Source organism: Scyliorhinus canicula, chromosome 6 (assembly GCF_902713615.1).
Source record: "Scyliorhinus canicula chromosome 6, sScyCan1.1, whole genome shotgun sequence".
Lineage (NCBI taxonomy): Eukaryota > Metazoa > Chordata > Chondrichthyes > Carcharhiniformes > Scyliorhinidae > Scyliorhinus > Scyliorhinus canicula.
The window spans coordinates 205,326,633-205,398,721 of NC_052151.1; the positions used below are offsets into that span (position 1 = coordinate 205,326,633).

Below are 72,089 nucleotides of genomic sequence, written 5' to 3' on the forward strand. Positions count from 1 at the left end.
CCTGTGTGTGCGTGGGTTTCCTCCGGGTTCTCTGGTTTCCTCCCACAGTCCAAAGATGTGCGGGTTAGGTGGATTGGCCATGCTAAATTGCCCGTAGTGTAAGGTTAATGGGGGGATTGTTGGGTTACGGGTATACGGGTTACGTGGGTTTAAAGTGGGGTGATCATTGCTCGGCACAGCATCGAGGGCCGAAGGGCCTGTTCTGTGCTGTACTGTTCTGTGTTCTGTTCTATGAAACGGAATTATGTTGTAACCTCGACATCCCAGGTATGACCCTATAGTATCTAAATGAAAGACTGTGGGATTATTGACCTCAGAGGTCAATATAGAGAGTTTTACTGCATCTGGAAGGGATACGGCACTAAGCATGCATTGACCAATTGATATGCCTGTGAAAATATTCTGCACAGTCCTTTCTATTGTTGGCGTTCCTTGTCCGTGATTATGGAGGTTTTGGATATTTGCATGTGAACTGTTCTGGCTTTAGTCTCTGACTGATAAGTTTACATCCTTATTTATTGCGCGCCATTTTATGGATAACTGATGAGCGATACCACTTCATTAAATTGAAATCAAAATTCACGGTTGTTTCGAAGGTTGATCTAAAAAAACATTTATGTTAAAACCTCATGCTCAGCTGAATTTTTCGCCTTTATTAGAACATTGCAATTTCTCGTCCTCCAATCAGTTCTACATACTTGTACAGAGAGCAATGTAGAATTGCTTTCAGAGTTTGTAACTGACCAGAGCAGAATACATGACTCCAGTAACCATGTATAGCTGCCATTGCCCAGCAGTGTAGACTTGTACAGAATTAACAGCGTCTTCCCCACAGCTGCAAGACTCCTCAACGACTACCCCTCGGACTGATCTGTTTCCTGTAAGAACACTATTCAGACACCTTATGCTGCTCTTACTCATGTATTTGCTTTGTTTGCTTTGTTTGGCCCCTTGTTCCGCACTGTAACCAGTCGTTGTCGATGTACCATTTGTCAATGTTCTCTGTTGATTATTCTTTTGTCTACTATGTACCTACTGGGTACGTTCCCTCTGCCGCAGGAAAATATTTTTCACTGTACTTCTGTACATGTGACAATAAATCAAATCAAAATCAAATGTATGACTGGGGATATAAGTCAGTGTAGAATTGTCCTGAAGTTGCGTCACCAAACATAATGGAATACCTGTACAAGTGACAATGTATAGCTGGGAGTAATGGTCAGCGTCAAATTTGTCTGTGTGGGTCGCGAACGAAAATGCAATATATTGCCATATATTGCAGGGCCGTTTTGGAGTGCAGAATTGTGTTGTGTGTGTGTCGCCAGACATAGTGGTGATGCACACTCAGCAAATTATGAGTGTCTGAATCCTGTGACCATGTGTTTACAGAGAGAATCTGTCAGTGCAGAATTGGACTGAATGCAGGCCTGCAACCGGAGTGCAATTTCTTAGACCATTAATTATGTTCTACGGGATATATCTACTAGTGTCATTATTAATAAGCCTAGGCTACAGAACGATGTGAAGTACCTGAATGTAATGATAAGGTGTTAATATCTACCGCCAGTGACGTTAGTTGACTGGGTCTACCTAAATGGTAGTATTTTACTGAGCGTGTTTCACGAACCGAATGGAATACGTGCAGACTGCAGAGCCAAACTAAGAATCTGAATAGAACACATCGGTCCTTGGGAGCACGTTGCCATTCAATCAGATCATGGCTGAGATTGTTTCAACCTCAACTCAAAATTCCCACCTATGCATGACAGTTTCTCAATCCCGTGTTAATTTATAATCGGCCTTAAAAGCATTGATGTGGAGATGCCGGCATTCGACTGGGGTGAGCACAGTCAGAAGTCTTACAACACCAGGTTAAAGTCCAACAGGTTGGTTTCAAATCACTAGCTTTTGGAACACTGCTCCTTCCTCAGGTGAATGAAGAGGTAGGCTCCAGAAACATATCTAGACAAAGTCAAAGATGCAAGATGATGCTTTCAATACGAGCATTTTCAGGTAATTAAGTCTTTACAGATCCAGAGAGAGGAGTCATCCCAGGGTAAAGAGGTATGAATTGTCTCAAGACAGGACAGTTGGTAAGCTTTCGCAAACCCATGCCAGATGGTGGGGGGGGGGGGGGGGTGAATGTTATGCAACATGAATCCAAGATCCCGGTTGAGGCCATACTCATGTGTGCGCAACTTGGCTATAAGTTTATGTTCGGCGATTCTGCATTGTCGTGCATCCTGAAGGCCACCTTAGAGAATGCTTACCCGGAGATCAGAAGCTGAATGCCCTTGACTGCTGAAGTGTTTCCCCCACTGGAAGGGACCATTCCTGCCTGACAGTTGTCGCATGATATCTGTTAATCTGTTGTCGCAGCATCTGCCTTTATGTCTTTTTCGCCGTATCAGTTCCTTTCTATCTTCACTGACTCTCTCTCTCTCTCAAAGTCACTCTCTGCCAGTGTCGTTCTTTCTCGGTCCTTGTTCGCCAGTTCCTAAACTCTCTTTTCAAGTCTTTCCGTGTCACCCTCTCCCCAATAGTATTTTTCTTCCAGTCTCTTTCACTTCCTGTGACTTTCTGTCTCCAGTACTTACGCCACTCTTTAGTTCCTCATTGAAGCATCGAAACGCATGACGGCATTCCAATTGGTCAGTGAGATGCAACAAGACTCATCATGTGGTCTATATTATACTTTTTCGGAAATATTTTATTGAGGCACTTATAATTTCAATATTTTAACATTCTGAACCGTCCAGCACATGCAAAAAACCTACAATAACATAACCAACTTCCCCTCGCCCTAACTCCGAGCTACACATATATTAGACTCCCTGCTCTCATTGTTCACTTTCATGCCTCCCCCCCCCCCCCCACCCGTATTCCACCCTTCTGCTGACGGTCAGTTTTCCTTAAAGAAGACGATGAATGGCTGCAACCTCTGAGCCAACCCCTCTAATGAACCCCTTAGGACGAAATTAATCTTCTCTAGTCGAATAAACCCTGCAATGTCACTAACCCACACTGCTTTGGAGGCCCCTAGTCCCTCCATCTCAGGAAAATCCGTCTTACGGCAACCAGGAAAGCAAAGGCCAAAACATCACCTACCTCCCCCCCCCCCCCCCCCCCCCCCGGGCCCCGAATCTTCCGACACTTCAAATGTTCATACCTCTGGACTGGAAGTCACCCTCTTTTCCAAGACCTCTGACATGGCATCTGATAATCCCTGACAAAATCCCTTCAGCTTTGGACAAGCCCAAAATACTATGTAAATGATTCGCCGGACCTCCCCCGCACCGCCCACATCTGTCCTCCACCTCCTCAAAAAACCTACTCATCCGGGCCATAGGCATATGAGCCCTGTGGACAAACTTGAACTGGTTCAGGATGAGCCTGGCACACGATGGGGATGCATTGACTCTCCGCAGGGCCTTCTCCCATAGCCGGACTTCCAACTCCTCCCAACTCTTCCTCAAACTTCCTCTTCACCTCTCCGATTGGGACAACTTCCCGCTCCATCAGTTCCTTATATATTTCCGAGACTCTCCCCTCCCCAACCCCTGTTTTAGATATCGCTTTATCCTGTAGTCCCCTGAGAGGGAGGCGACGGAAGCTTGGAACTTGACTCCAGACAAAATTCCGTACCTGCAGGCACCGGTATCCGTTCCCACCCGGTAACTCAAACACTCCTCTAGCTCCTCCAGGCTGGGGAAATCCTGTTCGATGAAGAAATCCCTAAATCTCTCAATTCCTGCTTCCTGCCACCCCATAAGGCCTCGTCCAGCCCCCGGAGTAAACTTGTGATTATAACAGATCGGTGACCAGACCGACGCCCCCTCCAGTCTCATGTGTTGCCGTATTGCCCCCACACTCACAGGGCTGCCACTACCTGTGGACCTGTCGAGTAACGAGCCGGTGAGAACGGCAGAGGTGCCGTTTATTGAGCCTTCAGACTCGTGTCCTTGCATGATGTCACCTCCACTCGCTCCCACACCGACCCCTCCTACATTACCCATTTCCTAATCATCAAAATATTGGCCGCCCAGTAATAGTTACTAAAGTTCGGAAAGGGCAAGCCCCTCTCACTGCACCACCATTCAAGAAGGATCTTCTTCACCTCAGGACTTTCCCAGCCCATATAAAACCCGAGATCGCCGCGTTCATCTTCCTAAAAAAATGTCTAGGGGATGAAGATTGGGAGACACTGAAACACAAACAGCAATCTCGGGAGGACTGGCATCTTCACAGTCTGTACCATCACCGCCAATGACAGCGGAAGCACGTCCATAAGACCATAAGACCATAAGACATAGGAGTGGAAGTAAGGCCATTCGGCACATCGAGTCCACTCCGCCATTCAATCATGGCTGATGGGCATATATACGTCAGACCTATGAGAGTCCCCTTTCATTTGCTGAATCACCCTGCCAAATTTAGTTCATGAAGCTCACCCGAGTCCCATGCAGCTTGAATCCCCAGGTACCTAAAACTTCCTCCCACCACTTTGGACGGTATCTCCCTCAGTCTCCTCTCCTGCGCCCTTGGCTGGATTGCAAAAACCTCACTCTTGCCCAAATTCAATTTGTAACACCCCCCCCCCCTCCACAAAGGGTTTGTTGTATAAAGGAGTAAATAATCTGCATAGAGCGAGACCCTATTTTCCAGCACGCCCTCTCACTATCCCCCACCAAATGTTCGATGTCCTCAGCGCCATTACCAAAGGCTCTATCGCCAGGGCAAACAGTAGTTGGGAGAGTGGACACCCCTGTCTGATCGCCCTGCACAGGCTAAAATACCCTGAATCGCAACCGGCAATCCATCAGGTCCCGGAGCATTATCCGATTGCATTGCCCCCAATCCGATCGAACACGGTTAGCCTTACATTCGCCACCGGTGCCTGATATGGCAACCAGTCCCTGCCTGAGCAAGTAACTTCCCAGGACATCCCACAGAAACCTCCACTCCACCTGATCAAAGGCCTTTTCTGCGTCCATGGCCACCACCACCTCGACTTCACGCCCCTCCACAGGCATCATTATTACATTTAGGAGCCGCCTAATGTTGGACGTCAGGTGTCGCCCCTTCACAAATCCTGTCTGGTCCTCCCCATTAACCCCGGAAAACAATCCTCTATGTGCATGGCCAAGATCTTTGCCAGCAATTTCGCATCCACATTTAACAGGGGAATTGGCCTATATGACCCCCAACTCTCCGGATCCTTATCCAGCTTCAAAGTAAGGGAAATCAGTGCCTGTGATAACGTTGGGTGGAGCACTCCCAGCTCCTTGGACGCATTGAAAGCCTTTACCAGAAGCTCCCCCAACAGTCCGGAAAACCATTTATGAAACTCAACCGGCAATCCTTCAGGTCCCGGGGCCATATCAGACTCCATTGCCCCAATCCGTCTTTAACCTTCCCCAGTCCAATTGGTGCGCCCAAAGACTCCACCAGCTCATCATCTATGCTCGGAACTTCCAGCCCCCCGAGAAATCGGTTCATACCCTCTTAACGGCTGGGGGTTCCGATTTATACAGTCCACTATAAAATTCCGGAAACACATCATTCGCCCCCACTGCATCCAAAACCACCTTCCCCGCGGTATCTCTTACATTCCCAATCTCTCTTGCTGCCTCCTGTTTCCTCAGCTGATGTGCCAACATCCTGCTGGCTTTTTCCCCATATTCATAGACCGCACCCTTTACCCTCCTAAGTTGTCCCTCCGCCTTACCTGTGGACTGGAGCCCAAATTCCAGCTGCAGTTTCTGACGCTCTTTCAGACGCTCGTCATCCGGAGACTCTGCATACCTCCTGTCCACCTATAAAATTTAGCCTGCCAGCCTGTCTAACTTCACCCGCTCAGCCTTCTCCTTCTATCAATATAGATGCGTTCCCCCCCTAATACCCGCCTGCAGTGCCTCCCACACAACCCCAGACGAAACCTCACCTGTGTCATTTATATTTATATAATCCGTGAATGGCCTCCCTCACCTGCCCTCCTCCACTGCTAACAGGCCGATATCTAACCCCATTGCAGGCGTTGGGCCTTTCCTTTGAGAGGCCCAGAGACTGGAAGACAACGCCGGAGAGACAGGGAGAGTGTTAGGACGGGCGAATAGGAGAGGGAAGACAGCGGGAGGGGAGAGAGAGAGAGGAGGCCAAGTAAAGTGACAGACTGTGGCAGAGAATGACTGGGAGGAGAGAGGTAGAGACTGCAGGAAGAAAGAATAGGGAAAGAGACTGACAGTGTGGCGAGAGGGAAAATGAGGAGAAAGGGAGAGAGAATGGTATAGGCAAGTAACAGACAACAAACTATGGAGAAAGAGGCAAGGAGGGAGTTGGGAGAAGCGGAACGGTGGGCGAGACATAGGAAGAGGGAGACGGAAGTGCAGAAAAGAGAGATAGAGAGCAATTGGGGCAGAGAAAGCGCGGGGCTGATGGCTGAGATACAGACTGCTGAGAGATAGAGACTGGGGAAGAGAGGGAATGTGCCACGGCGAGAGACAAAGACTCGTGGAGATAGGAACAATGAAGTGAAGACTGCATTATAGTTGCAAATCAAACTGGACTTGAAGGAAATTGCAGGTAGTGTTGATTGGATTTTATGGGATGTGACCATCGCTGACGAGGCCAGCATTGATTGTCAATGTATTTTTTCCCTTGCAAAAGATGGTGAGTCGCTGTGATCCATATGCTTTAGGAACACCTGCGGTGCTGTTAGAAAGAGAATGGCAGGATTTTGACCCAGAGACTGTACAGGAACCGCGATATTGAGTGAAATCGGGATGGTATGTGTCTTGGAGAGTTACGTGGAGGTGGTGGTGTTTTAATCTGTCTGGTGCCCTTGACCATCTAAGGTGTAGAGAGCCCGGGTGTGGATGTTTCTGCCAATGAAGCTTTGCTGAGATGCTATGGTGCATGTTGTCCATGACACACTGCCACTTTGCGTCTTTAGTGGAGTCATGGGTGTTGAAGGTGATGCATGGGGTGCCAAGAAAGCGCCTGTTTTGTCCTGGATGATGTGCAGATTCATTATTGCTGTTGGGGTTGCACACATCCGGGCATGTGGAAAATGTTCGAAAACGTGGCAGACTTCTACTTCATAGACGATTTGCCAGATCTCGGGAGCCAGAAAGTGAGTGAGATCAGCAAGGAATCCTGGCATGTTAGGTTTTATTAGAATTGAGAAAATATTCCATTGGTTGGAGTCATAAGTAGGTGAAATATTTTAAATTGTTTCACTTATTCAGTTCGCGACATGTGGGCATCGCGAGCTAGACCAGCACTTTATTGCGGTCCATGAGATATGGGTCCGCCCACAGAGCATTTAGGGAAGGAGTTCCAGGATTTTGACCCATCGACAGTGAAGGAACGGCGATTTATGTCCAAGTCAGGATGGCGTGTGACTTGGAGGGGAACCTGCAGCTAGTGATGTTCTCAGGTATCTAGTGCTCTTGCCTGCGAGATTGTAGTGGCCGTGGGTTTGGAAAGTGCTGCCGAAGGTAACTTGGTGACTTCCTGAACTGAATTTGGAGACGGTACACACGGCTGCCACAGTTTGTCGGTAGTGGAGGGAATGATTGTTTGAGGAAGAGGGAGCAATAAAGTGTGCTGCTTTCTCCTAGATATGTTCGACCTTTGTGAGTGCTGTTTGAGCTGCACAAATCCAGGCAAGTGGAGTGTATTGCATCACACTCCTGCCATGTATCTTGTAGATGGTGGACAGGCCTTGTGGAGACCTGAGGTGAATTACTCACCACAGGATGCCTAGCTTCTGACGTGCCCTATTAGTCGCCGTATTTATATGGCTAGTCCAGTTCAGAGTCTACTCAATTTTAACCCCCAGGTTATTGATAGTGAGATTCGGCGATGGATGGAAACACGACTGAACATCAAGGGGTGATAGCGAGATCCTCTTTTGTTCGAGATGGTCACTTAAGGTCACGTTTTTGGACGAATGTTATTTAAGACTTGAACTCAAGCCGCGATATTGGCCAGCTATTTCTGCATTGGGACATGGACTGGTTTAGTATCTCAGGAGTCGCTTTGTGCCATCAGCAGCAAACATCCCCACCGCGGATCGTATGACCGAATGATGCGTGGAATATCATTGATAAAGCAGCTAAACATGTTTTAACCTTAAACACTACCTTGAGTAACTTCTGCCATGATGTCCTGAAGCTAAAATGATTCACCTCCAACCATCACATCCATTTGCTGCACTAGCATGTCAGCCGTGACCTTGGCCGTCGTTCGTACAGGTTGGGAATGCTTCCACCCACTCACTGAAACTGTCTACAATGACCAAGATGTATTTGTAACTTCACGCACTGGGCGGTAGATGACCGATGTAGTCAATCTAATTATTAGTCCAGTGGCCTTCCACAGGGCATGTGTGTCTCACTCCCACCTTGTGAGCATGTTTATCGGTATTTTCTGTGCGCAGATTATACAGTTATTAACAAATGTCGTACATCCTGCTCCAGACTTTGCCACGAGCAGAAGCCTTGATTCGCTCACCTCCTGGTCATTCCTGCCCCTTGGTGGCCATGGACATCAGAATGTTGGAAAATAATTTATTCTGGTCCCTCGTCGGGACCACATATAGGCCATCTTTAAGGTCTATCCCAACTTGCATGGTGAGTGTATCCTGCTATTTCTCAAAGCAAGTCGAGATGACGCTTCATGAAATTGTTTCAGGCCCTGGTCGTTGCTTTAGGCCTGTTTAAGATCTTCGACCTTTGTCTGACTAATGGTCACAGTTTCAATGCGTTCCATAATGGTGGATGCCGAAATTCGGCTTAATGGAGACCTTGTTTGGCTAGTTCATGCACCCTTATGCTCCCAAGTGTGGCAGTCCGGCGGTGGGCCTTGACTTTAATGATGCAATATTCCCGGCCTTGGGTAGTTTGGAAAATTAATCTTAATAATGGTGCCAACAGCAGAGGTTTCCCTTCTGCATAGACGAATCCCCTTGTTTCCCATCGTGTCGGGAAGGCTATTACACTGCTGTGGAAATACATGCTATCCAAATGTATGTCTGCTGTGTAGGAAACTGGTCGGGTTGGCTGACTACCTAAGCTAGAGCTGCGAGCGCTGCAACCTGGTACTCATAAATGTGGAATGTTTTAACGCTATCTCCCTCAGGGGCCTGCCTCCCTGGTTTTCCACGTAAATGCCTTTTTCCTGTTCCCCTCCTCCACAGTGTTGTTTGACCATGCGACAGTGAAGGGACTGCAATATATACTTGAGCACATAATGGCGGCAGAGTGAAATGCCGCGATGCTGTGTATAACTTAATTAAATTAACATTTCAATCATGGTCCCAGAGCGGCGAAAGCATTCTATGAGTAGTATACCTCACGTTGAGAAACACGAAACAATTAAAAAAACAGTTTATTTCCCGAGTTTTCTTTATAATTCAATTCCGATATGATTATAACCCAGCTTATCCCAGTACTTCGCAGGTAAACATACAGTTGCTAATTGAATAGAAAATGGATGTACAAAACTTATCTCGGGTGACATCTAGTCGTCTGGTCCAGTTACAGATACGTGAATTATATGAGGGCATGATCTCTGCTACAGAATAAGTCGCTACTGTTACCGAATGAATATATGTTTTATATCCAACCAGTAAAGTGGGGTCTGAATTAGAATCACACGGATTCAGAACATCAATTCTGCCTTTCTATCCACACATGCTACCAGACTTGCTGCGCTTTTCCAGCATTTTCTGTTTCATACCAGAAGAAACGAGCTGATGGATGGCAACCTCCAGCTGCTATGGAACCGCAGAACCATAGAAAAGAGACGACTCAGGAGAGGACTTCAAAACTTTGTGTCTGCGCCAGGCGAATAATAAGATCAAGCGAGCCGCCCATTTTCCAGCACTGCTTCGTAGCCTTGCTGATTACAGCAGCGCAGGTGCAGATCCAGGTATCTCTGAAATCAGTCTAGGGTTTATTCCTCCACCACCAATCTAGGCAGAGAAATCCAGGCACTCACCAGTCTCTGGTTGAACAACGTTGTCCGCATGTCTCATCAAATCCTCATTAAGTTTAAGTCCTCATGTAATTGATCTCTCAATATTAGGGCTAATATGTCTTTCGGAGGACCATCTGAAGGCACCTCTTAATTTATAAACCTCAGTTAGGTTACGTCTTAGCCTCCTCTGTTCTAAGGGTGATAGCAGAGCCAGTCCATTCTCTCCTCTTAGCTGCAACTTTCAAGCATTGGCAATACTGTTGTAAATCTGGGTATTCTCTCCAGAGCAATTATCTCCTCACTGGACTTTGATGACGAGAACGCTACACAAAATCCAACAGTGGCGTAAGCAGCGTTTTGTACAGCTTCAACATTGCATCCCTGCTTTTGTACTCGAAGCCTCGTCCAATAAAAAAATAACATTCCATGTGCTTCTTTTACAACCTTATCCTCATGCCATGCCAACTTCAAGGACATGGGGCCATGCACTCCAAGGTCTCCCATTTTCTCGAACACTTTCAATGTTCCGTATTTCCCTGCGTCTGCTGCCTTCCCAAATGTATTGCCTCACACTGGCCTGGTTGTATTTCAGCTTCAGTTTTTCCTCCCACGAACCAAACTGCTCATATAATTCTGGAATCCACAGCGTTTCTCTTCACCACCAACACCACGGGCAGTTTTTGTGTCGCCTGCAAATTTTGCACGGCACAAATTTTGCACGGCACAAAATGTATTTCCTACTGATTCTCGATTTAATAATTACATTTGGATTCAATCATTATCAATTAAATGAGAATCAGTGCTAAAATTATGAGCAAAATATTATCGTTCCAATATATATTGTGACCGTGATTAAAAGTGAATATTTCTTTTGTTGTCAGGAAACAGGTGCTCTGTTTTTACATAACCCAGCTCCAGGCCCAAGCACAGGGCAATTCTAATTTAACTTAGATCAGTGTTTGTTCCGGTGCATTCTACATCCATTTCTATGCTCGCTCAACACAAGCTGTGGGGAGTAGCTTTCCGCAGGAAACTTAAAAAAACGGTACTTACCAACCCTTTAAATGGTAACTAGATTTTAATAATTATGCTTATTTATATTTTCTTAATCCAGAAATTGAAGGAACATGGCTATAACATTTTTTTTATTTGATTAAGTATTTGACTGGCAATTGGAGGGACTATCGGTTCCAGTAACAAGCTTTCGTAAGGTTACGACAGTTAGATTGCTACAGATTGCAATGCCTATTTCTAACACTGTTCAATTTTATTGATGTACGTTTATAGATGCATTGCTGCTTATTGTCCTGTTCAGCTGGCACCTACAGCACATCCAATCAACCCATACTGTCAAGCCGCGGTGTAAAACACCCATTATTAGAGTCGAAGTTGCATTTTTACATTTTAAAAAATCAGCGGTGTTGAGGGTTAATGTTACTCGAAACTGAACTCAGCACACGTGATGTTGGTTTCGTGACTTCCGTTTTCAGTTACTGGCGAGCAACGGTTTCTTCTGTTGCCAGGCTAACAATCTGGCAGATCGCAGAACAAGACATAACTGTCGTGGAGCCAAATTGTTGAAGGAAACTTGGTGGTTGAGCGAGGATATGTCGTGCGAGAGGGTCAGCATGTGAGATGAAGAATTGTGGAAATAGAGAGGATGCTTGTGGATCCTTAAAGAGCGAAAGGGACGAAAGCCGAGAAGAGAGCGCGACCTGGCGACAGCGCAAGTGGAACGGCATCGGTACATAAGGCACGTAAGTATTTATATTGTCCTTTGTATTCTCCAAACTATATGAACAAAAATAAAGAACGTAATTAAAGGATATTTAACAGGAGGGCTGGCCAGCCACGTGCCATGTTCTCATGTGCGATGGGGAAGTCAGTGACATTTCCAGAGCCCAGGGAGAACACGTGTTCAGGAAGTGTCATCCGAAAGTATTACATATGAGGAGTATAAAGAGAATGTGTGACTGCCAGAAAACACAAAACACTAGGCTGATCGATGAGGACCACTCTGAGTTCATCTTGTCTCGAACATGCTTTCCGTTTTGTATGATAGTGGGGGAGGTGGTTTCTCAGGGGGGTGCAATAAGGGCGAGGTCTGAGACGCCAGGAGTGGCTCACCAGCAGGGGCGTTGGCGAAACAAAAAGGAGGGAGAGCGGTAATGATAGCGGTGTCTAAGAGAACAAATAGACGTTTCTGCGGCCTTAGAGGTGACTCCAGGATGGTATGTTCCCTCGCTGCTGATAGGGTTGACGATGTCACTGAGCGACTGCATGATATTCTGAACAATGAGAGGCGTAGTCCATATCGATACGACCAAAATATTGTAAGAAGTCTTACAACACCAGGTTAAAGTCCAACAGGTTTGTTTCAAACACGAGCTTTCGGAGCACGGCTCCTTCTTCAGGTGAAGAAGGAGCCGTGCTCCGAAAGCTCGTGTTTGAAACAAACCTGTTGGACTTTAACCTGGTGTTGTAAGACTTCTTACTGTGCTCACCCCAGTCCAACGCCGGCATCTCCACATCATGACCAAAATATTAAAGAGAGGTATGATGTCATACAAGCAGAATTTGGGGAGAAATGAAATGAACTCGACTTCCGGTTGCGGCTATGCAGAGCTACATCGCACATTCAGCAGCTCCCGCTTGGAACGGACTTTTAGGCTCTTTTCAGGGCCCCTAACGACATTTTTCGGACATTTGCCGGTGTGGGAAGGAGACTGCCGCATTCCCCCAACATTGTATGGCTTGGACCAGGAGCGGGGCGACTAAAATAGTGGTGGTGAAGCCAAAGAAAGTACGAGGGAAGAAAAGCAAGGTGGTGACTGGCGGAGACCAGGCAGCGTGGATACAGTGGGTGACGGAGCAGCAGGAGGTTATCCAGCGCTGCTTCAGGGAGCTCAAAGCGGACCTGCTGGAGCCTATGAAGGCTTTTATTGATAAGCTACTGGAGACTCAGGCGGCACAGGGGGTGGCGATCCGTGAGGTCCGGCAAAAGATCTCAGATAACGAGGATGAGACCTTGGGCCTAGTGGTAAAGGTAGAGGCGCACGAGGTGCTCGTTGCTGCTGGTATGGTCAAAGGGAAGCTGGAGCGAGTAGAGGGGGTCGGGATAGGTGTCTGCCGCCATGAGGAATGGGCCGGGCATGGGAAGTAGGCACGTGGCTGGCTGAGGAGGGAGTATGGCTAGTCGGCGGAGGAGGGGGCGGGCAGCCCCCTGATCCAGCTGATAACCTGGAATGTAAGGGGACTGAACGGGCCGGTTAATCGGGCCCGGGTGTTCACGTACCTGAAGGGGCTGAATGCGGATGTGGTTATGCTCCAGGAGACACACCTGAAGGTGGCGGACCAGGTAAGATTGAGGAAGGGGTGGGTAGGCCAGGTGTTTCATTCGGGGTTGGATGCCAAAAATCGGGGGGGGAGTGGCGATCTTGGTGGGAAAGATTGTGTCATTCGAGGCGTCGAGCATTGTGACAGACAATGACGGCAGGTACGTAATGGTAAGTGGTAAGCTGCAAGGGGAGAGGGTGGTGCTGGTCAATGTTTACGCCCCGAACTGGGACGATGCGGGTTTTATGCGGCGCATGTTGGGTCGGATCCCGGACCTGGAAGTGGGGGGCCTAATAATGGGGGGGGGGGACTTTAACACGGTGTTGGATCCGGCACTGGATCGCTCCAGGTCTAGGACAGGTAGGAGGCCGGCGGTGGCTAAAGTGCTGAGGGGGTTTATGGACCAGATTGGAGGGGTGGACCCATGGGAATTTGCAAGGCCGGGGGCTACGGAATTTTTTTTCTTGTCGCACGTTCGTAAGACCTATTCCCGGTTCGACTTCTTTGTTATGAGTAGGGCACTGATCGCGACAGTAGAGGATACTAAGTACTCGGCGATTGCCATTTTGGATCACGCCCCGCATAGGGTAGACTTAGAGCTGGAGGAAGAGAGGGACCAGCGCCCGTTGTGGCACTTGGAGGTAGTGCTGTTGGCGGACGAGGAGGTGAGCGAGCGGATTCGAGGAAGCATAGAAAGATACCTGGAGGCCAACGATAACGGGGAGGTCCGAGTGGGGATGGTCTGGGAGGCACTGAAGGCGATGGTTAGGGGAGAGCTGATCTCCATTAGGGCTCACAAGGATAGGAGTGAACAGAGGGAGAGGGAGAGGCTGGAGGGGGAAGATGGTGAGGGGAGACAGGAGGTATGCGGAGGTGCCGGAGGAGGGAATGTTGAGGAAGAGGCGTAGCCTCCAGGCCGAATTCCACCTGTTGACCACGAGGAAGGCGGAGGCGCAGTGGATGAAGGCCCAGGGGGCGATTTACGAATATGGGGAAAAGGCAAGCCGGATGCTGGCGCATCAACTTCGGAAGCAGGACGCAGCTAGGGAGATTGGGGGAGTTAAGGATGGGGGAGGGAGTGTGGTGCGGAGTGGGATTGGCATCAATGGGGTCTTCAGGGACTTTTATGAGAAACTGTATCGGTCCGAGCCCCCACTGGAGAAGGGAGGGATGGGCCACTTTCTAGACCAACTGAGGTTCCCGAAGGTGGAGGAGGGACTGGTGGTGGGATTAGGGGCCCCGATTGGGCTGGAGGAGCTGGCGAAAGGGATAGGGAGCATGCAGGTGGGGAAGGCACCGGGGCCGGACGGTTTCCTGGTCGAATTTTACAAAGAATATCTGGACCTGTTGGGCCGACTGCTGGTTAGGACCTTTAATGAGGCAAGGCGGGGGGGGGGGGGGGTGCTTTGCCCCCGACGATGTCCTGGGCACTGATCTCCTTGATCCTGAAGCGGGGCAAGGATCCCCAGCAGTGTGGATCTTACAGGCCAATTTCCCTGTTAAATGTAGATGCCAAGGTGCTGGCAGAAGTCGTAGCCACGAGCATTGAGGATTGTGTGCTGCAGGTCATCCACGAAGACCAGACGGGGTTCGTGAAGGGGAGGCAGTTGAACGCGAATGTGCGGAGGCTCCTGAATGTTATTATGATGCCGGCTAGGGAGGGGGAGGCGGAGATAGTGGCAGCCATGGACGCTGAGAAGGCCTTTAATAATGTAGAGTCGGGGTACTTGTAGGAGGTGCTGAACAGGTTCGGGTTTGAGGAGGGGTTCGTCAGGTGGGTTAGGCTGTTATATGAGGTCCCGATCGCGATTGTGGCTAAGAACAAGAGGAGGCCCGTGTACTTTCAGTTGCATCGAGGGACGAGGCAGGGGTGTCCGTTGTCCCCTTGCTCTTCGCACTGGCGATTGAATCCCTGGTTATGGCACTGAGGGAGTCGAGGAACTGGAGGGGGCTGGTGCGGTGTGGGGAGGAGCATAGGATGTCGCTCTATGCGGCCGACTTGCTGCTATATATGGCGGAACCAGTGGGGGGGGGGGGGAATGCCGGAGGTAATGAGGAGCCTCAGGGAGTTCGGGGATTTCTAAGGGTACAATCTCAACATGGGGAAGAGCGAGTTGTTCGTGGTTCACCCAGGGGACCGGGAGAGGGGGATTGGCGAGCTCCCACTAAAAAGAGCGAAGAGGAGCTTCAGGTATTTGGGGGTCCAGGTGGCCAGGAGCTTGGGGGGGGGGGGCATTGCATAGACTTAATTTCACGAGGCTGGTGGAGAAAATGGAGGAGGTGTTTAAGAGGTGGGACGCATTGCCTCTGTCCCTGGCAGATAGGGTGCAGTCAGTCAAGATGACCGTGCTCCAAAGGTTTTTGTTCCTGTTTCAGTGCCACCCATTCTTATCCCGAAGACATTCTTTAGGCAGGTCACCAGGTGCATAGCAGGGTTTGTGTGGGCGCGAGGGACTCCGAGGGTGAGAAGGGTTTTCCTGGAGTGGAGTAGGGATGGGGGGCTGGCGCTGCCCAACCTCTGTGGGTAGTACTGGGCCACTAATGCGGCGATGGTGCGCAAGTGGGTGATGGCGGTGGAGGGGGCGGCATGGAAGAGGCTGGAGACGGTGCCTTGTGAAGGTGCGAGTGTGGAGGCGCTGGCAATGGTGCCACTGCCGCTCCCTCCAATGAGGTATACCATGAGCCAGGTGGTGGCGGTTACCCTCAAAATTTGAGGGCTATGTAGGCGGCACAGGGGGGAGCTGGGGGCCTCGGTGTGGTCCCCGATACAGGGGAACCACCGGTTTGTCCCGGGGAGAATCGATGGAGGGGAGAATAGAGCGGTGGCACAGGGCAGGGATAAGAAGGTTGGGGGACCTGTTGTGGATGGGACGCTCGTGAGCCTGGGTGAGCTGGAGGAGAAGTACGGGCTCCCCCCTGTAAACACCTTTAGGTATCTACAGGTAAGGGCGTTTGCTAGGTGGCAAGTGGTGGAATTCCCGCCGCTGCCGCCATGCACGGTACAGGACAGGGTGCTCTCGGTTGTGTGGGTTGGAGAGGGGAAGATCTCGGCAACATACTCAGGTGATGCAGGAGGAGGATGAGGCCTCTGTGGAGGAGCTGAAAGGTAAGTGGGAGGAGGAGTAGGGGGAGGAGATCGAGGAGGGGACGTGCGCAGATGCCCTGGGGAGAATGAACTCTACCTCTTTGTGTGCGAGGCGCAGCCTCATACAGTTTAAGGTACTGCACAGGGCACATATGACCGGGACAAGGATGAGCCGGTTTTTTGGGGGTGAGGACAGGTGTGTTAGGTGCTCAGGGAGCCCAGCAAATCATATCCATATGTTCTGGGCATGCTGAGCGCTGGAGAAATTTTGGAAGGGCGTAGCGAGGACGTGTCGAGGGTGGTTGGATCCAGGGTCAAACCGGGCAGGGGGCTCGCAATATTTGGGGTTGCAGAGGAGCCAGGAGTGCAGGGGGCAAAAGAGGCCGGGATTCTGGCCTTTGCATCCCTGGTAGCCTGACGGAGGATTCTTCTTCAATGGAAGGATGCGAGACCCCCCAAGCGTGGAGGCCTGGTTGAATGACATGGCGGGGTTTATTAAATTGGAAAGGGTGAAATTTGCTTTGACGAGTCGGTGCAAGGGTTTTTCAGGCGGTGGCAACCGTTCTTAGACTTCCTGGCAAAACGGTAGACAATGGTCAGCAGCAGCAGCAACCCGGGTGGGGGGGGAGGGGGGGAGGGAGGGGGTTCTATTTTTATTTTTATTTTTTGCTTTTCTATATTGGGGGATCTGATGGGGTGTATATATTTACTATGTTTGCTATGTGTTTCGATGGGTGTTAATTTATTACTTGTGTATAGGGGGTAGGCGGGCATTGAGTTGTTTTATTCTGTTTTGTATTTAATTCTATTGGGTTCCTTTTATATTTTGTTGTTGATATTTTGTGAAAACTTTAATAAAAATTACTTTTAATAGAAATGAAATGAACTCGGAAACAGGACTTCAACGATATCATTCTCAGCATTAATCCCCTGTTAGCGAGATCGGGAATTAAAGAGCAGACCAGATGAATACATGGCTGGAGAGATGTTTTTGGAGGCATGTATTCCGAATCACTGGGAGAAATTCTGTGAAATATAGGACCTGTGAAAGCTAGACTGCTTGTAACACAGCACGACCGTGAGGAATATCATTGCAGGGATATTGCTGGTACTACAGCAACTAGAGTGGCAGCGAATAGGATTCCGAGTTCGAAGACACAAAAGGTGCGAGCTGAAAGGAAGAAACGTGGAAAACAAAAGTTGAAGAGGAAGTAAACAAAGAAAAGTAGAAAATAGAGTCAGAGTACAAAAAATGCATAAAAGCATTAAAATGTAAATTGTAAAGAGACGGTATCAAATTGCACAGTGCTTTTACATTAAGGCACATTAATTCAGAGCACAAGATGACGCAGAATGTACGATATGATTGGGATTACAGAGACATAACTTGCAGAGTGACAAAGGCTGGGAACTGGAAAGTCAAGGGTACTCGCATTTTGTAAAGGATATACAAAAAGTAAAATGTGATGGGTGATGTTGTTAGTTAACAATTAACTCAGGTCAATAATGAGAGAGGATATTTGCCCAGAAAGTCTAGATACTGAATCTAAATAGGTGGAGCAAAGAAGAATCAAGGAACAGAAAAATTAAGCGAAATTGATCAGGCCTCAAAACAGAAGTATCAAGGTGGAGGATGAAATGAACAGGGTGTGAGAAGTGCATATAATGAGTGTGCTACACTCATTTTGGGTCGCTATAACCTACATTTGATTGGCCAAATCAAACTAGCAATAGTAATTCGTGAAGTGCGTACGAGATTATTTTATGGTCTGTCGAGGAGCCAACGAGGGAACATAGTATCCCAGTTTTGTGTTGATTAATTAGAATTATTTTTCATAATGTGTTGTGTGAGGTCCTTTAAGGAACATGGCATGGTGGAAGTATTAATAAGGATTGAAAGCGAATTTCTCCAATCTGGAATAAGTGTCCTGAAAGGAAACGAAAGGCACTACGATGGTATGAGGATTGAGATGGCTGCGGGAGTGAGATTGGGAAAAATAATTAAAGGGCATGAAGGTGGTAGACGTCAATGAGGATTGAAACTGTAGCCGTCCAAACTGAGACTAGTGTTCTGAAACTCTTAACAAAGGAAACTGCGATGGCATGAGGGGGTGAGTTGGCCGCGGCTGATAGTGGAAATGAATTAAAATACATGAAGATGAATAGACGATGGCTGATACTTCAACTAATGCACGCATTTCAATAGTTTCCAGAGAGCAGTCTCGGAGGGCGGGGCATCAGAGCGGTGATTGAATAAAATATCTTACCTCCGGGATGCGCCGACTAGTCTCCAAGGAACAGTCTCGGAGGGCGGAGCATCTGGCGGTGAGTATATAAAGTCATTTACCTCGGGTATTCGTGGTCTAGTCTGCAGGGAGCAGTCTCGGAGGGCAGAGCAGTGAGTGGTGAATGCCGGCGATTGCACTGAAGCTGAAAAAAACTGAAACACCGACGTCACAGGAAAGCTCTGATCTGATTGGCTGTTGGAAATCGGTGCCAAAACAAAGGCATTGTAAAACGAATTAATTAATTAAATCAGTAGAGATGGCAATGTGTGCAGCAGCAGGATTTGGTATCTTGCAGATCCCACCGCGAGCTGCAGTGACCACATCTGCACCAAATGTTTGTTGCTCGAGGAAGTTCAGATCAGTATTGGTCTGAGCTTCAGAGACTGCAGCACATCCGGGAGGTGTATAGTTACCTAGACGATTTGTTTCAGGAGGCAGTCACACACCGTAGATTAAGTACCTCAAATTGGGGCAGTGGTCAGGAACAGCAGGGTGTGACTCGTACTGAAGCAGTTTGAGGGATCCTGAATTCAGAAATGGAGGAGACTCAGTTCTTGACCTTATCCAAAAGGTACGATGTACTTGCTCCCTATGTGGGTGAGGAAAATGATTGTAAGGGGGATGAGCTAGATGACCTCGGCACCATGGTACAGGAGCCCATTCAAGCGGGGGGAGCAAAAGACATGTGATAGGGGATTCTCTAATTCGAGCAATTGATAGCATCCTTTGGAAGCAGGACCCAGAGTCCTGCATGTTGTGTTGCCTGCCAGGGTGAGGGGCAGCTCTATCTAGCTTGAAAGGAATGGAAGGGAGAGGATTCGGTTGTTGTGGTCCACGCTCGGACAAACAAAATGGGCAACACTAGGAAAGAGGACCTGGTTTGGGATTATAAAGAACTAGGAACAAAATAAAAGAACCGGTTCTCAAGCGTTATAATCTCTGAATTAATATTCGAGCCATGTGTAAATTGGCATAGGGATGAGAAAATTAGGGAGTGGCGCGGGAAAGAGGGGTTTCTCTTCATGGGGCACTGGCACCAGCATTGGAACAGCAGGGTTCTATACCATTAGTACGGTCTCCACCTGACCCAATCTTGGACCAGTGTTCTAATGAAAAGGATAACGAGGATGTTCACAAGGACTTTAAGATAACAAATATTTGGCAAAGCGAAGAGAAAGGTAAAACTAAAATAAGTATAATGGTTAATGGGAACCAAGGCGTCAGGTCAGCATGGGAACAGAAGGGAGAGCTTCATAGGATGAACAGTCTAATGACTATGGAGGAGAAAGGAAACGTAAAAGTAAAAATGTAAGGTAGCTGTGGGAAGGAAAGTTGGGGATGAGACTGAGTGTTATCAGAGATTAATAAAAGAAGCCAGAATACGTGAAACGAATACTGCACAAGAAAATCCTGCAAGGCAAAGACAAGTCAGTAGGGTATATTTGATAACCTTGACCCTAAATTCTCCCAGTAATTGGAATTAGGTCAATGCGCTGACGGCAAACATAGAGACAAATGTGTATGCTTTGATGAGGATTACTCAAACATGGTTGTAGGGGGACCAGGACTGGGAGTTGAATATCCAAGGGTACTTAGCATTCCAAAAGGATAGACTGGATGGGACAGAAGGTGCAGTTGCTTTATTGGTTAATGATGACGCCACGGCTGTATTAAATGATATTGGCACGAAGGGCTAAAATGTTGAATCGATCTGTGTGGAAATAAAAGAACAAGATAGGAAAAACACCCTGATAGGATTAATTTAAAGCACCCCGGGCAGTACTTCCAAAGTGAGGCCTAGTATCAACCAATAGATAACGAGGGCTTATGAGAAAGGCACAACGGTAATCGTGGGTGATTTGAACATGCATATTGACTGGTTTAATCAAATTGGCAAGGGAACTCCCTCGAGGGAGTTTTCATAGGGTGTATGAGAGATTGGTTCTTAGAGCAATATATTATGGTACCAATCAGGGAGTATGGTATTTTAGATTCAGTATTATTTAACGAAGAATGGTTGATAAATAGACTTGCCATTAAGGATCATCTCGGAAGGAGCGTTCACCAAATCCTAGAATTTCAAATTCAGATTGAGCGGGAGAAGACAGTGCAATCTGACAGTTTTAGCGCTGGGCAGAGCTACTTACGCAGACCTGAGAAACGAGTTGATCAAAATAGACTGGGCGGAAATAAATTGTGGGTGGGACAATTGAGCAACAATGACGGATGTTCAGGGAGATATTAAATACCTCTCAATTAAAATATACTCCTGAGAGGAAGAGGGATTTTAAAAGGGAGAAAAACGTTCCATTGCGAAACAAGGAAGACAAGGAAGACATAAAGGGAACATCTCGGGCATACCATGCCGCAAAGATTAGTGGTCAGCTGCAGAATTGGGAATGCTTCTAGGTTCAGAAAAAGGCTACCAGAAATAAAATCAAAGAGCTGAGATGAAAAGAAACTAGCAGAAAACATAAACACTGATGCCTAAAGCTTTCATAAGTATATGAAGAAGAGAATAGCTAATGTAAATGTTGGCACTTTAGAGGATGGCACTGGTCAGGTGATAGTGGGAACACGGAAATGGCGGAGGCACCGAATCAATATTTTGCCTCTGTCTTCACAGTAGAGGATAATAAATATGTCCACCAAACCTCAGTTAATGCAGAGGATGTTGGTGTAATACCCATCATTCGGGAGACATTATTGAATAAACTAATGGGATTAAAGGCAGATAGGTCTCCTGGAACTGATCACCTGCACCCTGGGGTATTAAGGGAGGTGGCAGGGGTAATAGTTGATGCATTGGTTATGATTTGTCAGAATTTCCTGGATTCTGGAAGGGTCCCGGTGTATTGGAAGCACACTAATACGATACCGCTATTCAAAAAGGGAGAAAGGCAAAAAATAGGAAACTATAGACGGGTTAGCTTGACCTCTGTGGTGGGGAAGTGCTGGAATCAATCATGAAGGAGGCGATGACTGAACATTTCGAAAGACAAAACTCAATTCACCATTGTCAGTATGGTTTTATGAAGGGTAAATCATGCTTGGCAAACTTGCTTGAGTTCTTTGACAACGTAACCAGCGAGATGGATAATGGGGAACCTGTGGATGTGGCATATTTATAACTGATCGGAGTGAAAAAATACTGAACGGGATTGATAAAGTTAACATAGACAAATGTTACCTCTTGTGGGGAAATTTAAAACGAGAGGTCAAAGATAGAGGTTGACAGACGGTAGATTTAGAACTGAGATGAGGAAAAACTAGTTCTCGAAAAGGGCGTTGAATTTGTGGAAGTCGCTCCTAATAGTGCGTTAGAGTCTGTCATTAAATGGCTTCAAGGAGATACATATAGATCTGATTTTTAAAAATGGGTTAAAGGGATATGGAGGACAGTTAGGGGGTGGATTTGAGACCAGGAGAGATCGACCATGATCTGATGAAATGGCGCAGCAGGCTCGAAGGGCTGAATTGCCTACTTCAACTCGTAATTCATATGTTCCTAACAGATATGCATTCATTTCCTCTGGAAATACACAACAACAAATGTGCCCAAGCCTTGTTTATAATTCAAATTAATGATTGACATCAATAAAAAGAGGAGCCACATAAAGTTATCTCACAAAAATAGCAAGGCTGAGAATCGGGAGACATACGGTGTTTGGCAATGAAGGAACAAGACAGTCATTAACAGGGGAAAGTAGAGTATGAGAATAAATGAGTAAGTCACAAAAAAGCGGACTGTAAAAGCTTCCAGAATTATGTAAAATGAAAGAATAACAAAGAAAGACAAATCTAGATCAATTTCCTGAGTTCTGGATACCAATTTGACCTCAAATCCGTGCATAGCAATAGTCACTGTTCATAATGTGACGTTCTAAACCAGTATCCATATCCAGATTGTTAATTCATAGTGTTGAATAATAACGATCGAAAGAATTATACTATTACCACTAGTCACATACTGTCACAAAGTTTAACTCTCACACAAAATTAACGGTAATTGCCTTTTCTGAAAACCTGTGAGCTAGTCTCATACAAGGAACGTTTGCTCATATACCTCCCTCCCTTCAACCCATAAATTCCTCCAACCCATTGTGCTGATATCAAATGTGAGCTGCCCATTCAATCTTGAAGGCTGCAAACTCCAACAGTAATTTACAACATGCGCCGCTTCAGGAGTAATGCCTGATTTTCTCAGCCATAGTTAATTTAATTCGGACCAAAATCCCAAGATGCAATGTCCTGTCAGGTGATGATAAAAATAGACACATGGTGCCAAAACTAAAATTGACTGCAAGTTTGATCAAAATCATATAATAGTATATTGATTGATTATTGCACTAAACTAAATCTATTCACGTCATATCAATTCACTTACGCATTCTCCAATTTGAGGCTCAAAAGATCTGGGCATTTGCTGCCTCACGTCGGTTTGTTATTACTTCCTGACTTTACTAGCAGTCCCGTTCTGTTCAGTAGTGCATCTCTGAAGTCTTCGTTTAAGACGTCTCAAGGAGCAGATTATAAGTACTAAGAACATAAGAACATAAGAACTAGGAGCGGGAGTAGGCCATCTGGCCCCTCGAGCCTGCTCCGCCATTCAATGAGATCATGGCTGATCTTTTGTGGACTTAGCTCTACTTTCGGCCCGAACACCATAACCCTTAATCCATTTATTCTTCAAAAAACTATCTATCTTTACCTTAAAAACATTAATGAAGGAGCCTCAACTGCTTCACTGGGCAAAGAATTCCAAAGATTCACAACCCTTTGGGTGAAGAAGTTCCTCCTAAACTCAGTCCTAAATCTACTTCCCCTTATTTTGAGGCTATGCCCCCTAGTTCTGCTTTCACCCGCCAGTGGAAATAACCTGCCCACATCTATCCTATCTATACCATTCATAATTTTATATGTTTCTATAAGATCCCCCCTCATCCTTCTAAATTCCAACGAGTACAGTCCAAGTCTACTCAACCTCTCCTCGTATTTCAACCCCTTCAGCTAGTGAATCTCCTCTGCACACCCTCCAGTGCCAGTACGTCCTTTCTCAAGTAAGGAGACCAAAACTGAACACAATACTCCAGGTGTGGCCTCACTAACTCCTTATACAATTGCAGCATAACCTCCCTAGTCTTAAACTCCATCCCTCTAGCAATGAAGGACAAAATTCCATTTGCCTTCTTAATCATGTGTTGCACCTGTAAACCAACTTTCTGTGACTCATGCATCAGCACGCCCAGGTATCTCTTCACAGCAGCATGCTTTAATATTTTATCGTTTAAATAATAATTCCGTTTGCTGTTATTCCTACCAAAATGGATAACCTCACATTTGTCAACATTGTATTCCATCTGCCAGACCCTAATCCCTCTGCAGACCCAGTATCCTCTGCACTTTTCGCTTTACCACTCGTCTTAGTGCCATCTGCAAACTTGGACAGATTGCCCTTGGTCCCCAAATCCAAATCATCTCTGTAAATTGTGGACAATTCTGGGCCCAAGACGGATCCCTGAGGGACACCACTAGCTACTGATTGCCAACCATAGAAACACCCATTAATCCCCACTCTTTGCTTTCTATTAATTAATCAATCCTCTATCCATGCTACTACTTTACCCTTAATGCCATGCATCTTTATCTTATGCAGCAACTTTTTGTGTGGCACCTTGTCAAAGGATTTCTGGAAATCCAGATATACCACACCCATTGGCTCCCCGTTATCTACTGCACTGGTAACGTCCTCAAAATGTTCCACTAAATTAGTTCGGCACGACCTGCCCTTTATGAGCCCATGCTCTGTCTGCCCAATGGGACAATTTCTATCCAGATGCCTCGCTATTCCTTCCTTGATGATAGATTCCAGCATCTTCCCTACTACCGAAGTTAAGTTCACTGGCCTATAATTTCCCACTCTCTGCCTACCTCCTTTTTTAAACAGTAGTGTCACGTTTGCTAATTTCCAATCCACCGGGACCACCCCAGAGTCTAGTGAATTATGGTAAATCATCACTAGTGCATCTGCAATTTCCCTAGCCATCTCTTTTAGCACTCTGGGATGCATTCCATCAGGGCCAGGAGACTTGTCTACCTTTAGCCCCATTAGCTTGCCCATCACTACCTCCTTAGTGATAACAATCCTCTCATGGTCCTCACCTGTCATAGCCTCATTTCGATCAGTCACTGGCATGTTATTTGTGTCTTCCACTGTGAAGACCGACCCAAAAAATCTGTTCAGTTCCTCAGCCATTTTCTTATCTCCCATTATTAAAACTCCCAAGTTTTATCACAAGAGTTGTTGATACTTCCACCAAAAAAACCCAATATTGGCCAGGTTCTCAACCTGGTGCGCTGGCTTACATATAAAATAGTTTCCCACCGACGTCAAGCCCCTGAATTTCTAATTCCCTTCTCTCTATCCTCATTGTTTTGTTGTATTTATATAAGGTGATCATGAGAGTGGTAGTTCTTTCTATTATGTATTTTAAATTTTAGGGCAGAGGGTCTGTGGGATGTCCCAGCTGAACGATCGGCCTTCAAACTTTGCTACTGCATTCCGCAATGTATTATCAGCTCAGTGACATTGCGAGTGGCTGCGGGAGTATAACCTCCAATCACAGTTAATTGATTGGTTTTGAAGCAACAAGTAGTTTTTGCCATGCAGCATATCTGTGCCTATGCTTCATCCACAAGCCATTGGTAGTGTTGGAATAGACTCCTTGGCGTATGTACCCTTATTGAGATTTGACCTCATTACTTCAATTGTGCTAACCCAGTTTGCAAGTTGGTGAGCGATGATCTAAAGTGAACCCACAAGTTGGCTTCCACACATTCTGAACATCACAGTACCAGATAGATGCTCCATCTTTGTTCTAATCATTGTTTTTACAATATACAGAACTGTCACCATAGTTGCAATAACATCCTGTGAAATTGCTAAAGTTGGTCCAGTCACATTGAAATTGGGAGGTGGCATTGGTTCCGGGACTTACTTCCTGTTCGCAAGCAATTGATCTTGAGGAAAGGTCCAGGCAGACATAGAACATAGAACATAGAACATTACAGTGCAGTACAGGCCCTTCGGCCCACGATGTTGCACCGTCCTGTGAAACCCTTCTAAAGTCGCTCTACACTATTCCCTTATCGTCCATATGCCATTTGAATGCGTTTAGTGTTGGCGAGTCCACTACTGTTGCAGGCAGGGCATTCCACGCCCTTACTACTCTCTGAGTAAAGAACCCACCTCCGACACCTGTCCTATATCTATCTCCCCTGAATTTAAAGCTATGTCCCCTCGTGCTAGACATCACCATCCGAGGAAAAAGGCTCTCGATGTCCACCCTATCTAATCCTCTGATCATCTTGTATGCCTCAATTAAGTCCCCTCTTAACCTTCTTCTCTCTAACGAAAACAGCCTCAAGTCCTTCAGCCTTTCCTCATATGGTCTTCCGTCTACATCAGGTTGTGGATCCGGATACAGATATGTAACCAAACAAAGTGCATTACTTACTCTTTCATATGTTTTAACTGAGTAATATGGTGCCATTTATTTCATTTGCCTTTTCTTTCATCTTTCACTGTGGTAGCTTGTTAGAACATTGAATGGGGTCATCTGTATACAACATTTCACATTTGCTTTAACAGTTCTGCTCCTTCTCTCCACCATTCCAGAAGACTGTGGATGTGGATGGTGTAACGTTTGTCTATGATGCCAAATAATGTTACATTTGATTGAAAATGTTCTGGTGAAATGTGACCCTTGGTCCCTATCTATTGGCAGTGATATACCACACCTACAGATTACCTCAATCAATAAGATTCCTCACAACAGTTCTGCCAATTCCAAGTTCTTTACATATCAGCATTCATGATTTAACTTCCAATTCGAATAAAATTAATTTAAAAGGTCCCCAGTTCTCTCTATCTTTAAAACGGTATTCTGTTTGTGGATATTTCTGACTCTGTACCATCACTTCCAAACCTTAATTTGTCGAATCCAAAATTAATTTTACTGTGACTCCCTTGCCAGGTTGGCCGGTATATAATATCATTCTGATCGCTTTGAAGACAATTTCGCGATGGAGTACTCACTGTATTGACCACATTGACCATTTCAGACCGTTCAGGTGGTTGAAAATGAAAATCGCTTATTGTTACAATAGGCTTCAAATGAAGTTACTGTGAAAAGCGCCTAGTCGCCACCTTCCGGTGCTTGTTCGGAGAGGGTGGTACAGGAATTGAACCGTTCTGCTGGCCCGCCTAAGTCTGCGTTCAAAGCCAGTGTGCTAAACAGCCCCATGAAAGGACTGAGATCTGTTTTCACTGCATTTGTTGAAGTAGCTCCGGACCTTGTAACCAGCCCATTTTTGAACTAATTTTCCACATATTCTATTATTTCACACGTAACGCATCTCCACTCTTTTGCAGTGTATCTCGACATCATGACAACACATTCTTGAGTCTCAGGTGATCTTATGAAAATATCTTGAAGCCTTTGCTCACCTCACCTTTTGTAGTCCTAATACTTCAGGTAGTGGCCAGACTCTCAAAGTCAATTATCTTAAAAAAGGTTCCGAGACAAGGTTACAAATATTTCCAAGAATAAAGTGTTACGTTGTCATCTGCACTTTCCTTTCACTGGAATGTAAATTAATACCAAATTAATTGAACTGTACACAATGTGAATTATTTCAATTCCAATTTGATGTTGTACCTCAAATTCCCTAAGTCTTTCCCTCGTACTATTTTACACAAGCAAGAGTTACTATCTTATCCCGTTTGCTTAAACGGTGATTAATGGAGTTAACAGTTAGGTGGACTGATGTCACTCATGGGAGGAACTGGGTTCGTTTTAATTTCGTTTTTCAGCCCTGCCCAGTGTCTGTTATTTTTGTTTTATTGTGGGAATTCTGTTCTGGTTTCTTACGAAATGATGTATGCTTCTCAGACTGACTTCTGCAATCATAGCAATATAGAATCATAGAATTTACAGTGCAGAAAGACGCCATTCAGCCCATCGAGTCTGCACCGGCCATTAGAAGGAGCACCCTACCTAAACCCCACACCTCCGCCCCATCCCCTTTTTATCCCCGAACCCAACCTAACCTTTTTGGACACTAAGGGCAATTTGGAATAGACATTCCACCTAACCTGCACATCTTTGGAATCTTCTCTCCCAGGGCTGTGTGCATAAATCTGTAAGCCACTGAGTGATAGCTGAATTCATAATTGCCATTTGACCTGTGAGCGTGAGTTGTGCTCAAGGTAAAGAGAGAGAGAGAGACAGAGTGAGCGAAAGAGAAAAAAGGCATTTGAAGGAGAGAAGAGTAAAGAGAGACAATTTGAACTTCACAAATGGAAATGAAGGTGATGTAGTTGGAAAGGAAAGGAAAATGTGAACTTAGGAATAGGAACAGGAGTAGGCCATTCTTCCCCTCGAACTTCTCCCTCCATTCAAAGAGATTGTGGCTATCTCGGACCTAACTTCATATACCTGCCTTTTGCCCATATCCTTTAATATATATGCTAAACAAAAATCTATCTCAGATTTTAAATTAACAACTGATCTATCTACAACTTCTGCTTTTGGGAGAGAGTTCCAAACCTCTACCACCATGTGAATAAATTGGTTCTTCCTAACACCTTCCCCTGAACAGTCTGGCTCTAGTTTTTAGAGTGTGCGCCCTAGTCTGAGAATCCAACCAGTGGAAACAGTTGATCTTTATTCACCCTGTCTTTCCCTGTTAATATCTTCAAAACCTCAATCAGATCATTTCTTAGGGCATTTCACAGTAACTTCATTGCAATGTTAATGTAAGCCTACTTGTGACACAAATAAACATTATTATTATCTTGTAAATTCTAGCGAAAACATGTCTAATGTGAGTCATCACTCCTCATAACGTAACCACTGTAATCAAGATATCCCTTTTGTAAACCAACATTGCTCTTCCTCGAAGGCCAAAACATCTTTCCAAAGGTGTGGTGCCCAGAACTGCTCACGGGACACCAAGTGGGGTCTGGCCAGGGTTTTGTATAGCCTTTATATTCTAATTCTCTGGTATTAAAAGCTACCATTGCTGTCGCCTTTTTTGATTATTTCCTGCAATTGTCCTTGGCATTTTAAGGAGCTGTGTACCTGAACCCCCGTCTCCCTTTGGACATTCACTGTACTAAGCCTTTTTCCATTTATAAAGTATTCTACTCTGTAATTTCCATGTCCAAAACGGATAACCTCACACATACTTACATTAAATTCCATCTGCCACAATTTTGTAGTCACCTCGTCTGTGAATATCACCGTAATTTTATGCTATCGTTTAGGCTGTCTGAAATTCCACCTAACTTTGCATCATCCACGTCATCGTCCAAATTATTGTTGCAGTGAAAGGCAAGATACATAGAAAGTCTAGAGGAAGGAGAAACAGCTCCTAGTCAGAAGCCTAGGGGAGGAATTTTGAAATATATTCGTGCACTCCCAAGGGTTGACGGGAAAGATGTGGAAGACTTCTATTTTTTTATCTAAGTTTAGAAAGTGGTTCAACACCTGAAGTGGGCGAAGACCGTGTGGGTATTGTTGGTTCAAAAAAAGTTGTTAGGTTTACCTTGTGATGTGTTTGCATCACTATCAGAAGGAAGGAATTATCATGAGAAGAAAAAACATATAAAGTGCAAATGAACTAGTGCCCGAAGCCCACAGAATTTAAAGGTTAACTGCCCGCAGAATTGAGAACCCATGTGCAAGACCAAAAGGTTAAAACTGTTGGACTGGCAGCAGAAATGTCAGATGTTTATGAATTAGTTCACAAATCAAAGTCCTGCTATTCGAAATCAATTTCAGTCTGTGGAGGATAGAAAGTGGGGAACTGAGCAATTCAAGAGGAGTCCAGGCAAAGGGATGCAGTTGGAGATAGTAAGGAGAGTTTGCCTCAGGGTACAAAGGAAACTTGTGAGAGTGGAATAACGATAAGAAAACGTAAATGTCTTCATGGAAATAAAGTAGATCACACAATGTCGCAGTGCTGGTTGCTTAAGAAAAGTACTAGGAAGACAGTATTGTTAAAAAAGACAAGCCATTGGAGTATATTAAAGTGGCAATAGAAATCATGGCTGCAACTCAAGGGATGCAGCAGAGTGTCGAGCCTGTTCATTGGTTGGTCGAAAAGCATGTTCCAGGTGTTTTTTAATGATTTCCAGCAGGATTCTGCCGGCGGAATTCTCCATTGGGCCGACAGCGTACCCACGCCCAAGGGTTTCTCGGCGGCATGGGTGGCCACAGTGGGAAATCCTATTGGCGGTTGGCGGGAATGGAGAATCACGCTGCTGGCGAAGGATCGCCACCCAGGAAAACGTGGCTGGCGGACCGGAGAATCCCGCTTATTAATTTTGAGGCTAGGTTTACTCGTGTGTACAAGGTGCAATATGTAAGAAGGTTACGATCTTAAGGGATGCAGGAGGAAGCCAATCGCTAAATTGAGAGATAAGGAGATATGTATTGCCAGAAAAGTTAATAATATGTACAGTTAATGGCGAAAGGAGCAGTGTACCATTAGGTATGGTAAGATTAGAGTGTCTAGTGAAAGATGGCGAAGTAGTGGTTGGAGTAATAGAAAAGTTATACTTTTCAGGGGTACAGTTTATACTGTATAATTACGTATAATTATAATTACGTAGCTGGTTCACAGGCGGGATTAATGCTTGCTATGGTTGAAAAGCTAGAGGAAGTCAAATAACAGAGCTGTTGCAGGAAACAATCATTCGAGTGCTTTTCAGATTGTAACGAAACAAGATCAGAAAGCACAAATACTGAGATAGGAGGAAGAGAAACCAAGGAAAAAGGATTCAGATTCGGAGTTTTAGTTATCAGAAACAATCATTGACCAGATGTTTGGTAAATACCAAGAGCAGGTGGAGGATCAAACGGATATCTTTAGTTCAGGAAAGTTGGTGGAACTATAATATATGGATTCAGAGATAAAACTTGTGTTAGAAAGAATATGCAGAAGGAGAATATCGTTGTATGTCGGAATGTTATTACATTAGAAACTATGCATTAATGAAGAAGTGATTGGGCAGCACGGTGGCGCAGTGGGTTAGCACGGCTGCCTCATGCCTCAGGTTCAATCCCTGCTCTGGGTCACTGTCCGTGAAAGTTTGCACATTCTCCCCGTGTTTGCGTGGGTTTCGCCCTCACAACCCAAAGATGTGCAGGGTAGGTGGATTGGCCACGCTAAATTGTCCGTTAATTGGAAAAACGATTGGGTACCATAAATTTAAGAAAAAAAGAAAAAAAATGAATGAAGAAGTGAAGATGTTTACATATTCAGATAGATGAGAAATGAGTAGTTGTTTATCCAGTGGGCTGTAGAAATGCGGCTTTGCGGGAAGCTCATGATGTTCTCGTGGGGTATCACTTAGCAGTAAGGAAAACTCAAGCAAAAATACAAAAAACATTTTTACTGGCATGGACTGCATAAGGATATTTTTGAATGTTGTTGCACGTGTCACGCACTGCTGGCATCAGAAAATCCTAAGGCGGTAATCAAACTAGCACCCTTAATACCCATTGTGGCATTTGAGGCGCATTTAACTCAGTTCTTAATTGATTGCGTGGGACCACTTCCCAAGATAAGAGCATTTTAAACGAGCTAGCTATGTTGTTAACCTGATACTGAGTGCCAAGAAAGATCTAATCAGATCAAGGTTCCAATATTATGCAGACTTTATTCAGTGAGGTGATAGATATCTTAGGAGTAAAGCAAATCAAATACACTGTGTATCATCCAGAAGCACAGGGAGCGTTAGAAAGGTGGCATCAATGTTTGAATACCCTGTTGAGGGCATAGGGGACACTACGGGCGCACAGTGGTTAGCACTGCTGTCTCGCTGCGCCAGCGAGGGTCATTGCAGACAATGGACCGAATAGCCTTCTATCTGTAGGGATTCTATATATAATCAGAATTATCCAAAGGTTTGGGACAAAGAAATTCCATTTGTACTATTTTCAGTTCGGGATGCACTTAATGAGTGAAGTAAATTTAGTCCATTTGAATTGATTTCTGCGCATGAGGTGAAGTTACAGTGCAGAAGGAGGCCATTCGGCCCATCGAGTCTGCACCGGCTCCTGGAAAGAGCACATCCACCCTATCCCCATAACCCAGTAACCCCACCCAACCCAACTAAGGGCAATTTTGGATACGAAGGGCAATTTATCATGTCCAATCCACCTAATTTGCAAATATTTGGACTATGGGAGGAAACCGCAGCACCCGGAGGAAACCCACGCACACACGGGGGGATGTGCAGACTCTGCACAGACAGTGACCCAAGCCAGAATCGAACCTGGGACCCTGGAGCTGTGAAGCGATTGTGCTATCCACAATTCTACCGTGCTGCCCTATCCATACCCTTACTTAAATGATCAAGTTGAAATTGATGAGTCAGAATACGGAGAACACATTGTTGGATTATGTTTCAGATTTTATGGAGAGACTAACTATGGCTGGTGAGTTGGCTGGGAAGAACTTGAATTGTGATGAAAAAAGAGACTGTTAAGATATTTTAAAAATCGTGCTTTCGTTATTTGCGAAAAAGAAGATATATTAGTATCACAGAAAATACAACACAGTAGAAACCATTGGCCCGTTGACTGCATCGATACATGCAATACTCCCGACCTACCTACCCAATCACATGTGCCAGCACTTGGTCCATTGCCTTGAATGTTATGACGTACCAGTGCTCACCCATGTACTTTCTAAAGGATATAAGGCAGCCCGGCTCTCCCAGACGGTGAAACCCAGACTGTCACCACGATCTGAGGAAACAGGCTTTTCTTCACATCGCCTCTTGCCATTCATCTTGAACTTGTGTTCCCTTAGTTGACTGACTCTTCAAGTAAGGGAACAGCTGCTCCCTATCCACCCTGTCCATGCCCCTCATAATCTTCTACTTCTGGATCAGACCGCCCGTCAGCCATCACTGATCCAATGAAAACAACAGTCTATACAACCTCTCTTCGTAACCTTTTAAAAAAAATCTTTTTATTGCCATTTTCCACATTTCTAATCAGTTATCTAAGTTTTTCTTAACTGCGTTCACTTACTTTATTGAGCAGAAAGGTTTATCCTGTCCTTCCTTTTCTGAAATGTATATATATTTCTTCGCCCTCTGGCTCGGACTATGGTCCCTTCCACCCCCTCCCTCTCGCCCCCTCCCCGCCCCCTGCCCTCCCTTGCCAACCTCCCCCGCATAATTCCCCCCCCCCCCCCACCCCTGGGCTTCGGTTCTGTTTGCTTTGTGATGCTCGGGACTCAGATGGATGGGAGGCTAGAGAGAAACATGTGATCACAAATACGAGCCTGGGAGGAGGCGGGGAGAGTGGCTGGGGGGGGGGGGGGGGAAGAATCAAAACGAGCCTGAGCGACAGAAGAGACAAAACGATAAAGAGAGGAGGAGAGATAAGCGGAGGCATATGATGGGGAAACAGGTTGCTGGTAAACAGATAGAAACGCGCACTTGTGTGAGATATATAGACGTAGAAACAAAAGGCAGAGAGGTTAATCGGGTGAAAGAGGAACAGACGCGTCAGGAAAACACCGTGAGAAAGAAGCAGATGTGGCAGGTGACGGATCGGGTTGTAGGCGGCGAATCGGTAACTTTCAATAAGACAGATGTAGAGGGAGTGAGAGACGAATTGAGAAGGTAGGGAGATGCAGAAAGTGCGAAACCAGGGAGAGAGACAGTTGGAGAATACAGAAGTGGAGCGGAATGTGGAAATAAAAGAGGGAAAAGATTAAACGATACAGATGTGGGCAGAGAATTGAGAACACAGTGACTGAAAGGGGGAGAGAGATCTGGCGAGGCGTATCTAGAGAAATCCTGATGGAAATGCAAAAGAGTTTGATAAATAGAGACGGATAGATAGATAGATAGATAGATAGATAGATAGATAGATAGATAGATAGATAGATAGATAGATAGATAGATAGATAGATAGATAGATAGATAGATAGATAGATAGATAGATAGATAGATAGATAGATAGATAGATAGATAGATAGATAGATAGATAGATAGATAGATAGATAGATAGATAGATAGATAGATAGATAGATAGATAGATAGATAGATAGATAGATAGATAGATAGATAGATAGATAGATAGATAGATAGATAGATAGATAGATAGATAGATAGATAGATAGATAGATAGATAGATAGATAGATAGATAGATAGATAGATAGATAGATAGATAGATAGATAGATAGATAGAAAGAAAGAAAGAAAGAAAGAAAGAAAGAAAGAAAGAAAGAAAGAAAGAAAGAAAGAAAGAAAGAAAGAAAGAAAGAAAGAAAGAAAGAAAGAAAGAACGAAATAAAGAAAGAAAGAAAGGATGACAAATGACGGAGAAAGTGAAAGATAGAAAAAAAGATTATGGATGCACAAGTAGACAAATTAGATGGAATAGGGAAGGAACAGCAGTTTTGGTTAGACAAGAGACAGGAAGGAGAGAGATCGAGAAAAAGGGACTGACCGAACATAGAGGGTGACAAAAGGTTGAGGCAGATAGAGAGGAAACAATGGGGAGGAAAGTTAGATTAATAGCGAATCAGATCGTGAACTCAAATAGCATACACACTGGATGAAATAGGCAGGGAACAACCAGAAACAGGAAGATACACAACGAATGGAAGACAGAAGCGGAAGCGCAAGGCGACAAGGGGTTTGGGACCATGTGGTAAATGTGGCGGACAGAGACTAAGAATGGTGGGATGTTATACTTCAGGCTGCCAATTTATCTCACCGTTTCTGTCTTGTTATAATTAGATTCCCCTCTTAATGTTGGAGTGAGGAGTACGGAATCAACTGGGAGTAAACAGGGATTGGAGGATGGGGAACAATAGCAGATCAACCAGTACAGAATAGTGAGGGAACCAACCAGAGAGAATCCTTCCGATTCAAGATGTTTTTCTTCATCGACTGAGGGGAAAGGTAAGAGAACGTCGCATTTGTTCCGATAAACATTTTTCCTGTAAACGCTACAGAAATTATACAATTGACGCCGGATTTTCTGTGGGAATGTGGCTGCAAGAGCCTGACCACCGAGCACAATTATCCAGCATGAAACGTTGCAAAGGAATGTGAAATGAGAGCAGTTTCTGTTTCAAAAGTCCATTGCATGTGAACCGTGTCGTATTTCAGAATAGAAGGATTTGAAAATCGTCTCTTCCGTCTTCAGCTCGTAAGAAGGACACGTATCACTTTATTAGTTGGAGCTGAATTCACAGAAACACTATCATATCTGAATAGTGAAACGTCTTCTATCTGATGACAAATCAAATGGGAGATTGAGCTGAGAAACTAAACCTAACAAGTCAATTCATTCATCGCCATGTGGAGCCAAAATTTAAAGATCAGCACACATCTGTGACCAGCAGCTCTGGAGTATTTTCAGTACGTGTAAACTAATCACAGCTTTACTTTCTCTCAACATCAATGATTCTAAAACCAGGGACGGTGAGCGACATTACGCGCCAGTTCAGTGGTTTTCCGCCTTTTTGCCTCAATTATCTGATGCAATAATACTGAAATATCGGCAGTCAACGGCGACATCACGATTTCTTACCTGATGATGGACGGTAGATCACTGATAATATAGTTGGAGATAATTGGGTTTAGGGAAGTGCGCTGAGGAATTACTGCAGTGATGCCTTGCTATGAATTACGTTAAAGAACTACATAATTTCCCTTTGTGCTTACTACGCCTCCAACCAGTCACACGTCCCCCCACAAGAACTATTGAGTTCAGAGTTACTCGAGCTCCATAATTACAAACTCGGTTAAATGCATTCTCCTCACCTCTGGGGTTTGGCTGTTCTGTCCATACTTGGACTGACAACGTAATTGAGTGACGAGATGATTGACTCTGATAGAGCTGGACCTGCGCGGCAGTGAACTGTGTAATTGTTAGTTGAGAACACATTTTATCACTTTACTGTTGTGGACGAATGGAGCGGTAATTGTCCGGGTTTGCTTTGTCATGCTCTTCGTGGACAGGTCGTACCCGGGCTACTTGCCACATTTCCAAGTAGATGCCAATGGTGCAGTAACTGGAACCGTGTGGCTAGAGACACAGCCAATTCTGGCGCACAAATCTTCAGCACCAGTGCCGGCATTTTGTCAGGATTCATAATTGTTTTGATACTCTTTGTCTTCAGGTGTTTCTTCCTATCACGTGGATAAAATAGAACTAATTGAAGATCGGAATCTTGATGCTGGGGCCATAAGGACGAGGCCTAATTAGATCATCTACCTGACATTTACAGCTGCGAATATTTTGCACTGATTTTCAGGGCTCTATATCAATGTGGATGGGAATATTTGTCGGGCTTTCTCCTCCAGATAGTTGTTTAAACATCCACCACTCACGTCGAGGCTGCAGTGCATAGATGACACCTGTTGGCTGTGTTTTCGCTGAGCTTTGTCTGCCGCATGCTCATTTAATTGGTTGGCATACGACTAGTCATATGCACCAGAATCCCTAAATGCTACAGTGCAGAAGAGACCCTTCGACCCATCGAATCTGCACCAACACATGAAAGGCTCTGAACCGCCCACCTAATCCCAGTTTCCAGCAGTTGGCCCATAGCCTTTTAATGTTTTGACGTGCCAAGTACTCAAAACAGGTACTTTTAAAAGGATTTTCTCGCCTCTACTAGGCTCCCAGGCAGTGCATTCCAGAACGTCACCACTCTCAGGTTAAAAACGTTTTTCCTCAAATCCCCCTTAAGCCTCCAATACACTCAATGTGAGCTTGTGCCCCCTCCCAATTGACCCTTCAACTAAGGGGAACTCCTACTCTCTATCCTCCCTGTACACGCCACACCTCAATCAGGTCACTGCTCAGTCCTCTCTGCTCCAGAGAAAACAATCCCAGCTTGTTGAACCTCTCTTTATAACTTAAATGTTCCATCCCAGGCAACATTCTGATGAATGTACTCTGCAGTCCCTGTAGTGCAATTACATCCTTCCTATAATGCGGCGACCCGAATTGCTCACAGTACTCCATATGTGGCCTCGCCATCATTTTATACAGCACCATCATGACCTTCCTGCCCCGATTGAAAAAGCGACTGTTCCTTATGCCTTTTTCACCATCCTATTAATCTGCCCTCCTGCCTTCGGAGATCTATGGACAAACACGCCAAGGTCCGTTTCTTCTTCGGAACCACCCAGTGTCCGCTCTTTCATAGTATACTTCCCGTCAAATTATTTCTTCCAAAATATATCACCTCACACATTTCAGGGTTAAATTCCATTATCCACGCTTTTGACCACCCCATCCATACTATCCTGTAATCCAAGACATTCAAGCTCACTGTTCACCATGCGGCCAATATTTGTGACATCAAAACACTTACTGATCCTACCTCCACAGAGTCGTCCGTGTCACTTATATAAATTACAAACAATAGGGGGCCCAACACGGATCCCTGTGGTTTGCCACTAGTGACTAAGGCAGCCTTCTATGATCACCGCTAAGCCACTTATGAATCCATCTTATCACATCACCCTGTGTCCTATGTGCTATTGCCTTCTTAAGAAGTCTGCCATGTGGGACCTTGTCAAAGGCGTTGCTGAAATCCATGTAAACTACATCAATTACAGTACCCTCATCTACACACTTGGTTACATGCTCCAAACTGCAGTCAAATTTGTTCAGCATGACATCTCTCTGGTGAAGGCATGCTGGCTATCCTTGATCAAACCATGCCTCTGCAACTGGATATCGGTTCTCTGCTTCAGGATCGTCTTCAGTAATTTCCCAACCACTGAGGTGAAACTCACTGGTCTGTAGTTCCCTGGCTTGTCTCCAATATTTCTTCAATAGTGGGAACACATTAGCTGTTCCCCAATACGTCCAATACATTCTCACTCATTATGACAATTTCTCAATAACTTCATAATCTCTCTCTCTCCCAGTTCCATAACTACCCCTACATTTCTTTTTGGGTGAAGACAGATGTGAAATATTCGTTCGACACCCGACCACTGCCCTCTGGCTCCACCCACAGATTTCCCCCTTGGTCCTTAATGGACCTTACTCTTTGACTGGTTAGCCTGGTTAACTTGGTTGAAACTATTTTTTAATTCGCCCGTGGCATTACCTTCCGCACCAGGATGGTTCCAGTTTGATGGGTATATTCCAGGCATTAGCTTACCAATTGTGGTTATATACAGTTTTACCGCAAAAGGTGGCGCACAGCGTCACATGCATATACAGATGTGGGCTGCGAGACATTCTTGAAACCTATCCCATTTATTACAGTAATAGATCCACACAACATGATGATGGAGTGTATTCACAATGGGTAACATTTCCAATCCACTGACACCAGAGACATATCCAAAACAAATTAGGAATCTTTTAACAGAGCACTGCAACTCACACCCTTACTTCCCATATGAATCTATGATTCATCCCTTTGGGAGCGAATCATTCCTGTCTGAACACTCGCAACATTTTTTTTTAATCAACATTTTATTTAGGTATTTTTTGGTATTATAACAACACAATAAACAATGTACATGAGATTATAAATATAGTGCAAAAGCCGTCTCCCTCCCTTACTCTCCCACCTTTATTACCTCCCCACTCTAAGCTAAACTAACCCCCCCCCCCTCCCCACACCCTCCCCCCTTCTGCTGACGATTAATTTCCCACGAAGAAGTCGATGAACGGTTGCCACATCTGGGCGAACCCGAACAGTGACCCTCTCAAGGCGGACTTCATTTTCTCCAAACAGAGAAAGCTAGCCATGACCAATAGCCAGGTCTCCGACTTCGGGGGCTTTGAGTCCCTCCAAGTAAATAGTATCCATCTCCGGGCTACCAGAGAAGCTAAGGCCAGAATGTCTGCCTCTTTCTCCTCCTGGAATTCCTGGATTTTCTGACACCCCGAAAATTGTAACCTCTGGACACAGTGCCACAGTTGTTTTTAACACCGTTGACGTGACATCTGCAACCCCCTGCCAAAATCCCCTAACCTTCGGACATGTCCAGAACATGTGGTCATGGTTCGTTGGTGCTCCCGCACATTTTGCAGGTCTGTCTTCCACCCCAAAGAATCTGCTGATCTGGGCCACTGTCATGTGAGCATGCTGAACGACGTTAAATTGTATCAGGCCGAGCCTGGCACATGTTGAGGACGCGTTGACTCTACTCAACACGTCCGCCCATAGACCATCCTCTATCTCTCCTCCCAGCTCCTCCTACTTGCGCTTCAGCTCTTTGGCCTGCATCTCCTCTGACCCCATAAGTTCCTTGTAAATGTCAGAGATGCTCCCTTCTCCTACCCACCCTCTTAAAGCGACCTAAACCCCCCTTAATGGTAGGAGTGGGAAGGTTGACACCTGTTTCCGTAGGAAGTCCCTCGCCTGCAGATACCTGAATTTGTTTCCCTTTGCCAACCCAAAATTCTCCAGCGCCCTCATACTCGGAAAGCTCCTCTCTTTAAACATATCCCCCATCCTCTCAATCCCTGCTCTCTGCCATATCCGGAACCCCCCATCCATACTTCCCGGGGCAAACCAGTGATTATTACAGATTGGGCACCAGACCGATGCTCCCTCTGCTCCCACATGTCTCCTCCATTGCCCCTAGACTCTCAGCGCCGCCACCACCATGGGGCTGGTGGAGTACCGTGCCGGCGGGAATGGCAGAGGCGCAGTTACCAATGCACCCAAACTGGTGCCCGTACATGAAGCCGCCTCCATACGCCCCCATGCCGACCCCTCCCCCACCACCGACTTCCTGATCATGGTTATATTCGCCGCCCTCTAATAGTTACTAAAATTTGGCAGCGCCAGCCCGCCCTCTCCACGACTCTGCTCAAGCATTACCTTCCTTACCCACGGGGTCTTGCCCGCCCAGACAAAGCCAAAGATCACTTTGTTGATCATTTTAAAAAGGACGAAGAATAAAGATGGGGAGACATTGAAACACGAACAGGAATCTCGTCATCTTCACCGTCTGCACCCTCCCAGCTAATGACTACTGGAGCCCGCCCCATTTCCGAAAATCGTCCTTCATTTGGTTACTAGCCTGGCCAGACTTTATTGATGCAGCCAATCCCATTCCCGCGCCCCTTGAATGCCGAGGTACCTAAAGCTTCCCCCTACTAATCTAAACGGCAGCTCCCCCAATCGACTCTCCTGTCCCCTCGCCTGGATTGCAATCATCTCACTTTTCCCCATATTTAGCTTATACCCCGAAAACAGGCCACATTCCCCTAGAATCCTCATGATTTCTTCCATCCCCTCTAACGATTCCGATAAATACAGAAGCAGGTCATCTGAACGTGGCGAGACTCTGTGCTCCACCCCCCCCCCCCCAAACCGCCCGGACCAGCCCCTTCCAGCCTCTTGAGGCTCTCAGAGCAATTGCCAATGGCTCTTTTGGTAGCACGAACAACAGTGTAGAGAGGGAGCATCCCTGTCTCGTTCCCCGGTGCAGTCTAAAATAGTCCGATGTTGTCCTATTCGTTCATGCACTTGCCACAGGGATCTGACACAGCAATCTGGCCGAACCAATAAAGCCCATATCCGAACAGCCCCAGTACATCCCACAGATAATCACATTCTACCCGATCAAAAGCCTTTTTGCATTCATTACTATACTACCTCTACCTCCCTGCTTCTGGGGGCATCATTATCACATTTAACAGCCTTCTTACGTTGGCCACCAACTGCCTACCCGTCTGGGCCTCCGCAATAATATCTGGAACACAATCCTCAATCCTGGAGGACAAAATTTTGGCCAGCAGTTTGGCGTCCACATTCAACAGGGATATCGGCCTGTAGGACCCACACAGCTCCGGTGTTCTTGTCCCGCTTCAGAATAAGTGAAATCGTGGCCTATGACATCGTCGGGGGCAGCACCACTCTTTCCCTTGCCTTATTGAACGTCCTCATCAACACTGGCCCCAATATCCTAGATAACATTTTATAAAACTCCCCTGGGTACCCGTCGGGCCCCGAGGCTTTACCAGACTGCATGGCCTTCAGACCCTCCACTATCTCTTCAAACCCGATCGGGGGCCCCCAGCCCTTCTACCAGCTCCCCGTCCACCTTTGGGAAATTCAGCCCCCCCCCTCCCCATGAAGTGCTTCCGCCCCTCCGGCCCTGTAGGGGGTTCCGACCTCACAGCCTACTGTAGAAATCCCTAAACGCCTTATTCACCCCTGCTGAATCTCCAAACAGTTTCCCATCCCCGTCAATTACTTTCCCTAAGACCCTGGTTGCCTCCCTCTTTCTAAGCTGCTGTGCAAGCAGTCTGCTGGCCTTCTCTCCATACTCAGAAATCACCCGCCTCGACTTTCTCAGCTGCTCCACCACCCTCCCTGTGGCTAACAAGCCGAACTCCACCTGTAGCTTCCGCCGTTCATATAAAATCCCTGCCTCTGGGGTCTCCGCATTCCTCCTAACAATCTGTGTATGTCCTTAACCAGTCGGTCCGTCTCTGCCCTGTCCACCTTCTCCCTATGGGCCAGAAGGAGATCAGCTCCCCTCTTGCCACCGCCTTCAGTGCTTTCCACACCATCGCTGCTGAAATGTCCCCGTGTCATTGACCTACAAGTAGTTCTGAATACATTTCCTCAGCCGCCGGCACACCCCTTCGTCAGCCATAAGTCCCACATCTAACCTCGAGTGCGGGCACTGGTTACTGTCCTTACTAACCTGCAGGTCAAACCAGTGCAGAGCATGGTCTGAGATTGTGATCGCGAGTACCCTGTATCTACCACCCCTGCCAGTAAGGCCCTGCTCAAAATGAACAAATCGATCCGGGAGTACACTTTATGCAATTGTGAGTAGAAGGAGAACTCCTTCACCCTCGGCAGCCCAAATCTCCATCGGTTCAACGCCCCCCCCCCCCCATCTGCTCCATGAACCCTTTTAGTTCCTTTGCCATTGCTGTCACCCTGCCCGTTTTCGTGCTTGTCCGGTCTAAGCCAGGGTCAATAACTGTGTTGAAGTCCCCTCCCATGACCAACCTGTGCGTGTTCAGGTCCGGTATCTTCCCCAGCATCCTCTTTATAAACTCCACATCATCCCAATTTGGCGCATACACATTTACTAATACCACGTGCACCTTTTCCAGTTTCCCACTGACCATAATGTACCAACCTCCCACATCCGAAACTATTCTACCAGTCTCAAACACCAGCCGCTTATTGATCAGGATCGCAAACCCTCTAGTTTTTGAATCCTGTCCCGAGTCAAAGACCTGACTGACCCATCCTTTTCTCAATCAAATCTGGTCAGTTACTTCAAGGTGGGTCTCCTGTAACATTATCACGTCCGCCTTCATTCCCCTAAGATGCGCGAACACACGTGTCCTCTTGACTGGCCCATCTAACCCTCACACATTCCAGGTGATCAGCCTAGTTGGGAAGCTCATTGGGCTCGTAACATTTCTAGTCCCTTTTCTTATTCTATCTCGAATTACTGCTACTCTTATCGCTACTGGCAGATTTCCCCTTACTCTTCACAGCAAACACAGTAAAATAAATTATTTAGCATCCACAAAAGCGTCTTACTTTTTCCTTACTTGTTTGCACCCTTGCTTTACTATCCTATTCGTATTTATATCACTGTAAAATATGTTTATGTTCCCTTTCATGTGAAACGTTCATATGGTTTAGGTCTCCTGTGTACGACCCGTGTTCCTACTGGTACAATCGTGCTCTCAACCTTACATTTGTCATCATCCTCCTTTTTGTCTCATTTAAACATCTAAATATTGAGTTATCCAGAGGGTTTCCTCTTTGGACGCCCTTCCTTTCTCCATCTTTGGAAGGAGACTACTCTATAACAGAATTGACTGCTGCGTTGTCGGCCTTTCACTGTCTAATCACTATTATTGCTCCAAAGCTTTGGTTCCAATCCACTTGGAAGACATTATATTCCAACTGACTGAAACGTATTACATTAAATATTCGATTTCTATGATTTATTGTTCCGTCTGCTTTTCAATAGACGTTCCGAGCAGATAATTCCAAGATCATTGGACCATTATGCAACTCCACTGGAAAATGAGTCACTTTCCCCCCACGCTCTTCATTGCTGGGTTGAGAAGAACCGGGAAATTACTTTCTGCATTTCATGGATTTCTTTGCCTTGTATTTTTTCCGCATCTGTCTCATCACGGACCATATTGAATAATTGAATGTCCTTATATCACTCATAAATTGAACCCACGTGGTTGCTTGATTTTTGCTTTCCCTCCGACACCATCAGAGATAGGGACCATTAGGTAGGGCAATCAAAATGACGCCACTACAGTAGCTTGCGAGGTACTCATGCAGGTTTGAGACTGTTCATTCCCCCCTCCCCCCGCCACCCCGCCGAATATCCAAGAGAAATAAATAGCTAAGGTAATGAAATAAAGACGCATTGATGTTTCATTACGTTTGACCGTTATAGTCTAAAACATGGCCCGATAGAAAATTTACTATAATGAAAATAAGAATCTCAAAGACTATCGAGATATGGGCCTAAACAAAAGCCTGGGCTCGAGCCTTGTAAATACCAAATCTTCCTTGCTTCAATCGATTCAATGCAGTGAAAGAAATAAGCAGCGACACAAACTAATAATTTATGAAGTCCGGCTCATTCACTCTGCAATTTGAACCTCATATAATGTGACAGAACAGAAGACTGATAGTTCTCTCGTCTTGACTCTGACTTTTTTTTTGGTACCCTTATCAATTTAGACTCGCTGCTTCATTATTTTTCCAGTGCCAAGTGAAGTTATTCCTTCCAATTTTTAAAATCCAGTTTTCCTTGGGATATTTTCGCATTCGTTTTTATTCATTTGCTTTCCCGACACCACATTCCCAACAACAAGTCTTTTACTTTGGAAGATATGTTTCCGAATGTCACATTTGTTTGTTTTCTAGCCAACCAATTTATCTGTCGTGCTTTCTTTGTGCCCAACTCTTCTCCCACTAAAATGAGTTGTTCCTTATTTATGGTACAAAGGAGAAGCAAAGTTAATGTTTCAGGTCAGGGGCTACTAATAGATCGTCACTGTTTTTTATTCGATTACTGAGGTACTTGGGTCGCCTCAGTGGCAGTACTGGGGCTGCAATCTAACAGTGCATATATTCCTAAAATAATTCATTAGTTTTAAGCCTGTAAAGGGGGCGGCGATATTATTTTCATTTTGTCGCCCATATTTGTCACTAATCCCGATCAATCTAGTCTTTATTAATAATTTAATCAATTGTCTCCGACGAATCGTTTAGGAGCTGGAATCTTTAGGGGATCCACGCCAATTCTTCTCCTGTTTTCACTGAAGAAACGTTTTTGTGATTGCCTTCGTTACCAAACAAGAAAATGGACCCTAATAAATGTCTCCTCAGTGGCACCAAATACACGATGGAGAAATCCAGCAACAGCATCTTTGGAAAGCAAAGATTGAATCTCAGTTGAAAGCACCTGCAACACTGAGATCCACTGAAGATCAAAGAGCAATATTGCGGCCAGGTAGCGAGGGAAACTTGCTCCTCTCTTTGTCGAATTCTTATGTTGGTTGTAGCAGAGTTGGATTGAAAAGTGAGTTGAGTTTCCAGTTTAATATGTATTTTGCCAGTACGTAGTTCAGTGAAAATAATATTCCAACCAGACTCGTTAGATTACAGCGGAAGAATTAGTTTTGTTGCATACAAAACAGTCAGGTAATGATGCAGAAATCATTATTAAATGTTTGAAATGTTCAAAAATATCCAGCTACCAAATAGTGCATAAGCAACAAAGCACATAACGCTCACAGGCACGTAAAAAGGATTACAACTCCGCAGGGTAAACAAGTTTAAGAAATATGGTCAAGTAACAAGTAAAGTCTGGATAGAAAGAAATTATGCATTAACGACAAATGTGTTATAGATATAGGATCCCTTTCCATCTTGGAGCAGTCAACTGAAGTTGTGGCTGGTTTGTTCAATTGTTCCCTTTAAGATTTGGGGGTTTGCAGCAATGGGATTCTCAGGTGGGGTTTTCAAATCACAACTTTAAATCTCAGCTTTGATTAATTGGTTTCTGAATAAAGAGAGGTTGGGTAGTTATTGTATGGCGTCATTTTGATTGCCCTACCTAATGGTCTCTATCTCTGATGGTGTCGGAGGGAAAGCAAAAATCAAGCAACCACGTGGGTTCCATTTATGAGTGATATAAGAACATTCAATTATTCAATATGGTTCGGGAGAGGTTGCGTAGACTGGGACTGTACTCGTTGGAATTTAGAAGGATAAGGGAGGATCATATAGAAACATTTAAAATTATGAAGGGAATAGATAGGATAGATGCGGGCAGGTTGTTTCCACTGGCGGGTGACAGCAGAACTAGCGGACATAGCCTCAAAATAAGGGGAAGTAGATTTAGGACTGAGTTTAGGAGGAACTTCTTCACCCAAAGGGTTGTGAATCTATGGAATTCCTTGCCCAGTGAAGCAGTTGAGGCTCCTTCATTACATGTTTTTAAGGTAAAGATAGATAGTTTTTTGAAGAATAAGGGATTAAGGGTTATGGTGTTCGGGCCGGAAAGTGGAGCTGAGTCCACAAAAATACAAGGCAAAGAAATCCATGAAATGCAGAAAGCAATTTCCCGGTTCCTCTGCATAAGATAAAGATGCATGGCATTAAGGGTAAAGTAGTAGCATGGATAGAGGATTGGTTAATTAATAGAAAGCAAAGAGTGGGGATTAATGGGTGTTTCTATGGTTGGCAATCAGTAGCTAGTGGTGTCCCTCAGGGATCCGTGTTGGGCCCACAATTGTTCACAATTTACATAGATGATTTGGAGTTGGGGACCAAGGGCAATGTGTCCAAGTTTGCAGATGACACTAAGATGAGTGGTAAGGCGAAAAGTGCAGAAGATACTGGAAGTCTGCAGAGGGATTTGGATAGGTTAAGTGAATGGGCTAGGGTCTGGCAGATGGAATACAATGTTGACAAATGTGAGGTTATCCATTTTGGTAGGAATAACAGCAAACGGGATTATTATTTAAACAATAAAATATTAAAGCATGCCGCTGTGCAGAGAGACCTGGGTGTGCTAGTGCATGAGGCACAGAAGGTTGGTTTACAGGTGCAACAGGTGATTAAGAAGGCAAATCGAATTTTGTCCTTCATTGCTAGAGGGATGGAGTTTAGACTAGGGAGGTTATGTTGCAATTGTATAAGGTGTTAGTGAGGCCACACCTGGAGTATTGTGTTCAGTTTTGGTCTCCTTACTTGAGAAAGGACGTACTGGCACTGGAGGGTGTGCAGAGGAGATTCACTAGGTTAATCCCAGAGCTGAAGGGGTTGGATTATGAGGAGAGGTTGAGTAGACTGGGACTGTACTCATTGGAATTTAGAAGGATGAGGGGGAATCTTATAGAAACATTTAAAATTATGACGGGAATAGATAGGATAGATGCGGGCAGGTTGTTTCCACTGGCGGGTGAAAGCAGAACTAGGGGACATAGCCTCAAAATAAGGGGAAGTAGATTTAGGACTGAGTTTAGGAGGAACTTCTTCACCCAAAGGGTTGTGAATCTATGGAATTCCTTGCCCAGTGAAGCAGTTGAGGCTCCTTCATTACATGTTTTTAAGGTAAAGATAGATAGTTTTTTTGAAGAATAAAGGGATTAAGGGTTATGGTGTTCGGGCCGGAAAGTGGAGCTGAGTCCACAAAAGATCAGCCATGATCTCATTGAATGGCGGAGCAGGCTCGAGGGGCCAGATCGCCGACTCCTGCTCCTAGTTCTTATGTTCATATGTTCTTATATTCTCGACCCAGCAATGAAGAACTATTATTGTCACAGCTACTATTCTTACATCCCACATCCCTTCCGAAACACGTGGCCTCTCCTCAAGAGCTCCGTTGACTCTGTGTCTCATAGAATCGTAAAATGTGACAGCCTAGGATAGGCCATTCAGCCATCTTGTCCATGCCAGACCGAGGACAGACAGGTGCCCTTTCTAATCCTACCTTCCTACATCCATTCCAAAACTCTAAAGCTTAGAACACAAGGTTCAGGCCCAGGTTTTTTTTTAGAAGAGTTTAGGGTCTCTACCTCCAGTACCAACTCGTGTAGCGAATTCCAGACAACCACTACCCTCTGCCTAAGACAATTCTTCCCCATGTCCCCTCTCCAGCTTCTGCCTCTTATCTTCAATCAATGTTCCCTGGTTCTGGAATTCTACACCAAGGGAAACAATGTTATCCGGTCCACTCTATCTCTTCCCTCGTGCTTCTGTGCATCTCAATGTTTTCACCACTCAGCCTTCTTCGTTCCAAGTAAAATTACACCAAACTACCTAATCTCTCCTCTTACCTACAGCTTTCCAATCCGGGCAACATTCTTGCAAATCTCCTCTGCACTCTCTCCCGAGCAATTACATCCTTCCTGTAATATGATAACCAGAACTCCACCTCACCTCCAACATGATATCCGTACTTTAGTATCCTATACCTCTGCCAGTGAAAGGGAGCATTACATATGTTTTCATAACCTCGTCTACTCAAACTGCTGCCTTTAGGAACCTGTGCACTTGTACGTCAAGGTGGGCAGCACGGCAGCACAGTGATTAGCACAGTTGCTTCACAGCTCCAGGGTCCCAGGTTCGATTCCCGGCTTGGGTTACTGTCTGTGTGGAGTCTGCACGTTCTCCCCGTGTGTACGTGGGTTCGGCCCGGTGCTCCGGTTTCCTCCCACAGTCCAAAGATGTGCGGGTTAGGTGGACTGGCCATTGTAAACTGCCCTTAGTGTCCAAAAAGGTTAGGTGGGGTTGCTGGGTTACGGGGATAAAGCGATAGGTGGAAGCATGGGGCTTAAGTAGGGTGCTCTTTCCAAGGGCTAGTGCAGACTCGATGGGCTGAATGGCCTCCTTCTGCACTGTAAATTCTATGATTTATGCTCACTCACTTCGTCTATCCGTCTTAGTATATTCCCATTTTTTGTGTACTTCCTATAACTGTTTGACCTCCCTGAATGCATGGCCTCCCACATCTCCGTGTTAAATTCCATCTGCCACTTTAACACCCACTCCCCCAATCCGTCTATATCATTCTGGAGATTATAGCAATGCTCTACACTGTCTATCACTGGGACAATCTTTGTGTCATTTGCAAATTTCCAAATCGTGCTCCTCACGTTCGCGTCCAAATCGTTAATATACAACACAAACTGTCAGGGTCTCAACACCGAACGCTGTGGAACACCACTTACAAGGACTGCCATCGACCGTGACACTTTGTTTCCTGTTACTGAACCAACCTTTTATGCAGTTGGACACATTGTCCTGTATCCCATGGGTTTTCACTTTCTTGACAAATCTTCCATGTGGAACTTTGTCAAACGCGTTGCGAAAATCCATGTATACAACACCCACTACACTATCTTCACCAACTCTTCTTGTCACTTCATCAAATAATCCAATCAAATTTGTGAGGCAAGATCTGCCTTTAACAAATCCATGCGTTTCTACGTGACAGTGAATCCCATCTCTCAGGACTTATTCTAGTAATTTTCCCACTACTGACGTATGACTAACTGGTCTACAATTGTTTGGCATTATCTTAGATCCCTCTTTAAACAATGGGACCACGATTACAATTCTCGAGTTCGCCAGTACCTCCCCTGTATCTCATGAGGATTGGAGAATCATCCTCAGAGCGTCTACGGTCTCCTCCCTGACCACTTTCAGAAGCCTCTGAAACAATCCACCTGGCCCTGGCGACTGATCTACGTTCAAGGATTCCAATCCTTCAAATACTTCCGCTCTCGTTATGCTGATCCCATCCAATATCTCAAAGTGTTCCTCCTGGACTACGATGCCTGTATATTCTATTTCCTTTGCAAACACAGAGATAAAATATTCAGTTGCAACCTTCCCACAGCCTGTGCAACTACACACAAGTTCCCATCTTCAACTCTGATAGTTCTCATTTTTTCTTAACTAACCGTTTACCATTAATCTTCGTGTTTTCTTTATCTTTACCTGCTAATCGTTTTTCGTGCCCTCTCTTTCATTTCCATATTTCATTTCGACTTCGTCTCTGCAGTCCTATATTCGTCTAGGCTATCTGCAGTGTTTAGTTCATTGTGCCTATCATCCGCTTTCTATTTTGGCTTGATCTTCCCTTGAGTTGCAACATAATAGTTGCTGTAGGAACGTGTCCTCTGATTAGTAGAAATGTACCTCTGAAAAACGCTATCTGTCCAACTGATTACATATTAATTTAATATTTTACAGAACACATCTTCGTAACGTCTGACAGAGTCAGACAGGTGCAGAAACCGACTGAATAAAAGACTCATAGAACAGAGGAAAAGGCAGTAGCCACCAGTGGGACCCGTTGAACAGAGTAGCCCGCTGAACTCCAATAAATAAACACTTCCTTGCCTTAGACCAGACATTCAGATTTCAATACACCATGTTGTTGACCATTGGAATACAAGAAATTGTTATCTGTAACTAAATCCAAAGTTCTTATTTTCAAGACCAAAATGTCACTAATTATGTTTTACCATATTAATTAAATCTGAACATTGTATTCGAAAATGATGTTTTAAACATGCATTCAACCGCAATGAGAGGCTTTCCACGGTGCGTTTGCAGGCAGCTGAAAAAGACATCTACCCTGAGCGTACTATCGGTGATTCTTATTCTTGGATATGTTTGTTGGAGAGGATATTCATTCACAAACGTTTGGAAATCAGGTTACAATGCACGATATAAATTTCCCAATCTAACAGAAAATAATTCGAATTGTTGGAGGATAATTGGTGGCGATCACAAAACTATTGAAAAGGTTCTTCTGAAGTCGAAAACAATCGCGAACAAATATAAAGTCTTAACCGAAATGGATTATTTAACAATGACCCGAGACTGCGATAATTTCGTTAAGATTCGGGAGTACATCACTTTCCCCTTAAGTACTGAGGAACGAGATTTCCCCCTCGCCTATTCTATGGTGATCCATAGAAACATTGAAATGTTTGAGAGGCTCTTAAGGAGCATTTACGCTCCACAGAATATTTACTGCGTCCATGTGGACAGAAAGTCTCCAAAACGATTCCACTGGGCGGTGCGGGCCATAGCTTCCTGTTTCAGTAATGTCTTCAAGGTAGGGAAATCAGAGTTGGTCGCATATGCCTCATGGTCCCGTGTTCAAGCTGATCTGAACTGTATGGAAGAACTTCTGCAGAGCCCTGTCCCCTGGAAATACCTCATCAACGTCTGCGGGCAAGATTTTCCAACGAAAACCAACAGGGATATTGTCAACATTCTCATGGCCAAGAATGGTTCGAATGTCATCGAGTCAGTCTCTCCACCGGGATACAAACAGGTGAAATGCTAAGGTCAACTGATGTATCTTTCCTTCAACCTGACTTTCCGTCCATCTATTAACCACCAGCTCTCCCTCCCGGCCTCCTTTCTACCTCCCTCTCCCTCACGTATTCACTCTCCCGCTCCATCTGGATATATTTATATCCTGTAGCCCTGCATTAGAATAGTTAAATTAGTAAAAAGTAATTCAATAGATATTTTTGAAAGATCAGATGATTGCAGTATACTTGCCTTTAGGCTGTAGTCACACTACTTGAATCTTCACTTTTTGGAAATGGTGCGGTGGGTTCAACTTGACCATCTCAGGACCTAAGTCATTGGAAATCATTCCAATGCCGTCACAAATATAGAACATTTTTCCACAGTAACTGTATTGGGCGTTCTTTCAAGGTGACCAAAGATATGGCAAATTAATATTTACCTTCATGTCGAACTGAAACATTCACTTTGTTTCTCTTCACAAATACTGCCTCACTTGCTGGATTTTTTCCAGTATTTTTTGTTTGAATTTTAGCTTCCCAACTTGCGCAGCCTGCTTTTGAACAATTACCCGACATTGCCTTGTTTGTTTGTTTTTGAAGTATTGTCATACTTTGATTTGAAGTGTAATTGTTACCCGGTATAATATGTCACGTATCGAAATTCGATGCCTGTGAGAACTCGAACAATTTATGATGGCAATTGTGCAGTATTTTCATGATGTCACCTGCACTGGGGAATTGGTGACAGCGTAGCGGCGTTTGCATTCAGCGATGTGTCTTTACAGCCACCGGGCATTACAAATTTCTGTTAGCAGGAATGAATCCAGAAGAATCACTTAATGCTCAGGTCTGTTCCCAACGTCAAACGGTTTAATTTTATTGCGCTAGCGGAAAATACGCCGGCAGATATAGTCCATTCATAGTTTATACAATTCAACAGTTACACCGCCCAACGACTTGATGCTATCTAGGCCCAGTATTTCTTGGTTACTAGGCAACCTGAGGCTTCATGGTGAGTTCCGAACGCATAGAATCCCCTCAAGAGGTTTTCCAGACCCCCTTATCAATTGTCCCTGGGTCTTCTTGATACCTAACAAACTGAGACTTTCTTATCTCATCCTCGTTACAGACTGATACGACAGGCAGCACTCCTTAAAGGTACCTGCTCGGAGCTACTGATAATGAATGTCTTGCAGAAGCAGCCGTTTCTGTGTGTGCCCTTGGAAATTACGTATTGAATATGTCCTAGGCTGTTATCTTAAAACTCTATGATCCCTCATAAACTGCTATATTTATATGTAATCAGGATTATATTGTGTTAGTGTTTAGTGTGTACCTAGAAAATGATTTGTATTCAAATTAGTATGCAATCACTACACACACACACACTTAGTGCTTCTGCTCTGGGCCCACGCCAACACTTTATATGCAACATTTACAAAGTAGGTAAAATTGCTAGTATTCAAACCTGTGCTGTTAAAGTTTTGATCCTGTAGAGAACATACGGATGGAATTGAAAAAATGAGAATTGTTTCTCTTTGTGTTGGTTTTCAGAAAAGATGGGAATATCACTATTCTAACAGTAGGAATGTAGTCAGAACGAATCGAAAGAAGAGACCTCCACCCATAAACCACTCCATGTTTGTGGGGAGTGCATACTTTCTTGTCGTTTCAGAATTCGTGAGAACTCTCTTTGTCAACCCAGAAATCCAGGCGTTCTTCAAGTGGTCCGAGGACACCTACAGCCCCGACGAACACGTCTGGGCCACGCTGCAGAGAATGCCGGGCATACCCGGCTCCATACCTTTCACTCCAGCGGACAATAGGAGAGACTTAACTGTTACGCGAGCAGTGAAGTGGGCTGTTTTGGCTGGTGATGTAGCAAAAGGAGCACTATACCCGCCTTGCACAGGAAAGTACAGGCACCAAATATGTGTGTTTGGGTCTGGAGATCTGCATTGGATTATGCAACAGGAACAGCTGTTTGCCAACAAGTTTGATCCGCAAGTGGACAACACGGCCGTGGAATGCATGGAGGGATATATCCGATACTCAACGCTTCACAGAAGCGAATATTGAGCGGCAATGGCTGTGAAATGGATCATTCACAGAAAGAGGTCTGGAGCAATGAATATTGCTGATTGCAGCTCGGTGCTGAATAATCATACAGTAATATGACATACATGAACAGAAAAGTGACAAGAATGCAATATTTGCGCTGGAGCATTGTCACGATTGTGTCTGTAATGTGAACTGTTTAAATGCAGCATTTCTAGTGTGACAATAAGGAACAGAATTGATGGAGCAGTCGAGGAGAATCCCATTGAGTGCCTGAGGTTACAGTCTATAGATTGCTGAATGAAATGAAAGTGAGTGAAGAAAGTTTGGAGAAATTTGGTAATGAATTGGAAACCCGTTGACTTCTACTATCTGGAAGGACTACATAGACGGTTTTTGAATTGTTGAGTATTTAAGATATTTTCTCTATTGATTTCAGAATAATTGGCCTCTTCTTTCCCCATTTCTGTGAAATGGTGCAATTCCCTTCTTTGTCTTAACTCATTCATGTTCTTCACAAAAGAAACAGGCGCCGCAAGATAATCCTAATTCATAATATCCCGACAAGGGCAATCGTGTACTTAAATAATTCACACAACGAATACTGCAATTATCCTCACCCTTGAAAAGAAAATAAGAAAGAATTCGACGTAATGAAATAGATATATATTGACTCACGTGATGAAGGAGCTGCGCTCCGAAAGCTTGTGATTCCAAATAAACCTGTTGGACTTTAACCTGGTGTTGTAAGACTTCATTCTGTGCCCAGCCCAGTCCAACGCCGACATCTCCACGTCATGAATATATATGCAGCAGGGTTCAAATATGGCTCACCCTGATGGTAGTTACATGTTGTACTCCTAGAGTAGCAATGCAGAGATGTGAACTGAATGCACAATTACGTACTGGATTGCCTTTATGTTATTCATTCAAGGGCAATAATGCATAGAATAAAACAAAAGGCAAACGTCTATTAGTGTTGAATATGGAACTGTTGAGAAAATGCTGGCAGCGCTGGCAAATCCGGAACATCTGAGAGAGACAAACGCGCAGGTCGGTTTTCAGGTCGATGAGTTGGGGTCAGAATTCTCATTTTCCAGCAACGTTTCTCAATGTTGCTGAGCTTCCTTCTAAACGTTTTAGCTTTCTCACATTCAGAAGCTAAAATGCATCCTTTCCTTGCAGGCAATTAAGGACGGCACGTTGGCACAGTAGTTAGCACTGCTGCCTCAGAGCTCCAGGGACTCGGGTTCAATTCCGGTCTCGGGTGACTGTCTGTGTGGAGTTTTCCACCCTATGTCAGCGTGGGTTTCTTCCGGGTGTTCCGGTTTCCTCCCACTGTGCAAAGATATGTAGGTTAGGTGGATTGGCCATGCTAAATTGTCCCTTAGTGTCCAAAAGGATAGGTGGTGTTCCTGGGTTACTGGGTTACAGGGATAGGGTGGAGGTGTGGATTAAGTCGGGCGTTCTTTCCAAGGGCCGGTGCAGACTCGGTGGGCTGAATCGCCTCCTTCTTCACTGTAAACTATGATTCTATGATTTAATGATAATACACAGAATATATGGAGACGAATAAATTGAGATGCGATCCAGAAAAAAAACAAATCTGCTTGATCGCCACCACTTTCACCAACTATAGGTTGCAGTCTCTCCAGGATTGGTACGTGTTTGCGATAGTTTATACCATCTGCAAGAAACAACAATCCGTCCCACTCAAAGAACATTACAAACCTGCGACGTGTTCCAATTCCCAGGACAAGAACAGCAGACGCATGGTGAAGATTTTAGTTATGCTGTTGCGGTGTTCTAGCAGTAAACTATTTTTATCTTTGTTCAATTTATTTGTCTTGATGCTTTTTGTAAACTGTCATTGTAGTGATTTTTATTGTTCTGTTGGCCTTTCTTCCCAAAAATCTTGAATTTAACATTCTGAACCTCAATCCCCAGGCAGAAGATCGCCCACTTCGTCCAGGAGTGACATGTGATCGATAATTTTACTGTAACAATAATCTCGTCCCCGAGAAAGTCTGAAATGTCATGAGCGATAATGTGTCTTTAAAGTAACATATTGCCGAGGCATTCTACCGGTAGGCGTTCTCAAACAACCATTTTGAATTCGTTTCGACACTTGATATTTCTTATTGTCCTGATAACTTTCATGAATTCATTCAATACACTGAATTAAAATAAGGAGTTCATGGAACTTGCAACAATAATCTCCTGTTTGCTGGATTAATGTATGTGTGTGTTCATTTTAAACGGTTTTATTGATTATGTATTGTTTTACAGTGACATTCGTTATGGGTGACACAAAAATACAAATGAAGAAAGAAAATCTATAAAATGTGTGTTCAAATGGAAATATTGAGGGAGAGACAACCCTTCACACAATCGCGCAAATTGACCTCTATGCAGAAATGAGAGGGTGGGGGCGGGAGGGGGGGGGGCGGTTGGTTGAACCCGGATAATTGGTTGTCACAACTGTACTGCCGTATTTACGACCATGCTCTTCCCTGGTAATAGAACGTACGGATGGGTTGGGGAGGGGAAGTGGGAAGGAGGCGTGTTTGAAGTCGGCTGTGTGTGCTTCTGGTTTGCTGCTGTGACCGCCCCGATGTTTGACTTTGCCCACTGCCCATTCTGACTTCCCTGTCCTGCTTGCCCTGTGTTAGCCTTGGTGACACCCCTCCCCCCCCCCCGGAGGCCTCCTATTCATCTTCGCCCCAGGCCTTTCCGTATTATCCGGTTCGGTCCTCCATGCCTCCCCTTTCTCCCTTGCTTATTGGTTGCTGATCGCGAACAGGTATTGGAGCAGACTGGCGAATAGCCTCCATGTGCTGTGGAAGCCTTCGTCGGATCCTCGAATGGCTTAACTTTTTTTTTCTAATTTGAGAAACTCTGACAGATCAGACAGCCGGCATGTGGGCTTGGGTGGCGGTGTTGATCGCCAGCCGAGCAGGAGTTTTCGGCGAACGATAAGGGGGGGGGGGGGGGGGGACAAGGCTAGGGAGTCTGCCCTCTCCCCAGAAGGAGCTTGGCTACTCTGGAACCCCGAAGACCGTCACTTGCTGGCATGGCTCCCCGGTTACCTCCGCAACCTTCGACATCGCCTCCAGCAAGACTGTCGGGGACCTGCAAGTCTGGACAAGACCATGACTACGCTCATGGGTGACCGTAGTTAGAACGATCTCCCTGGTACTGTTCCTATTGATCCTTCAGATACAGCAAGGACCTACACATTCCTGTTCTGCTCAGGTGCGCACGGTGCACCGACATTTGCTGCCTGAGGTTCAGCCCGGCGTCTGAAAAGGTGGAGGTCAGCCTGTACATTGGTTCAATCCAGGGTGCTGCCCCAATCTCTATGCCTAACTTTTCCACTTCTGCATCTCACCACTGATGACCGTACCTCATCTAGTAGCCTTCCAGACATGCCCGCGTATTTCCTGCCTCTTTGAGTGCCCGCAGACAGGAATCCGTCTTGTAGCAAGTATCCTGGGGGAGAATTGCGGTTTACTTTTGACTGACTTCCCTTATTTGTATACATCGTAGCTCATTCCCTTTCGGAACATGGAGTTATCCAGGAGGTATCACAGAGGCGCTACTCTATCGTCAATGTCTAAGTCCCCTACTGTCTGTATACCAGCGATCCATCGCCACCTCTTAAATTTAGCATCCATCATCGTGGGGTTGGGGGTGACATTTGGTTCTTGCAGATGGGGGCTTTCGTGGGCATGGCCATCAGACCAAAGTAATATCTCAGTTGGTTTCACGTTCTCAGTCTGGGCATTACCATTGGGCTTCCTGAGTACATGGTTGGGGGAATGGGAGCGGTGCCACGGCAAAAGCTCGGAGGGAGGTCCCAACGCAGAAATTTTCCACCATTGACTCACTCTGCTCCAGGCTCCTTTAGCCATCCCCGCACTCTTTCTGTGGTAGATGCTCAGTGGTTGAATAGGAGTTTCGGGAGGGCCAGGTCTCCCATATTCCTCCTCCTTTCTTCCACATAGTTTCGCATTCTTGGGTTCTTCCCCGCCCCCCAAGATTGCCTTGGGGATGAAGATCGGGCAGGATCTGAACAGGAAGGTGAATCTAGTCAGGACGTTCATATTGATCGATTGCATTCTCCCCACCAGAGAGAGCCGTAGCGAGTCCCACTTCTCTCCACCTCGTTCATTAGACTCAACAGTTTCCACTTGAGGATCCGAGTCCAGTCGGGCTGTTTGGATCCCCAGGTATCGAAATTTGGCTTGGGCCAGCTTGACGGCAACTTCCACAGTTCTGCACACCGCCGCCCCCCCCCCCCCCTCCACTCCCCATGTAAACCGACCTCCTGCCCCCACCACCGACCGGTTTAGTGAGCAGATTTCGCTCTTGTACAGGTTAAGTTTTTTAAATTTCCGCAATGGTGGAAGGAGGAAGAGCTGGGTGATACAATGGCGCAGTGATCAGCATTGCTTCATACCGCGCAGAGGTCCCGGGTTCGATCCCGGCCCTGAGTCACTATGTGGAATTTGCACATTCTCCCCGTGTCTGTGTGGGTTTTGACCCGACAACCCAAAGATTTGCAGGTTAGGTGGATTGGCCCCTTGATTGGAAAAAAATAATTGGGTGCTCTAAAATTCTTATTTTATAAATGAAGAAGACAGTGGCTCGATTGCCAGTGGAAATAGCAGAGGGAATAAGGTTCATTCCTGCCTCGTGCCTCAGTGCAGTCAGGGGTATTCAAAACTGCCTGCCTATGTCCATAGGGTCGCCATGGGAGCGCTGGACAGTAGTTTCAGCCACGAGCTGAACCCTGGTCTGAAGACACGGTTCCACCACCGCCATTTGACTCCGCCAAAGGCCTATTCTGTGCCCTGTGAGATTAGCACTTCCGGCGATTCACCAGGATGTTGAGTGGGGTGGAACAATTTAGGTAAAACGAGAGATTGGATTGGCTTGGATTGTTTGCGCTGGAGCAGACAAGACTGGGGGGCGACCTGATGAAGGTGCAGAAGATTATGAGAGGCATGGACAGGGTGGATAAGGAACAGCTGTTCCCCTTAGTTGAACGATCGTTTACAAGGGGACACAAGGTCAAGGTTCTCCTACTAGCCTCCCCGAACAGGCGCCGTAATCTGGCGACTAGGGGGTTTCACAGTAACTTAATTGAAGCCTACCTGTGACAAGAAGTGATTATTCTTATTATTAAGGTTCAGGGGGGGAGTTGAGGAAAAATCGTTTTACCCAGAGGGTGGTGACTGTCTGGAACGCACTGCCTGGGAGCCTGGTCGAGGCGGGGTTGCATCACATCCTTTCAAAAGCATCAATGAGCATTTGGTACGTCTTACCATTCAAGGCTATGGGCAGAGTGTGCTGGCAAATGGGATTAGGATTGTCAGACCAGTTGCCTTTCATGGGGCGGTGGAGAAGACCTTTTCTGAACTGTATTTTTCTCTGATTATAGCACATAGAACATAGAACAGTACAGCACAGAACAGGCCCTTCGGCCCTCGATTTTGTGCTGAGCAATGATCACCCTACTCAAACCCACGTACCCACCCTATACCCGTAACCAAACAACCCCCCCTTAACCCCACTTTTTAGGTCAACCTCACTTTTTAGGACACTACGGGCAATTTAGCATGGCCAATCCACCTAACCCGCACATCTTTGGACTGTGGGAAATTCTGTAAATAGTTGGGTGTTTGGGGTGAGTTAATGTATAAATTACTAGTTGTGTCGTGTGCTGGGGCTAGTTAGGTAATTGTGTAAGTGGCCGAGGTCAGTTAGCGACTGACTTGTGAGCTGACCGTTGCTCAGGGAGTGGATGGGTAATTGTGTAGGTGAATGAGTTGAGTTAATGGGCACATGGTTTGCTGATTAAGTAATTGGGGAGGTGAATTATATAAGTTGTGAGCGATCAGTTACGTCATATTTACAGGTGTGTGGGGACTTGCACAGCTGAATGAGGTGGGCTAATAGGTAAATGTTTCGGTAGATTTTCTGCAGCGGGGTAGCTGGGTAATTCGGTAGTCTGTTGGTGAGTATTTCAGGCGAAGACGGGTCTGCATGACGGGAAGTTTCGGTCGGGGTGTATCCAAAACTTAAGACAGGTAGTCAAGTCAGTGCCTAGTTAGGTTTGGAGTGTATTTGGGTAATTGGAAGGGGTAGTAATTCCACAGGGGAGTCGCATCTCTTCCTGAGGATAGCGCAACAGTTGAAAAGGGTAATCAGGTTGCTATGGGTCTGTATTTCAAAAGGTGTAGGCAATTCCGGAGTGTATCAGTTTAATTAGTGTAGTAGTTTGGATTGAGGGGTGTCGTCAATTCGTGGGCAGAATTATCAAGTTGGGAGGGTAGTCGAGTAGTTGGGTAGGATAGTTAGTTTGTTGGGTAGTGGGGTTTGTAAGGAGGGCTATTAACTTGGGAGGCCAGTCAGTTTGGAGGTACTCAATTTGGAAGTGGTGTTACCTAGATTTGGTAGGGAGATTGTCGCGTTGGGTCACGACCGTAAATAGGAAGTATGAAGAATATTTGGATGGGTTCTCATTGGAATTAATCCAATTCACTTGTAATTCGTTTCAACTCATTTAACGTCAATTTCAAGTTTCGAACGAAAGTTTAGACCAAGAAGGTAACACAAGACACATCAGACCGTGATTCAAAAAAGTTTTATTGAAAGTGAGATAATTTAGTGCACAGATTTAACATAGAATAAGGAGGTTACAATGCAGAATTAGTTGGATACAAACATATAAGAATTATACGTCCACAAAAGTAAACCTTTTTGATATGGAAACACGGAGCATGTGTTTGCAATTAACATCATTTTCTGTGTTCTTTCTACATTAAACAGATTGCAGCTGTGTTATGCTCGGTGGATTGGCCATACTAAATTGTCCCTTAGTGTCCAAAATGTTCGGTGGGGTTACTGGATTAGGGGAGAGGGTTCGGCCTAAATAGGGCAGACTTTCGGAGGGTTGGTGTGAACTGGATGGGCCGAATGCCCTCCTTCTGAATTGTAGTCGTTCTGCAATTCTATACTTTCAGTACATAACCCGAAACATAGAATATGTTGATCTCATTCATAACACCTTAACGACTTCTCATGGGTGTTCATTTGTCCAATTGTCTTTTTGCTTACTTCATTCGAATATATACCCTTCGGTCTGAATATCGCTTTCTTTGGGGATGGGATTTTTAACCCCTCGAGAAGGTGAAACACCTTGATTGGCTCGGTGTTAGTCGGGTCTTGTCACCCATTGATTGGATGACAGATCCGTTAATTCAGCTTAAATGTGTTTGTCCTTTATGCGTGGTTAATCTTGAAAATCGACCAATTTGATGTGTTCTATGAATCCAATTTCAAACACACAACCATGTGTTTTCCATATTATTTATCTCCAGTGTTTCTCTATTCCAAATTAATAAATAATATTGTGTAGCCATTTAGTGTCTCAATATCTGCTTAAGGTTTGTAAGAACTCTTTATGTCAAATAAAAAATTCCTTTACGAACATTGGTACTGCGTCAATTAAACTAACAAACTTGTGTTTGAACGAATGTATCAACAATAAGGTTCAGTTTCAAAATCTGGACTTCTGCGCAAGTGTTCGTGTGATTTTATCGATCGAGTTCTATGCCGCATTTAAGTTTCAGTACATTAGTCACGCAGGATGGCTTCACAGCTACAGATAACTTCAGGTCTTATATCAACGATCTCCCTCTATCAACAGTGGGGATGTCCGCTGATGATTGCACGAAGTTCAGCACCATTTCCAACGAAAGCAAGCTTGCTTCTTTATGTAGAAAATCCTGGATAACATTCAGGTGTCGGCTGAAAAGTGTCAAGTGACATCCGTGCCACATAGCAACGGCAATGTCCAATAACAGAGAACCTAAAAATGCCCCCAGGATATTCAACAGCATTACCCGATCAACATTGTGGAGTTTACCACTAAATTAGCAACTGAACTAGACAAGCCATTTTCATCTTGTACCTACAAGAGCAGGTCAGAGATTGAGAATTCTGCAGAGAGTATCTCACCTCCTGACAGTCCACCATCTACAAATCGAAAGGTATAATTGAGATGGAATATTTTCACTTGCCTGGAAGAGTGAACCACCAACAACACTATCACATTCAAGGACAATAACGCAGCACACTTCATTGGCACGTCATCTACCAGCTTCAACATTCAATCCAACCATGACGGACGTGCAGGGGCTGTAGTCTATACCAGCTATAAATTGCATTGCAGCATATCAGCACGGCGCCACAAAGAGCATCTTGCCACCAAGACCTCGACATATAGTAGGACAAGGCCCACAGAGGAGGCGTTGGCGTACTGGTACTGTCACTGGGCGAATAAACCAGAAACCCAGGGCAAGGCTCCAAGACGAGGTTTAAATCCTGCCACTGTTGATATTGGAACTTTAAAACAAATTCTAATGATGTCCAAAAAATCTTTGTCGAGTTTCATAAAAACCCATTCTGTTCACAAATGTCCTTTAAGGAAGGAAATTTGTGATCCTGGTCTGGCCTGCATGTGACTCCAAGCCCACAGCAATGCAGTAGAAGACTCGTGTCTCTTAACGGCCTCCTCAAGTGGGCAATTAGGGATAACGCCGATTACCTCCATGTCCCACGAACGAATTAAAATAAAAAGCAGCAAGTCATCACAAACACTAAACCCAAGATCTCAGCATCTAGCAGGATAAGGACAACAGGTGCATGGAACATCACTGCATGTTCCCCAACATGCGAGCCATCCTGGCCTTGAACTCTATCGCACTGTCAACACAGTCCGGCCGTGCTGTCTCTCAGAGACCACAAAACACAAGAGAAGGTGAAAACATACTGATATTTATTCCGCTCAGGAGGCTGGGGATACCTGATTAGCTGAGGCCATTATATATCATTGTGTCAAGCTCTGATTGACTGATGCAGTCCTATGTAAACGGGCCGCGCTCGCGTTTCGGGTGAAATGTCACCGGGCCCAAGCCACTGATTAAATAAAGGTGTCTTCCGTTCGATGTCGACTCAATCCATTGACAAAGGAAGCTTTCAGGATTGGTGTAGATATTTACCCTTGCTGTCGAATCTAAAACCAAGAAATATATTCTGAGAAAACGAAAACAGTTTAAGAATGAGCTGAGGGGGAATTTCTTCACTCAATTTTCCGTGCTTCCTTGCAATTTCATCCTCATGGGGCGGTGGACGGTCAATCACTGAACACCCTCAAGATAGAAATCGAAAGGTGTATGGAGGATATCAAAGGATATGAAAATAATGTGGAGCATTGGGGTCGATGATCAGCTGTAATCAAATTGACTAGCAGTATCGGCTCCAAAGGCAGAATGTACTATTCCTGTTTCCATGTTCTTAGCTGATCTCCAAAAAAAGGAAGGCGATTATCGGGCACCTAATGATGCTCTCTGATTGGCTGAGCTCAGTCCTGGTCGCTGTGAGAAACATCTGGTTGACTGAAATGGCTGTCTTCTTTGGCGAGGTTCAATTGCTGAGGCAGGTTTGAGTTACTGTGTTCAGATCTATAGTTGGCGATGGATATTGTCCACAGAAGAGCAGTGATCCGATTGGATGGGGCCAGTGTCACTCACCGAATAAGAATTACTCTGATTAGTTGACGAGCCTATGAGTCACAAGGCGGAGCTGCTTTTGTAGTTGTGCTCCTCTACTCCAGCCATCACGTCTTATTTGAAAATGCTCTGCTCTTTGTCTTGTGTCTATTGGATGATTGCGGATAACTGTTCAATCCATGGACTCGAAACACTGGGACTTGCCTCTGGGCACTTCTCGGTTGTTTTGTTTATTCATTAATTTAATCATTAATGCAAACGGATATGTCACCGCCTTCTTGACCTGCTCTCTGAATTTGTATTGAGTGACCCCATAAATAAATGTGTTTGTGCAGCAATTTAAATCTGCCAGCAGAAATCCGACTTGTTGTAATGTAAATTCTGAATACGTGAGGTAAACTAATCCTCTAATGGTGTAATATAAGAAATTTACCACATACAAAAACCACAGAAGTATAAAGCTGCCAGATATGGCAAAGAGTAAAATCATGGACTTCCTTCTGCTCTGCATCTCTGGGTCACTGTGATTCTCTCCATTATTCTGACCCCTCAGCCCCTTACGGACCCGACTGGCCACTAAAATGTGTCTGACCGTTAAAGCATTAAACAAGAGAATTAAAGCGAATGGGAGGAATGGCATCGCAACCTTAAGGAACCAATTATATCCCACCCATCTGGGATCAGTAAAAGTACTTGGCTTTTGTCTACAGCCCCACGGTACATTTCCAATGATCACTGCAGGTTCATTTGTAAAGTAATAGGGGAGGTTAATTGAACACGACAAAATGCTTGTTGTCGCGACTACCAAAATTGCAGTTTTCCTGTTGCAATATTTTGTTTTCAACTTCTGACAACAAATGGCCACAAATCGATCGAAAGAGAAAGTGACGGTGAACCAAACGGAACACTCTGTGGCTGCAGTAACCACGACAGCGTTAATGCCACAAACAGGGGTGATGTCCAAGAAACTCACTGGGAAATAATAATAACTGATTTTATTCAGTATGACCTGACTGATAATAACCAGTAGATCCGCCGTTGCCATAGCTACCAAGTAGCAAGTGGTGCAGGTTGAAAGGCCGCACTTCCCACGGGACAGGATCACAATTCCTAGTAAATCAACTGTAAGAGAGAAAATGGAGAAGAGACGGGAAATTACTGAACAGACATTCACTGTGCCTGACCCGAACATTAGGGACACGAATTGCCTCCAGAAACTGTTGGATTGCCATTTCAGAGGTTAGCATTAAAAAATCTCATCCATAATCCTGACTCAACTCCGAAATGGCCCCTTCCAGGTTTAAAAGTTTGAGTGAACAAGTACTCCGAACAGGTGGACTGGCAGTGTGAATATTTTAATGAGCATAGGCGGGTCTGATTTCATCTGTCTTACAGGTTTAATTTTGACTGGCTTTGTACCGTCATCAGACCCTATACCCCACACAAAGGGACACAGTATGAACACCGGAAATATCAACACAGCCATCCCCCCACTACAGCAAATATTGGCACCCACCTGAGATTGTACTCTCATCTGGAAGGCACACTTGATGTGATTGAACAACATTCCAATATTACTTGTATCTCCTTGTAGCAACACCCCCATCGCGGGATGGTCCAAAGCTTCGAACATCCCCAGGTACAATATTCCCTGGAGCATTTCCAATCTTGGTTCGGAGTCTCCCCAGGATTGGATCTGGACCGTCCTTTCTCTAAATCCTCCTGACATAATATCAGACTTATTGCAACTTCGGTTGTTCCCCATGATACATTCAGTTGCAATGCATGAGAATAGGAGAATGGGTAATTACTGAACAAACATTTACTGTGTCTGACCATAACATTAGGGACATGAATTGCCACCAGAAACTGTTGTATTACCATTTCAGAGGTTAGCATTAAAACATCTCATCTATAATCCTGACTCAACACCAGAACTACGAATCTTTGTTTCCGAGGAACGGGCCTATTTCAGGTTCAGGTGCACTGGCAGAAATGCACCTCTCCTCAAAGTGGAATTCACCCGGGATGAGACCTAGAAGATCGGATCATTTCATACCCATGACCAGACCCCATTATATAAGAATAAAATTTATTGTCAAAAGCAGGCTTACAATGCAACGAAGTTACTGTCAAAAGCCCCTAGCCGCCATATTCTGGCGCCTGTTCCGGTACACAGACGGAGAATTAATAATTCAGAAGACGGATAATTTGCCTAACAGCACGTCTTTCGGTACTAGTGGGTGGGAACCGGAGCACACGAGGAAACCCACGCAGACACTGGGAGAATGTGCGGACTCCGCACAGACAGTGACCGAGCCGGGAATCTGACCTGGGACCCTGGCGCTGTGATGCCTCAGTGCGAACCACTGTGCTGCCTTATATCTACCTCCCTCTTCAGATCAGATGCACTAGCAGAAATGCATGTTTCCTCAAAGTGGAGTTCATCTGGGATGAGACCCTAGAAGATCGGATCATTCCATCCCCATGGCCATACCCCATTCGGCGTTATATCTACCTCCCTCTCAGGATCAACATTCCACTCGGATCAGAGACTATAACACAGCACCTCGGCACCAGGCAGTACCGTAACAATCATCTATCCCTATCAATATCAGGCGCCCGCGCCCTCAGTACAGACCCAGCAAAAGAACAGACTTCCTTTCAGTATTAGAATCCCACACTTAGTTACGGACACCCCTCAAACCATCGATGTACGGGACATCTACTTTGAAACGCCAGACGAAGTGTGGACCTTTATGAAAGAAATGAACCCCTTAGGCTCGTCGCCCTTCACTATTTGACACCACCCCCAGGAACAGGCACTCCTCTCAGGTACAGAGTTCTCTCAGCATCAGAACATCTCAAGGACCAGATCTCAATCAGCATCATATCGCGTCAGTAGTATACAGCCTTCATGAGCAGACGCCGATCAGATGGAGATCCCCACAGGATTAAACACCATTCAGCTTCAAGCCCCCACCATTATCATACACGCTCTGTAGATCACGCTCCGCCCCCCCCCCCCCCCCCCCACAGTATCAGTATTTGATCAATCATGGTAAATCCACCTTACGAACATAACCCCCTCATCATTAGAATCCCCTTCTCAGATTCTCTGGAATAGCATCCCGTTTTTCTCTGGCCCTGGAGTCGGATTTTCTGCACTGTCAGATATCTTGGGGAACAGGTCGCCAATCGGCTCTTGATGCAGTCAGTCGTCCAGTCCTTCTTATGATTTCAAAATTGCTCAATCTCGTTCGTCGTTTCGAATCAGATTCCGTCTGCAGTCGAAATGCAAAGGTTTTTCCCAGAATAACAGAGGAAGTGGAGCATATAACCGTGCTGAAAAGCAAGGTGGGGATCTTAAACTACCGCCAGAAAAGAATGCAGGAGAAGCTGGAGGACCAGGAGAATAGGTCCAGGAGGCAGAATCTCAGAATTGTTGGCCTCCCTGAAGGCAGTGAGGGATCAGATGCGAGGGCCTTTGTGACGGACATGTTGGAGAAGTCGATCGGGACTGAGGTGTTCCCTCGCCCATGGCACGGAGCTCTCGCGAGGAAGCCCAGAGCAAATGAGCCACCGAGGGTCATGATGAAACATTTTCAACATTTCATGCACAAGGAACACGTTTTGCGATGGGCCAAGAAAGATCCGAGCTGCAAGTGGTAGAACTGGGAGTTGCGCATCTATGAGGACTTGGGAGCGGATTTGGCCAAGAGTCGAGCCGGGTTCAATCGGGCAAAAACGGCCCTCTTTAAGAACAGGGTGAAGTTTGGGATGCCGTACCCAGCCCGTCTGTAGGTCACACATGATGTACGGGACATCTACTTTGAAATGCCAGATGAAAGAAATGAAGCTGGATGCGAATTAGAAGACACAAGCCTTGGGGAAGACCTGTGGCAGCGATTTGTGGTGCTGGATTGTATACATTTAAATATGTGAAATAATGGGCTGTGTGGATGGTTAAAAGTTGATCTGTCTAGCAGGGACATTGTTAGAGGGGGATGGGCTTTGAATTTAGTTCTGCTTTTTGGGTGACTATTTTTCTAAAGAGACTGTTTCTTCACTGCCTTTTCTGATGTTTGTTTACTGGGGAATGTGATGCTTTAAAAATGTTTATTCATGTGGGGGGGGGGGGGGGAGGCGAATACAATAGGCAGACAGACTTCTTGGTGCCAGCGGCGGGAGCTATCGAGCCAGCATGGATCAGCTGACTCTCGGAAGGGCAGTGGGAGTGAGCAGGTGTTAAGCTGGAGCTTGACTTGGGGGATTGGGTCTCTATTGTTGTTGCTAGTGGGGGGGGGGGGAGCTGCTTTGGTGACAGTGGAGGAACTGTTACTAGGGGATAAATGGGAAGTATGGAACAGTGACAGCCCGAGTAGGGACTCGAGGAAGCAGAGGGCGTGAGCTCGAGGCTGGCCTAAAAATGGTGATGGCGAGTCGGCGGGGGGAGGGGGGGGGGGTTGCTGGAAGCCCCCCGTCCAAGCTGCTCATATGGAATGTGAGAGGATGGAATGGTCCGGTCAAGAGTACTCGTGTGTTCATGCATTCGAGGGTACTGAAGGCAGGCGTGGCAATGCTACAAGAGACAAACCTAAAGGTTACAGACCAGACGAAATTCAGGAAGGGGTGGGTTAGCCAAGTGTTCCACTCTGGACTGGACTTAAAGGCCAGGGGTGTGGCGATCTTGTTAGCAAATGAGTGGCATTTGAGGCAGGGAGAATCGTGTCAGACAAGAGCGGTACGTACATAATGGTGAGCGGGAAGCTGGAGGGATGCGAGTGGTACTTGTGAACATATAAGCTCCGAATTCGGACGACGTGGAATTTATGAGGCGGATGTTAGGTAGGATCACAGACTTAGAGTCACATAACCTGATCATAGGAAGGGACTTCAACACAGTCATTGATCCGGAATCGGACCGGTCAAAATCCAGGACAGGAAGGAGGCCGGCTCTAGCAAAGGAATTGAAGGGTTTTATGGAACAGATGGGAGGGGGGGGGGGTGGGGGGGGGGGGAGTTGACCCATGGAGGTTTGCAATGCCGAGGACGAAGGAGTTTTCCTTTTTTTCACATGTCCACAAGGTATACTCTTACATTGACTATTTGTTCTGAGCAGGGCGCTAATACCGAAGGTGGTGGATACTGAGTATTCGGCAATTGCAGTATCGGATCATGCTCTACACTGGGTGGATCTCCGGATCAGTGTGGAGAGAGGGCAACGCCCGCTGTAGAGACTAGATGTGGGTTTGCTAACGGACGAAGCAATCTGTGGGTGGGTGAACAACTCCATCCCTAACTACCTGGAAACAAATGATATGGGGAAGGTCTCTGCAGCGACGGTCTGGGAAGCTTTGAAGGCAGCAGTCAGAGGGGAATAAATCACGATACGGGCCCACAGAGAAAACGTGGAAGGGGCTTAAAGGGATAGATTTGTAGAGGAGATACTCCAGGTGGACAGGAGATACTCGGAGGCCCCGGACGCTGGGCTACTGAGGGAGCGGCGGAGGTTACAGGTGGTGTTTGGGCTGTTGACCACAGGGAAAGCAGTGGAACAATTGATGAAGGCAAGGGGCGCGATCTATGAGTACGGGGTAAATGCAAGCTGAATGTTGGCACACCAGATCAGGAAACGAGAGGCGACCTGGGAGATAGGTTAAGTAAAGAGTTGAGATGGTGACGGCGGAGGAGGAGCGCCGGCGGAGGAGCCGAGGAGCCGGAGCGGAGGAGCCGAGGAGCCGGAGCGGAGGAGCCGAGGAGCCGGAGCGGAGGAGCCGAGGAGCCGGGGCGGAGGAGCCGAGGAGCCGGAGCGGAGGAGCCGAGGAGCCGGAGCGGAGGAGCCGAGGAGCCGGAGCGGAGGAGCCGAGGAGCCGGAGCGGGAGCCGAGGAGCCGGAGGCGAGGAACCGGAGCGGAGGAGCCGAGGAGCCGGAGCGGTGGCGGAGGAGCCGGAGCGGAGGAGCCGGAGCGGCGACAGGGGGGCCCAACAGCAGCAGGTCCATCTCCTCTCCCTCCCCCCCCCCCACGCGGGCCAGGAGCGGTGCGGCGGCGGCGGCGGCCCCTCTTCTCTCCCCCCCCCCCCACGCGGGCCAGGAGCGGTGCGGCGGCGGCGGCCCCTCTTCTCTCCCCCCCGCCCCACGCGGGCCAGGAGCGGTGCGGCGGCGGCGGCCCCTCTTCTCTCCCCCCCCCCCCCACGCGGGCCAGGAGCGGTGCGGCGGCGGCGGCCCCTCTTCTCTTTCCCCCCCCCCCCAGCCAGCAGCGGGGACCACCCCCCCCCCCAGCCAGCAGCGGGGACACAACCCCCCCCCCCCCAGCCAGCAGCGGGGACACAACCCCCCCCCCCCCAGCCAGCAGCGGGGACACAACCCCCCCCCCCAGCCAGCAGCGGGGACACAACCCCCCCCCCCCCCAGCAGCGGGGACACAACCCCCCCCCCAGCCAGCAGCGGGGACCCCCCCCCCAACCAGCAGCGACCACCGGCCCACTCGCCCCTCCCCCCCCCCCAAACTGCTGTGACCACCACGTGGCAAAGACAAAGGGACTCTCTCTCCTGGTTGAGTGGGGAAAAAAGAAAAAAGAGACTTGTATTTCTGTTCTTCCCAAAAGAAAACTGGTAAAGAGAAAAGGGGTAGGGGAAATAAATTAAAAAAAAAAAAAAAAAAAATTATATATATATATATATATACATATATAGATATATAATAATAAATAAAATAAAAATAGGGTGCGGAAAAGGGGGAAAAAGAAGAACAAGGAGAGAAGAAAAGATGAAGGGGAAGGGGGAGAAAAAAGTGCCAGAAAGGAGCCAAGAGAAAGGGGGCACCGGAAGTAGACTGGGCAAAGGGAAAGCCAGCTCGGGCGAACGAGTCAACACGCGAAGCGGCGGGAAGGATGCTTCGCCGCATCCAGAAGAGCTGGACGGGCGGGCAACCTCTCCCCTGGGGTTAGAGGGGGGCGTGAATTGGAAGGAAGCCTTTGCCGAGGTGGTGAGGGAGCAGCTGCAGGCATTCAAGGCAGAGTTAAAAGCAGACGCAGAGGCCGCAGCACAGGCAGCAGTGACCAGGGCCATGTCAGGGGTGCAGCAGGTTCTGACCAGATTGGAGAAGAAAGTGGATGCCCAAGGGAAGATACTGGAAGCCCAAGGGAAGATACTGGAAGCCCAGGGGGCAACCATTAAAGAGCTGGAGAAGGCAGCGACTGACGCGAGCGACCGGGTCATATCCCTGGAGAGGGGAATGGTGAAACTGAGTGCAACACAGGGGAGCCTGAAGGGCAGGGTAGACGACCAGGAGATCAGCTCGAGAAGGCAAAATATCAAGATAGTGGGCCTGCCAGAGGGGATAGAGGGTAGAAATCCCACAACATTCGTGGCTGCGATGCTGGGCTCCTTAGTGGGGCGGGAAACTTTTCCCACCCCACCGGAAATGGACAGAGCTCATCGGTCACTGCGCCCGAAGCCCAAGGAAGGGGAAAAACCGAGAGCAGTTATAGCCAGACTGCACCGGTACCGGGATAGGGAGACAATCCTGCGCTGGGCCAAGGAGAATAGAGCCTGCAATTGGGACGGGCACGCCATCCGAATCTACGAGGATTTTGGAGCGGACATAGCTAAGAGACGGGCGGAGTTCAACAGAGCGAAAGCAGCTCTCTATAAGAACAAAGTACGTTTTGGTATGCTGTACCCAGCAAAACTCTGGGTCACATACCAACACAAGGAATATTTCTTTACAGCCCCTGCCGAGGCGAATAGATTCGTCGAGGAGCACGGGCTGGAAAAACGCCATGGGAAGTAGGGACGAGGGGCCCATGGCAAGGAGACACGTCATGCCGACGGGGGGGTGGGGAGGGGCGAGGCAAAGCCAGCCCCCTCCCCCCTGGCAGAAACATCCAGAACGGAAAACAACCCAATGCCCTAGGGCCCGCTCCAGGTGGGAGGCCAGGCCCCGGCACGAGGGAACGGGAGTACTGGAGAGGGGAGAGGAAGCGGGACAGCAACCTCCGAGAGGGGAGCCACCGTGCTAGCAGGAAAGCTAGCGAAGGGGGCGCGCAACAGAGCAGGGCCGCAGCGCACCCCCAACAGGGGGGAAGGCGCCAGGCAGGGGAGGGGGGGATCACCCATCAAAGGTGGGAGAGCAAATGGGGACAGGAATGGGGGAGAGAGGGGCAATGGAGGGGTACACAGGGGTATCCCCGAAAGGGATAGAGCGGGGGGGGGGGGGCACCCGGGGGGCGAGAGACCAGGGAGGGGAAACGCAGGGACGAAGGGACAAAAGAGGCCAGTAAGGGAATAGGGCCACAAAGTGCCACAGACAAGGGCTCGAAACAGGGAACTGCTGCAAGCACCCACCCAGTACGGTCTGTGGGTGAAGGGGCCCCCCGGAGTGCAGGGGACTACCCGCGTGGCGGACACAAAGTGGACGGCCATGGCGGGTGTCCCCGGGACAAGGGGGAACCCCGGAGCGCAGGGACCCGACCGCATGGGGAGAGCAGTGATAGTGGACATCCTGGACGGCCCCCTAACATAGGGAAACCCCAGAGGGCAGGGGCGCGTCCACCGGACAAATATGGTTAACCCCACAGGAGCAAGGGGGCAGAAGCCCCCCACCAGAATAGTCACCTGGAACGTAAGGGGACTTAACGGCCCAGTGAAGAGATCTAGAGTCCTCACCCCCCTTAGAAACATGAGGGCCGACATAGTCTTCCTCCAAGAGACGCACTTGAGGGAGCAGGACCAACTGCGGGTAAGAAAGGGCTGGGTGGGACAAACCTATCATTCCTGTTATGGGGCAAGGGCCAGGGGGGTGGCGATCCTGATTGGCAAGAGGACAATGTTTAGGGCGACAAAGACGGTTACGGACCCAGGGGGACGGTATGTCATGGTCAGCGGGGCCCTGGATGGGGCGCCGGTAGTTCTAGTTAACGTGTACGCGCCCAACTGGGACGACACGAGCTTCATCCAAAAGACCATGGCAGAAATCCCGGACATAGCGACGCACCGACTAATCATGGGGGGGGACTTCAACTGTGTACAGGACCCAACGACGGACAGATCAAACCCCAGAACGGGGAAAACCTCAAACATGGCAAGGGAACTCAGCCACTATATGGAGCAGATGGGAGCAGTAGACCCCTGGAGATTCGCCCACCCGGGGGAGAAAGAATTCTCTTTCTTCTCCCCAGTACACAACGTGTACACCAGAATTGACTTCTTTGTGGTGGGGAAAACGGTGCTTCCAGAGATAGACAAGGTGGAATACTCCGCAATTGTGATATCAGACCACGCTCCACACTACATGGATGTGCGGCTAGAGACGGGAAGGGCCCAGCGCCCCAAATGGAGGTTGGACGGTGCCTTACTAGCTGACAAGGCCTTCAGCGAAAGGATAGCGCAGGCCATAGCGGAGTACACTGAGATCAACCAAAACGGGGAGGTCTCACCCTCCACGTTCTGGGAAGCGCTTAAGGCCGTACTAAGAGGGGAAATCATAGCCTACAAAGCGCAAAGAGATAGGGAGGAAAGGGTGGCTAGGCAGAAGCTGGTCGACTCCATACTGGAGGTAGACCATAAATACTCCGAGGCCCCGACTGTAGAACTCCTGGCGGAGAGAAAAGAATTACAAAGGAACTTTGACCTGCTCTCCACCAGGAAAGCAGTACACGAACTCCGCCAGGCACGCGGGGCCCTATACGAACACGGAGACAAAGCCAGCCGCCTGTTGGCCCACCAGCTGAGAAAGCAGGCAGCCAGCAGAGAAATTGCGCAAATCAGAGATACCAGAGGCACGTTGGAAACAGAACCAGAGAAGATTAACAAAACCTTCAAGGCCTTCTACCAAGAGCTGTACACCTCAGAGCCCCCAACGGGGAAGGCTGGGATGAACCGGTTTCTTGACAGACTGAACATACCAGTTGTGGGAGAGGGCAGAAAACGGGATCTGGAAGCACCACTAGCACTGGGAGAGATCATGGAGAGCATTAGCTCCATGCAGGCGGGGAAGGCGCCGGGACCGGACGGATTCCCGGCGGACTTCTACAAAAAATTTGCGACAGCGCTGGCCCCGCACATGCGGGAGATGTTCACAGACTCGCTAGCTAGGGGCACGTTGCCACCCACGTTAGCACAGGCCTCAATCTCGCTGATACCTAAGAAAGACAAAGACCCAACGGAATGTGGGTCATACAGACCCATATCTCTGCTGAATGCAGACGCCAAAATACTGGCCAAAATCCTAGCCAAAAGGCTAGAAGACTGTGTACCTGAGGTGGTCACAGAGGACCAGACGGGCTTTGTCAAAGGTAGACAGCTGACCGCGAACATCAGGCGCCTGCTGAACGTGATAATGACCCCCTCCAGGGAGAGAACA

General features: G+C 46.4%; 1 protein-coding gene across 5 annotated transcripts; it reads left to right on the forward strand.

Moving 5' to 3' along the window:
• The first annotated feature begins 11,390 nt into the window (after nt 1-11,390).
• LOC119967822 (beta-1,3-galactosyl-O-glycosyl-glycoprotein beta-1,6-N-acetylglucosaminyltransferase 3-like) lies at nt 11,391-52,880 on the forward strand. 5 transcript variants are annotated; one of them, XM_038800844.1, is made up of 6 exons: nt 11,391-11,741; nt 18,612-18,730; nt 34,530-34,694; nt 44,012-44,321; nt 49,007-50,102; nt 51,640-52,880. In XM_038800844.1, exons 5-6 carry the CDS (start codon nt 49,329-49,331, stop codon nt 52,162-52,164), a joined length of 1,299 nt encoding a protein of 432 aa, XP_038656772.1. In that variant the 5' UTR covers nt 11,391-11,741; nt 18,612-18,730; nt 34,530-34,694; nt 44,012-44,321; nt 49,007-49,328; the 3' UTR covers nt 52,165-52,880. The 5 variants fall into 5 exon arrangements, with proteins under 5 accessions (XP_038656772.1, XP_038656774.1, XP_038656773.1 ...); XM_038800843.1 differs by lacking the exon at nt 44,012-44,321 and having other exon boundaries at nt 11,405-11,741; XM_038800846.1 differs by lacking the exons at nt 34,530-34,694; nt 44,012-44,321.
• Nucleotides 52,881-72,089: the final 19,209 nt, after the last annotated feature.

What these genes read in the sequence shown, in the direction of transcription:
- LOC119967822 (XM_038800844.1), top strand. Translation starts at nt 49,329, where the DNA reads ATGCATTCAACCGCAATGAGAGGCTTTCCACGGTGCGTTTGCAGGCAG. An exon ending in CTCCACCGGGATACAAACAG is followed by an intron (nt 50,103 to 51,639) that starts GTGAAATGCTAA and finishes GTTGGTTTTCAG; the next exon opens with AAAAGATGGGAATATCACTA.